Genomic DNA, 72,089 nt, shown 5'->3' with positions numbered 1-72,089 from the left:
CCCGATAACCCAGGGCACTTACTGGCCACTATGTTGAATAAATAATTATTAATTAAACAAGTGCCTATCACCTCATGTCACAAGGCGCTTACTGGCTACACTGAAAAATAAATAATTACTAATAACACAAGCGTCTATCACCTCATAACCTGAGGCGCTAACTGCCTACTCTGTTAAATAAATGATTATTAATTTCACAAGTGATTAACACCTTATGACACGAAGCACTTTCTGGCCACTCTGAAAAACAAATAATTATTAATAACACAAGCGCCTATCACCTTGTGACCCAGGGCTCTTACTGGGCACTCTGTTGAGTAAATAATTATTAATAACACCAGCCTCTATCACCTCATAACCCGAGGCGCTTACTGGGCACTCTGTTGAATAAATAATTATCAATAACACAAGCGCCTATCACCCAATAACCCAGGGCGCTTACTGGCCTACCTGTTAAATAAATAATTATAAATAACACAAGTGATTATCACCTAATGACACAAAGCGCTTTCTAGCCACTCTGTAAAACAAATAATTATTAATAACACAAGAGCTTATCACCTCATAACCCGGGGCTCTTTCTGGCTACTCTGTTAAAATGAATAATTATTAAGAACACAAGTGCCTATCATCTAATGACATGGGGCGCTTACTGGCCACTATGTTAAATAAATAATTATTAATAACACAAGCGCCTATCACCTTATGACCATGGCCGCTTACTGACCACTCTGTTAAATAAATAATTGTTAATTATCCAAGTAATTATCACCTTATGACCCGAAGGCGCTTACTGGCCACTTTGTTATATAAATAATTATCAATAACACAAGTTCCGATTACCTAATGACACGGAGCGCTTACTGGCCACTCTGTTAGATGAATAATTATTAATAACACAAGCGCCTATCACCTGAGAACCCAGGAAACTCACTGGCCACTCTGTTAAATAAATAATGAATAATAACACGAGCGCCTATCACCCAATGACCCAAAGGCGCTTACTGGCCATTTTATTGAATAAATAGTTATTATAAACACAAGTGCCTATCACCTAATGACACGAGGCGCTTACTGGCCACTCTGTTAAATAAAGAATTATTAATAATACAAGCGCCCATCACCCAATAACCCAGGGCACTTACTGACCACTATGTTGAATAAATAATTATTAATTAAACAAGTGCCTATCACCCAATGACCCAGGGCGCTTACTGGCCACCCTGTTAAATTAATAATTATTAATAACACAAGTGATTATCACCTAATGACACGCAGCGCTTTCTGGCCACTCTGTAAAACAAATAATTATTAATAACACAAGCGCCTATCACCTCATGACCCGGGGCTCTTACTGGCTACTCTGTTAAAAATGAATAATTAATAATAACACAAGCGCCTATCACCTTATGACCATGGGCGCTTACTAACCACTCTGTTGAATAAATAATTGTTAATAACAACAGCGCCTTTCACCCGATGACCCGGGACACTTACTAACCACTCTGTTAAATGAATAATTATTGATAACACAAGCGCCTATCACCCGATAACCCGGGGCACTTACTGGCCACTCTGTTAAATAAATAATTATTAATTACACAAGTAATTATCACCTAATGACCCGAAGGCGCTTACTGGCCACTCTGTTAAATAAATAATTATTAATAACACAAGTTCCGATTACCTAATGACACGGAGCGCTTACTGGCCACTCTGTTAAATAAATAATTATTAATAACACAAGCGCCTATCACCCAATTACCCAGGGCGCTTACTGGCCACTCTGTTAAATAAATAATTATTTATAACACAAGCTCCTATCACCGAATGACCCGGAGCGCTTTCTGGCCACTATGTAAAATGAATAATTATTAATAACACAAATGCCTATCACCTCATGACCCAGGGCGCTGAATGGCCACTCTGTTAAATAAATAATTAATTATTACACAAGTGCCTATCACCTTATGACACAGGTCACTTACTAGCCACTCTCTAAAATAAATAATTATTAATAACACAAGCGCCTATCACCTCATGACCCAGGGTGCTTACTGGCTACTCTGTAAAATAAATAATTATTAATAACATAAGTGCCTATCACCAAATGTCACAAGGCGCTTACTGGCTACACTGAAAAATAAATAATTATTAATAACACAAGCGTCTATCACCTCATAACCCGAGGCGCTTACTGGCCACTCTGTAAAACGAATCATTATTAATAACACAAGCGCCTATCACCTCATGACCCGGTACTCTTACTGACTACTCTGTTAAATGAATGATTATTAATAATACAAGCGCCTATCACCTCATGACCATGGGCGCTTACTAACCACTCTGTTAAAAAAATAATGGATAATAACACAAGCGCCTATCACCGAATGACCCGAAGGCGCTTACTGGCCTCTCTGATAAATAAATAATTATTAATAACACAAGCGCCTATCACCTTATAGACCAAGAAACTTACTGGCCACTCTGTTAAATAAATAATGAATAATAACACAAGCACCTATCACCCAATGACCCAAAGGCGCTTACTGGCCATTTTGTTGAATAAATAGTTATTAATAACACAAGCGCCCATCACCCGATAACCCAGGGCACTTACTGGCCACTATGTTGAATAAATAATTATTAATTAAACAAGTGCCTATCACCTAATGTCACAAGAAGCTTACTGGCTACACTGAAAAATAAACAATTATTGATGACACAAGCGTCTATCACCTCATAACCCGAGGCGCTTACTGACAACTCTGTTAAATTATTAATTATTAATAACACAAGCGCCTATCACCCAATGACCCAGGGCGCTTACTAGCCACCCTTTTAAATTAATAATGGAAAATAACACAAGCGCTTATCACCGAATAACCCGAAGGCGCTTACTGGCCACTCTGTTAAATAAATAATTAATAATAATACAAGCTCCCAACACCCGATAACCCAGGGCACTTACCGGACACTTTGTTAAATAAATAATCAATAATAATATAAGCGCCCATCACCCGATAACCCAGGGCACTTACTGGCCACTCTGTTTAATACATAATTATTAATAACGCAAGCGCCTATCACCCGATAACCTGGGGCACTTACTGGCCACTCTGTTAAATAAATAATTATTAATTTCACAAGTGATTAACACCTTATGTCACGAAGCACTTTCTGGCCACTTTGTTAAACGAATAATTATTAGAAACACAAGCGCCTATCACCTTATGACCCGGGGCTCTTACTGGGCACTCTGTTAAATAAATAATTATTAATAACACAAGCCTCTATCACCTCATAACCCGAGGCGCTTACTGGGCACTCTGTTAAATAAATAATTATAAATAACACAAGTGATTATCACCTAATGACACAAAGCGCTTTCTAGCCACTCTGTGAAACAAATAATTATTAATAACACAAGCGCCTATCACCTCATGACCCGGGGCTCTTTCTGGCTACTCTGTTACAATGAATAATTATTAATAACACAAGTGCCTATCACATAATGACATGGGGCGCTTACTGGCCACTCTGTTAAATAAATAATTATTAATAACACAAGCACCTATCACCTTATGACCATGGGCACTTACTGACCACTCTGTTAAAAAAATAATTGTTACTAACAACAGCGCCTATCACCCGATGACCCGGGGCACTTACTGGCCACTGTGTTGAATAAATAATTATTAATAACACAAGCGCCATTACCCAATGACTCAGGGCGCTAACTGGCCACCCTGTTAAATAAATAATTATAAATAACACAAGTAAATATCACCTAATGACACAGAGCGCTTTCTGGCCACTCTGTAAAACAAATAATTATCAATAACACAAGCGCCTATCACCTCATGACCCAGGGCGCTATATGGCCACTCTGTTAAATAAATAATTATTAATAACACAAGTTCCGATTACCTAATGACACGGAGCGCTTACTGGCCACTCTGTTAAATAAATAATTATTAATAACACAAGCGCCTATCCTCTCATGACCCAGGGCGCTTACTGGCTACTCTGTAAAATGAATAATTATTAATAACACAAGTGCCTATCACCTAATAACACGGGTCGCTTACTGTCCACTCTGTTAAATAAATAATTATTAATAACACAAGCGCCTATCACCTGATAACCCGGGGCACTTACTGGCTACTCTGTTGAATAAATAATTAATAATTACACAAGTGATTAACACCTCATGACACGAAGCGCTTTCTGGCCACCCTGTTAAACGAATAATTATTAATAACACAAGCGCCTATCACCTCATGACCCGGGGCTCTTACTAGCTGCTCTGTTAAATGAATAATTATAAATAACACAAGCGCCTATCACCTCATGACCATAGGCGCTTACTGACCACTTTGTTGAAAAATTAATTGTTACTAACAACAGCGCCTATCACCCGATGACCCAGAAAACTAACTAACTACTCTGTTAAATAAATAATTATTAATAACACAAGCCTCTATCTTCTCATAATTCGGGGCACTTACTGGCTACTCTGTTGAATAAATAATTAATAATTACACAAGTGATTAACACCTCATGACACGAAGCGCTTTCTGGCCACCCTGTTATACGAATAATTATTAATAACACAAGCGCCTATCACCTCATGACCCAGGGCGCTTACTGGCTACTCTGTAAAATGAATAATTATTAATAACACAAGTGCCTATCACCTAATAACACGGGTCGCTTACTGTCCACTCTGTTAAATAAATAATTATTAATAACACAAGCGCCTATCACCCAATGACCCAGGGCGCTTACTGGCCACCCTGTTGAATTAATAATTATAAATAACACAAGTGATTATCACCTAATGACACGCAGCGCTTTCTGGCCACTTTGTAAAACAAATAATTATTAATAACACAAGCGCCTATTACCTCATGACCCGGGGCTCTTACTGGCTACTCTGTTAAAAATGAATAATTAATAATAACACAAGCGCCTATCACCTTATAACCATAGGCGCTTACTGACCACTCAGTTGAATAAATAATTGTTAATAACAACAGCGCCTTTCACCCGATAACCCGGGACACTTACTAAGCACTCTGTTAAATAAATAATTATTAATAACACAAGCGCCTATCACCCGATAACCCAAAGCACTTGCTGGCCATTCAGTTAAATAAATAATTATTAATAACACAAGTATTTATCACCTAATGACCCGAAGGCGCTTACTGGCCACTCTGTTGAATAAATAATTATTAATAACACAAGTTCCGATTACCCAATGACACGGAGCGCTTACTGGCCACTCTGTTAAATAAATAATTATTAATAACACAAGCGCCTATCACCCGATAACCCGGGGAATTTATGGCCACTCTGTTAAATAAATGATGAATAATAACACAAGCGCCTATCACCCAATGACCCAGATGCGCTTACTGGCCATTTTGTTAAATAAATAGTTATTAATAACACAAGCGCCTATCACCTGATAACCCGGGGCACTTACTGGCCACTATGTTAAATAAATAATTATTAATTAAACAAGTGCCTATCACCTAATGTCACAAGGCGCTTACTTGCTACTCTGACAATTAAATAATTATTAATTACACAAGCGTCTATCACCTTATAACCCGAGGCGCTTACTCGCCACTCTGTTGAATAAATAATTATTAATAATACAAGCGCCCATCACCCGATAACCTAGGGCACTTACTGACCACTATGTTGAATAAATAATTATTAATTAAACAAGTGCCTATCACCCAATGACCCAGGGCGCTTACTGGCCACCCTGTTAAATTAATAATTATTAATAACACAAGTGATTATCACCTAATGACACGCAGCGCTTTCTGGCCACTCTGTAAAACAAATAATTATTAATAACACAAGCGCCTATCACCTCATGACCCGGGGCTCTTACTGGCTTCTCTGTTAAAAATGAATAATTAATAATAACACAAGCGCCTATCACCTTATGACCATGGGCGCTTACTAACCACTCTGTTGAATAAATAATTGTTAATAACAACAGCGCCTTTCACCCGATGACCCGGGACACTTACTAACCACTCTGTTAAATGAATAATTATTGATAACACAAGCGCCTAACACCCGATAACCCGGGGCACTTACTGGCCACTCTGTTGAATAAATAATTATTAATTACACAAGTAATTATCACCTAATGACCCGAAGGCGCTTACTGGCCACTCTGTTAAATAAATAATTATTAATAACACAAGTTCCGATTACCTAATGACACGGAGCGCTTACTGGCCACTCTGTTAAATAAATAATTATTAATAACACAAGCGCCTATCACCCAATTACCCAGGGCGCTTACTGGCCACTCTGTTAAATAAATAATTATTTATAACACAAGCTCCTATCACCGAATGACCCGGAGCGCTTACTGGCCACTATGTAAAATGAATAATTATTAATAACACAAATGCCTATCACCTCATGACCCAGGGCGCTGAATGGCCACTCTGTTAAATAAAAAATTAATTATTACACAAGTGCCTATCACCTTATGACACGGGTCACTTACTAGCCACTCTCTAAAATAAATAATTATTAATAACACAAGCGCCTATCACCTCATGACCCAGGGTGCTTACTGGCTACTCTGTAAAATAAATAATTATTAATAACATAAGTGCCTATCACTAAATGTCACAAGGCGCTTACTGGCTACACTGAAAAATAAATAATTATTAATAACACAAGCGTCTATCACCTCATAACCCGAGGCGCTTACTGGCCACTCTGTAAAACGAATCATTATTAATAACACAAGCGCCTATCACCTCATGACCCGGTACTCTTACTAGCTACTCTGTTAAATAAATGATTATTAATAATACAAGCGCCTATCACCTCATGACCATGGGCGCTTACTAACCACTCTGTTAAAAAAATAATTATTAATAATACAATTTCCCAACACCCGATAACCTAGGGCACTTACTGGCCACTCTGTTAAATAAATAATCATTAATAATACAAGCGCTCATCACCCGATAACCCAGGGCGCTTACTAGCCACCCTGTTAAATAAATAATGGATAATAACACAAGCGCCTATCACCGAATGACCCGAAGGCGCTTACTGGCATCTCTGATAAATAAATAATTATTAATAACACAAGCGCCTATTACCCGATAGACCAAGAAACTTACTGGCCACTCTGTTAAATAAATAATGAATAATAACACAAGCACCTATCACCCAATGACCCAAAGGCGCTTACTGGCCATTTTGTTGAATAAATAGTTATTAATAACACAAGCGCCCATCACCCGATTACCCAGGGCACTTACTGGCCACTATGTTGAATGAATAATTATTAATTAAACAAGTGCCTATCACCTAATGTCACAAGGCGCTTACTGGCTACACTGAAAAATAAATAATTATTAATGACACAAGCGTCTATCACCTCATAACCCGAGGCGCTTACTGACCACTCTGTTAAATTATTAATTATTAATAACACAAGCGCCTATCACCCAATGACCCAGGGCGCTTACTAGCCACCCTTTTAAATTAATAATGGAAAATAACACAAGCGCTTATCACCGAATAACCCAAAGGCGCTTACTGGCCACTCTGTTAAATAAATAATTAATAATAATACAAGCTCCCAACACCCGATAACCCAGGGCACTTACCGGCCACTTTGTTAAATAAATAATTAATAATAATACAAGCGCCCATCACCCGATAACCCAGGGCACTTACTGGCCACTCTGTTTAATAAATAATTATTAATAACGCAAGCGCCTATCACCCGTTAACCCGGGGCACTTACTGGCCACTCTGTTAAATAAATAATTATTAATTTCACAAGTGATTAACACCTTATGTCACGAAGCACTTTCTGGCCACTCTGTTAAACGAATAATTATTAGAAACACAAGCGCCTATCACCTTATGACCCGGGGCTCTTACTGGGCACTCTGTTAAATAAATAATTATTAATAACACAAGCCTCTATCACCTCATAACCCGAGGCGCTTACTGGGCACTCTGTTAAATAAATAATTATAAATAACACAAGTGATTATCACCTAATGACACAAAGCGCTTTCTAGCCACTTTGTAAAACAAATAATTATTAATAACACAATCGCCTATCACCTCATGACCCGGGGCTCTTTCTGGCTACTCTGTTAAAATGAATAATTATTAATAACACAAGCACCTATCACCTTATGACCATGGGCACTTACTGACCACTCTGTTAAAAAAATAATTGTTACTAACAACAGCGCCTATCACCCGATGACCCGGGGCACTTACTGGCCACTGTGTTGAATAAATAATTATTAATAACACAAGCGCCATTACCCAATGACTCAGGGCGCTAACTGGCCACCCTGTTAAATAAATAATTATAAATAACACAAGTAAATATCACCTAATGACACAGAGCGCTTTCTGGCCACTCTGTAAAACAAATAATTATTAATAACACAAGCGCCTATCACCTCATGACCCAGGGCGCTATATGGCCACTCTGTTAAATAAATATTTAATTATTACACAAGTGCCTATCACCTAAAGACACGGGGCACTCACTCGCCACTCTCTAAAATAAATAATTATTAATAACACAAGCGCCTATCCTCTCATGACCCAGGGCGCTTACTGGCTACTCTGTAAAATGAATAATTATTAATAACACAAGTGCCTATCACCTAATAACACGGGTCGCTTACTGTCCACTCTGTTAAATAAATAATTATTAATAACACAAGCGCCTATCACCTGATAACCCGGGGCACTTACTGGCTATTTTGTTGAATAAATAATTATAAATAACACAAGTGATTATCACCTAATGACACGCAGCGCTTTCTGGCCACTTTGTAAAACAAATAATTATTAATAACACAAGCGTTTATTACCTCATGACCCGGGGCTCTTACTGGCTACTCTGTTAAAAATGAATAATTAATAATAACACAAGCGCCTATCACCTTATAACCATAGGCGCTTACTGACCACTCAGTTAAATAAATAATTGTTAATAAAAACAGCGCCTTTCACCCGATAACCCGGGACACTTACTAAGCACTCTGTTAAATAAATAATTATTAATAACACAAGCGCCTATCACCCGATAACCCAAAGCACTTGCTGGCCATTCAGTTAAATAAATAATTATTAATAACACAAGTATTTATCACCTAATGACCCGAAGGCGCTTACTGGCCACTCTGTTGAATAAATAATTATTAATAACACAAGTTCCGATTACCCAATGACACGGAGCGCTTACTGGCCACTCTGTTAAATAAATAATTATTAATAACACAAGTTCCGATTACCTAATGACACGGAGCGCTTACTGGCCACTTTGTTAAATAAATAATTATTAATAACACAAGTTCCGATTACCTAATGACACGGAGCGCTTACTGGCCACTCTGTTAAATAAATAATTATTAATAACACAAGTGCCTATCACCTCATGACCCAGGGCGCTAAATGGCCACTCTGTTGAATAAATAATTAATTATTACACAAGTGCCTATCACCTTATGACACGGGTCACTTACTGGCCACTTTCTAAAATAGATAATTATTAATAACACAAGCGCCTATCACCTCATAACCCAGAGTGCTTACTGGCTACTCTGTTAAATAAATAATTATTTATGACACAAGCTCCTATCACCGAATGACCCGGAGCGCTTACTGGCCACTATGTAAAATGAATAATTATTTATGACACAAGCTCCTATCACCTCATGACCCAGGGTGCTTACTGGCTACTCTGTAAAATAAATAATTATTAATAACATAAGTACCTATCACCAAATGTCACAAGGCGCTTACTGGCTACCCTGAAAAATAAATAATTATTAATAACACAAGCGTCTATCACCTCATAACCCGAGGCGCTTACTGACTACTCTGTTAAATGAATAATTATTAAAAACACAAGTTCCGTTCACCTAATGACATGGAGCACTTACTGGCTACTCTGTTAAATAAATAATTATTAATAACACAAGCGCCTATCACCCGATAACCCGGGGAATTTATGGCCACTCTGTTAAATAAATGATGAATAATAACACAAGCGCCTATCACCCAATGACCCAGAGGCGCTTACTGGCCATTTTGTTGAATAAATAGTTATTAACAACACAAGTGTCTATTACCTAATGACACGGGGCGCTTACTGGCCACTTTGTTAAATAAATAATTATTAATAACACAAGTTCCGATTACCTAATGACACGGAGCGCTTACTGGCCACTCTGTTAAATAAATAATTATTAATAACACAAGTGCCTATCACCTCATGACCCAGGGCGCTAAATGGCCACTCTGTTGAATAAATAATTAATTATTACACAAGTGCCTATCACCTTATGACACGGGTCACTTACTGGCCACTTTCTAAAATAGATAATTATTAATAACACAAGCGCCTATCACCTCATAACCCAGGGTGCTTACTGGCTACTTTGTTAAATAAATAATTATTTATGACACAAGCTCCTATCACCGAATGACCCGGAGCGCTTACTGGCCACTATGTAAAATGAATAATTATTTATGACACAAGCTCCTATCACCTCATGACCCAGGGTGCTTACTGGCTACTCTGTAAAATAAATAATTATTAATAACATAAGTACCTATCACCAAATGTCACAAGGCGCTTACTGGCTACCCTGAAAAATAAATAATTATTAATAACACAAGCGTCTATCACCTCATAACCCGAGGCGCTTACTGACTACTCTGTTAAATGAATAATTATTAAAAACACAAGTTCCGTTCACCTAATGACATGGAGCACTTACTGGCTACTCTGTTAAATAAATAATTATTAATAACACAAGCGCCTATCACCCGATAACCCGAGGAACTTACTGGCCACTCTGTTAAATGAATAATAAATAATAACACAAGCGCCTATCACCCGATGACCCAGGACACTTACTAACTACTCTGTTGAATAAATAATTATTAATAACACAAGTCTCTATCACCTCATAAACCGAGGCGCTTACTGGGCACTCTGTTGAATGAATAATTATAAATAACACAAGTGATTATCACCTAATGACACGAAGCGCTTTCTGGCTACTCTGTAAAACAAATAATTATTAATAACACAAGCGCCTATCACCTCATGACCCGGGGCTTTTACTGGCTACTCTGTTAAAATGAATAATTATTAATAACAAAAGCGCCTATCACCCAATGACTTAAAGGCGCTTACTGGCCATTTTGTTAAATAAATAGTTATTAATAACACAAGTGCCTATCACCAAATGACCCAAAGGCGCTTACTGGCCACTCTGTTAAATAAATAATTAATAATAATACAAGCTTCCAACACCCAATAACCCAGGGCACTTACTGGCCACTATGTTGAATAAATAATTATTAATTTCACAAGTGATGAACACCTTATGACACGAAGCACTTTCTGGCCACTCTGTAAAACGAATTATTATTAATAACACAAGCGCCTATCACCTTATGACCCGGGGCTCTTACTGGGCACTCTGTTGAAGAAATAATTATTAATAACACAAGCCTCTATCACCTCATAACCCGAAGCGCTTACTGGGCACTCTGTTGAATAAATAATTATTAATAACACAAGCGTTTATCACCTTATGACCCGGGGCTCTTACTGGCTACTCTGTTAAAATGAATAATTATTAATAACAAAAGCGCCTATCACCCAATGACTTAAAGGCGCTTACTGGCCATTTTGTTAAATAAATAGTTATTAATAACACAAGTGCCTATCACCGAATGACCCAAAGGCGCTTACTGGCCACTCTGTTAAATAAATAATTTATAATAATACAAGCTTCCAACACCCGATAACCCAGGGCACTTACTGTCCACTATGTTGAATAAATAATTATTAATTTCACAAGTGATTAACACCTTATGACACGAAGCACTTTCTGGCCACTCTGTAAAACGAATTATTATTAATAACACAAGCGCCTATCACCTTATGACCCAGGACACGTACTAACTACTCTGTTAAATAAATAATTATTAATAACACAAGCCACTATCACCTCATTACCCGAGGCGCTTACTGGCCACTCTGTTGAATGAATAATTATTAATAACACAAGCGCCTATCACCCAATGACCCAGCGCGCTTACTTGCCACCCTGTTAAATTAATAACTATAAATAACACAAGTGATTATCACCTAATGACACGCATAGCTTTCTGGCTACTCTGTAAAACAAATAATTATTAATAACACAAGCGCTTATCACCTCTTGACCCGGGGCTCTTACTGGCTACTCTGTTAAAAATAAATAATTAATAATAACACAAGCGCCTATTACCTTATGACCATGGGCGCTTACTGACCACTCTGTTAAATAAATAATTGTTGATAACAACAGCGCCTTTCACCCGATGACCCGGGACACTTACTAACCACTCTGTTAAATAAATAATTATTAATAACACAAGCGCCTATCACCCGATAACCCGGGGCACTTACTGGCTACTCTGTTAAATAAATAATTAATAATTACACAAGTAATTATCACCTTATGACCCGAAGGCGCTTACTGGCCACTCTGTTGAATAAATATTTAATTATTACACAAGTGCCTATCACCTTAAGACACGGGGCACTCACTCGCCACTCTCTAAAATAAATGATTATTAATAACACAAGCGCCTATCACCTCATGACTTAGGAAGCTTACTGGCTACTCTGTAAAATGAATAATTATTAATAACACAAGTGCCTATCATCTAATGACACGGGTCGCTTACTGTTCACTCTGTTAAACAAATAATTAATAATAACACAAGCGCCTATCACCTGATAACCCGGGGAACTTACTGGGCACTCTGTTAAATAAATAATTATTAATAACACAAGCCTCTATCACCTCATAACCCGAGGCGCTTACTGGGCACTCTGTTAAATAAATAATTATTAATAACACAAGCGCCTATCACCCAATAACCCAGGGCGCTTACTGGCCTTCCTGTTAAATAAATAATTATAAATAACACAAGTGATTATCACCTAATGACACAAAGCGCTTTCTAGCCAATCTGTAAAACAAATAATTATTAATAACACAAGCGCCTATCACCTCATGACCCGGGGCTCTTTCTAGGTACTCTGTTAAAATGAATAATTATCAATAACACAAGTGCCTATCACTTAATAACATGGGGCGCTTACTGGCCACTCTGTTAAATAAATGATTATTAATAACACAAGCACTTATTACCTCATGACCATGGGCGCTTACTGACCACTCTGTTAAAAAAATAATTGTTACTAACAACAGCGCCTTTCACTCAATGACCCGGGACACTTACTAACCACTCTGTTAAATAAATAATTATTAATAACACAAGCGCCTATCACCCGATAACCCGGGGCACTTAATGGCCACTCTGTTAAATAAATAATTATAAATTACACAAGTAATTATCACCTAATGACCCGAAGGCGCTTACTGGCCACTCTGTTAAATAAATAATTATTAATAACACAAGTGCCTATCACCTAATAACACGGGTCGCTTACTGTCCACTCTGTTAAATAAATAATTATTAATAACACAAATACCTATCACCTGATAACCCGGGGCACTTACTGGCCACCCTGTTAAATTAATAATTATAAATAACACAAGTGATTATCACCTAATGACACGCAGCGCTTTCTGGCCACTTTGTAAAACAAATAATTATTAAAAACACGAGCGCCTATCACCTCATGACCCGGGGCTCTTACTGGCTACTCTGTTAAAAATGAATAATTAATAATAACACAAGTGCCTATCACCTTATAACCTTAGGCGCTTACTGACCACTCAGTTGAATAAATAATTGTTAATAACAACAGCGCCTTTCACTCGATGACCCGGAACACTTACTAACCACTCTGTTAAATAAATAATTATTAATAACACAAGCGCCTATCACCCGATAATCCGGGGCACTTACTGGCCATTCAGTTAAATAAATAATTATTAATAACACAAGTAATTATCACCTTATGACCCAAAGGCGCTTACTGGCCACTCTGTTGAATAAATAATTGTTAATAACAACAGCGCCTTTCACTCGATGACCCGGGACACTTACTAACCACTCTGTTAAATAAATAATTATAAATTACACAAGTAATTATCACCTTATGACCCGAAGGCGCTTACTGGCCACTCTGTTAAATAAATAATTATTAATAACACAAGTTCCGATTACCTAATGACACGGAGCGCTTACTGGCCACTCTGTTAAATAAATAGCTATTAATAACACAAGCGCCTATCACCCAATTACCCAGGGCGCTTACTGGCCACTTTGTTAAATAAATAATCATTAGTAGCACAAGCGCCTATCACCCGATAACCCAGGGAACTTACTGGCCACTCAGTTAAATAAATAATGAATAATAACACTAGCGCCTATTACCTAAAGACCCAAAGGCGCTTACTGACATCTCTGTTAAATAAATAATTATTAATCAAACAAGTGCCTATCACCTAATGTCACAAGGCGCTCACTGGCTTCTCGAAAAATAAATAATTATTGATAACACAAGCGCCTATCACCTCATGACCCAGGGCGCTTACTAGCCACCCTGTTAAATAAATAATGGATAATAACACAAGCGCCTATCACCGAATGACCCAAAGGCGCTTACTGGCCACTCTGTTAAATAAATAATTATCAATAATACAAGCGCCGATCACCCGATAACCCAGGGCAATTACTAGCTACTATGTTAAATAAATAATTATTAATTAAAGAAGTGCCTATCACCTAATGTTACAAGGCGCTTACTGGCTACTCTTAAAAATAAATAATTATTAATAACACAAGCGCCTATCACCTCATGACCCAGGGCGCTTACAAGCCACTCTGTTAAATAAATAATTATTTATAACACAAGCTCCTATCACCTCATGACCCGGGGCTCTTACTGGCTACTCTGTTCAAAATGAATACTTATTTTTAACACAAGCACCCATCACCCGATGACCCAGGACACTTACTAGCCACTCTGTTAAATAAATAATTATTAATAACACAAGCGTCTATCACCCCATAACCCAAGGCGCTTTCTGACCGCTCTGTTAAATAAATAATTATTAAAAACACAAGCGCCTATCACCCAATGATTCAGGGCGCTTACTAGCCACCCTGTTACATGAATGATGGATAATAACACAAGCGCCTATCACCTCATGACCATGGGCGCTTACTAACCACTCTGTTAAAAAGATAATTGTTACTAACAACAGCGCCTATCACCCAATCACCCAGGACACTTACTAACTACTCTGTTAAATAAATAATTATAAATAACACAAGTGATTATCACCTAATGACACGGAGCGCTTACTGGCCACTCTGTAAAACAAATAATTATTAATAACACAAGCGCCTATCACCTTATGACCCGGAGCTCTTACTGGCTACTCTGTTAAAATGAATAATTATTAATAACACAAGTGCCTATCACCTAATGACACGAAGCGCTTTCTGGCCACTCTGTGAAACGAATAATTAATAATAACACAAGCGCCTATCAGCTCATGACCCGGGGCTCTTACTGGCTACTCTGTTAAATGAGTAATTATATATAACACTAGCGCCCATCCCCTCATGACCATGGGCGCTTACTGACCACTCTGTTGAAAAAATAATTGTTACTAACAACAGCGCCTATCACCCGATGACCCAGGACACTTACTAACTACTCTGTTAAATAAATAATTATTAATAACACAAGCAACTATCACCTCATTACCCGAGGCGCTTACTGGCCACTCTGTTGAATGAATAATTATTAATAACACAAGCGCCTATCATCTCATGACCCGGGGCTCTTACTAGCTACTCTGTTAAAAATGAATAATTAATAATATTACAAGTGCCTATCACCTTATGACCATGGGCGCTTCCTGACCACTCTGTTGAATAAATTATTATTAATAACACATGTTCCGATTACCTAATGACACGGAGCGCTTACTGTTTACTCTGTTAAACAAATAATTAATAATAACACAAGCGCCTATCACCTGATAACCCGGGGCACTTACTGGCTACTCAGTTAAATAAATAATTAATAATTACACAAGTGATTAACATCTTATGACACAGAGCGCTTTCTGGCCACTCTGTAAAACGAATAATTATTAATAACACAAGCGCCTATCACCTCATGACCCAGGGCTCTTACTGGCTACTCTGTTAAATGAATAATTATAAATAACACAAGCGCCTATCACCTTATGACCATAAGCGCTTACTGACCACTTTGTTGAAAAAATAATTGTTACTAACAACAGCGCCTATCACCCGATGACCCAGAAAACTTACTAACTACTCTGTTAAATAAATAATTAATAATAACACAAGCCTCTATCACCTTATAACCCGAGGCGCTTACTCGTCACTCTGTTGAATAAATAATTATTAATAACACAAGCGCCTATCATCTCATGACCCGGGGCTCTTACTAGCTACTCTGTTAAAAATAAATAATTAATATTAACACAAGCGCCTATCACCTTATGACCATAGGCGCTTCCTGACCACTCTGTTGAATAAATAATTGTTAATAACAACAGCGCCTTTCTCCCGATAACCCGAGACACTTACTAACCACTCTGTTAAATAAATAATTATTAATAACACAAGCCTCTATCACCTTATAACCCGAGGCGCTTACTCGTCACTCTGTTGAATAAATAATTATTAATAACACAAGCGCCTATCATCTCATGACCCGGGGCTCTTACTAGCTACTCTGTTAAAAATGAATAATGAATAATAACACAAGCGCCTATCACCTTATGACCATAGGCGCTTCCTGACCACTCTGTTGAATAAATAATTGTTAATAACAACAGCGCCTTTCTCCTGATAACCCGAGACACTTACTGGCCACTCTTTCAAATAAATAATTATTTATAACACAAGCTCCTATTACCGAATGACCCGGAGCGCTTACTGGCCACTATGTAAAATGAATAATTATTAATAACACATGTTCCGATTACCTAATGACACGGAGCGCTTACAAGCCACTCTGTTATATAAATAATTAATAATAACACAAGCGCCTATCACCCGATAACCCGGGGAATTTATGGCCACTTTGTTAAATAAATGATGAATAATAACACAAGCTCCTATCACCCAATGACCCAAAGGCGCTTACTGGCCATTTTGAAGAATAAATAATTATTAATAACACAAGCGCCCATCACCTCATGACCCAGGGCGCTTACTGGCCACTCTGTTAAATAAATAATTATTTATAACACAAGCTCCTATCACCGAATGACCCGGAGCGCTTACTGGCCACTATGTAAAATGAATAATTATTAATAACACAAGCGCCTATCACCTCATGACCCTGGGCGCTTACTGGCCACTCTGTTAAATAAATAATTATTTATAACACAAGCTCCTATCACCGAATGACCCGGAGCGCTTACTGGCTACTCTGAAAAATAAATAATTATTAATAACACAAGCGCCTATCACCCAATGACCCAGGGCGTTTACTAGCCACCCTGTTAAATAAATAATGGATAATAACACAAGCGCCTATCACCAAATGACCCAAAGGCGCTTACTGGCCACTCTGTTAAATAAATAATTATTAATAACACAAGCGCCTATCACCTTATGACCCAGGGCGCTAAATGGCCACTCTGTTTAATAAATATTTAATTATATCACAAGTGCCTATCACCAAATGACACGGGGCACTTACTGGCCACTCTCTAAAATGAATAATTATTAATAACACATGCGCCTATCACCGAATGACCCAAAGGCGCTCACTGGCTACTCTGTAAAATAAATAATTATTAATAACACAAGTGCCTATCACCTAATGACACAGGGCGCTTACTGGCCACTCTGTTAATCCAATGATTATAAATAACACAAGCGCCTATCACCTGATAACCCGGGGCACTTACTGGCCACTCTGTTCAATTAAAAATTATTAATTACACAAGTAATTAACACCTTATGACACGAACCGCTTTCTGTTTACTTTGTAAAACGAATAATTATTAATAACACAAGCGCCTATCACCTCATGACCCGGGGCTCTTACTGGCTACTCTGTTAAATGAATGATTATTATTAACACAAGCGCCTATCACCTCATGACCATGGGCGCTTACTAACCACTCTGTTAAAAAAATAATTATAAATAACACAAGTGATTATCACCTAATGACACAGAGCGCTTTCTGGCCACTCTGTAAAACAAATAATTATAAATAACACAAGCGCCTATCACCTCATGACCTTGGGCTGTTACTGGCTACTCTGTTAAAAATAAATAATTTATAATAACACAAGTGCCTATCACCTAATGACAAGGGGCGCTTACTGGCCACTCTGTTAAATAAATAATTATTAATAATACAAGCGCCCATGACCTGATCACCCAGGGCACTTACTGGCCACTATAATAAATAAATAATTATGAATTAAACAAGTGCCTATCACCTAATGTCACAAGGCGCTTACTGGCTACTCTGAAAATAAATAATTATTAATAACACAATTGTCTATCACCTCATAACCCGAGGCGCTTACTCGCCACTCTGTTAAATAAATAATTATTAATAATACAAGCGCCCATCACCCGATAAGCCAGGGCACTTACTAGCGACTATGTTGAATAAACAATTATTAATTAAACAAGTGCCTATCACCCAATGACCCAGGGCGCTTACTGGCCACCCTGTTAAATTAATAATTATAAATAACACAAGTGATTATCACCTAATGACACGCAGCGCTTTCTGGCCACTCTGTAAAACAAATAATTATTTATAACACAAGCGCCTATCACCTCATTACCCGGGGCTCTTACTGGCTACTCTGTTAAAAATGAATAATTAATAATAACACAAGCGCCTATTACCTTATGACCATGGGCGCTTACTGACCACTCTGTTGAATAAATAATTGTTAAAAACAACAGCGCCTTTTACCTGATTACCCGGGACACTTACTAACCACTTTGTAAAACAAATAATTATTAATAACACAAGCGTCTATCACCTTATAACCCGAGGCGCTTACTGACCACTCTGTTAAATTATTAATTATTAATAACACAAGCGCCTATCACCTAATGACCAAGGGCGCTTACTAGCCACCCTGTTAAATAAATAATGGATAATAACACAAGCGCCTATCACCGAATGACCCAAGGGCGCTTACTGGCCACTCTGTTGATTAAATAATTATTAATAATACAAGCACCCATCACCCGATAACCCAGGTCACTTACTGGCCACTCTAATAAATGAATAATAATTAATAATACAAGCGTCCATCACCCGATAACCCAGGGCACTTACTGGCCACTCTGTTAATTAAATAATTATTCATAACACAAGCGCCTATCACCCGATAACCCGGGGCACTTACTGGCCACTCTGTTGAATAAAAAATTATTAAATTCACAAGTGATTAACACCTTATGACACAAAGCCCTTTCTGGCCACTCTGTAAAACGAATAATTATTAATAACACAAGCGCCTATCACCTCATGACCCGGGGCTCTTACTTGCTACTCTGTTAAATGAATAATTATTAATAACACAAGCGCCTATCACCTCATGACCGTGGGCGCTTACTGACCACTCTGTTAAAAAAATTATTGTTACTAACAACAGCGCCTAACACCCGATGACCCAGAACACTTACTTACTACTCTGTTGAATAAATAATTATTAATAACCCAAGCCTCTATCACCTCATAACCCAAGGCGCTTACTGGGCTTTCTGTTAAATAAATAATTATTATTAACACAAGCGCCTATTACTCAATATTCCAGGGCGCTTACTGGCCACCCTGGTAAATAAATAATTATAAATAACACAAGCGCCTATCACCCGATAACCCGAGGAACTTACTGGCCACTCTGTTGAATAAATAATGAATAATAACACAAGCGCCTATCACCCGATAACACAGGACACTTACTAACTACTCTGTTGAATAAATAATCATTAATAACACAAGCCACTATCACCTCATAACCCGAGGCGCTTACTGGGCACTCTGTTGAATAAATAATTATTAATAACACAAGCGCCTATCACCCAATAATCCAGGGCGCTTACTGGCCACCCTGTTAAATAAATAATTGTAAATAACACAAGTGATTATCACACCTAATGACACGAAGCGCTTTCTGGCCACTCTGTAAAACAAATAATTATTAATAACACAAGCGCCTATCACCTCATGACACGGAGCGCTCATTGGCCACTCTGTTAAATAAATAATTAATAATAACACAAGCGCCTATCATCCGATAACCCGGGGAACTTACTGGCCACTCTGTTAAATAAATAATTATTAATAACACAAGCGCCTATCACCCGATAAACCGAGGATCTTACTGGCCACTCTGTTGAATAAATAATGAATAATAACACAAGCGCCTATCACCCGATAACACAGGACACTTAATAACTACTCTGTTGAATAAATAATCATTAATAACACAAGCCACTCTCACCTCATAACCCGAGGCGCTTACTAGGCACTCTGTTGAATAAATAATTAATAATAACACAAGCGCCTATCACCCAATAAACCAGGGCGCTTACTGGCCACCCTGTTAAATAAATAATTATAAATAACACAAGTGATTATCTTCTAATGACACGAAGCGCTTTCTGGCCACTCTGTAAAAAAAATAATTATTAATAACACAAGCGCCTATCACCTCATGACACAGGGCTCTTACTGGCTACTCTGTTAAAATGAATAATTATTGATAACACAAGTGCCTATCACCTAATGACACGGGGCGCTTACTGGCCACTCTGTTAAATAAATAATTATTATTTACACAAGTGATTAACACCTTATGACACGAAGCGCTTTCTGGCCACTCTGTAAAACGAATAATTATTAATAACACAAGCGCTTATCACCTCATGACCCGGGGCTCTGACTGGCTACTCTGTTAAATGAATGATTATTAATAACACAAGCGCCTATCACCTCATAACCATGGGCGCTTACTAACCACTCTGTTAAAAAAATAATTGTTACTAACAACAGCGCCTATTACCCGATGACCCAGGACACTTACTAACTACTCTGTTGATTAAATAATTATTAATAACACAAGCCTCTATCACCTTATAACCCGAGGCGCTTACTGGCCACTCTGTTAAATTAATAATTATCAATGACACAAGTTCCGATTACCTAATGACACGGAGCACTTACTGGCCACTCTGTTAAATAAATAATTATTTATAACATAAGCGCCTATCACCCGATAACTTAAGAAACTTACTGGCCATTTTGTCAAATAAATAATGAATAATAACACAAGCGCCTATCACCCAATGACCCAAAGGCGCTTACTGGCCACTGTGTTAAATAAATAATTCTTAATAATACAAGCGCCCATCACCCGATAACCCAGGGCACTTACTGGCCACTACGTTGAATAAATAATTATTAATTAAAAAAGTGCCTATCACCTAATGTCACAAGGTGCTTACTGGCTACACTGAAAAATAAATAATTATTTATAACACAAGCGTCTATCACCTCATAACCCGAGGCGCTTACTGATGACCACTCTGTTAAATTATTAATTATTAATAACACAAGCGCCTATCACCCGATAACCCGAGGAACTTACTGGCCACTCTGTTGAATAAATAATTATTAATAACACAAGCGCCTATCACCCAATGACCCAGGGCGCTTACTGGCCACCCTGTTAAATTAATAATTATAAATAACACAAGTGATTATCACCTAATGACACGGAGCGCTTTCTGGCCACTCTGTAAAACAAATAATTATTAATAACACAAGCGCCTATCACCTCATGACCTGGGGCTCTTACTGGCTACTCTGTTAAAATGAATAATTATTAATAACACAAGTGCCTATCACCTAATGACACGAAGCGCTTTCTGGCCCCTCTGTAAAACGAATAATTATTAATAACACAAGCGCCTATCACCTCATGACCCGGGGCTCTTACTAGCTATACTCTATTAAATGAATAATTATAAATAACACAAGCGCCTATTACCTCATGACCATGGGCGCTTACTGACCACTCTGTTGAGAAAATAATTGTTACTAACACAACGCCTATCACCCGATGACCCAGGACACTTACTAACTACTCTGTTAAATAAATAATTGTTAATAACACAAGCCTCTATCACCTTATAACCCGAGGCGCTCACTGGCCACTCTGTTAAAAAAATAATTATTAATAACACAAGCGCCTATCACACAATGACCCAGGGCGCTTACTGGCCAGCCTGTTAAATTGATAATTATAAATAACACGGGTGATTATCACCTAATGACACGCAGCGCTTTCTGGCCACTCTGTAAAACAAATAATTATTAATAACACAAGCGCCTATCACCTCATGACCTTGGGCTCTTACTGGCTACTCTGTTAAAAATGAATAATTAATAATAACACAAGTGCCTATCACCTAATGACAAGGGGCGCTTACTGGCCACTCTGATAAATAAATAATTATTAATAATACAAGCGTCCATCACCCGATAATCAAGGGCACTTACTGGCCACTATGTTGAATAAATAATTATTAATAACACAAGCGCCTATCACCCGATAACCTGGGGCACTTACTGGCCACTCTGTTAAATGAATAATTATTAATTACACAAGTAATTATCACCTAATGACCCAAAGGGGCTTACTGGCCACTCTGTTAAATAAGTAATTATTAATAGCACAAGCGCCTATCACCCGATAACCCGGGGAACTTACTGGCCACTCTGTTAAATAAATAATGAATAATAACACTAGCGTCTATCACCCAAAGACCCAAAGGCGCTTACTGGCCATTTCGTTGAAAAAATAGTTATTAATAACACAAGTGCCTATTACCTAATGACACGGGGCGCTTACTGGCCTCTCTGTTGAATAAATAATTATTAATAATACAAGCGCCCATCACCCGATAACCCAGGGCACTTACTGGCCACTATGTTAAATAAATAATTATTAATTAAACAAGTGCCTATCACCTAATGTCACAAGGCGCTTACTGGCTACACTAAAAAATAAATAATTATTAATAACACAAGCGTCTATCACCTTATAACCCGAGGCGCTTACTGACCACTCTGTTAAATTATTAATTAATAATAACACAAGCGCCTATCACCTAATGACCCAGGGCACTTACTAGCCACCCTGTTAAATAAATAATGGATAATAACACAAGCTCCTATCACCGAATGACCCAAAGGCGCTTACTGGCCACTTTGTTGAATGAATAATTATTAATAATACAAGCACCCATCAACCGATAACCCAGGGCACTTACTGGCCACTCTAATTAATGAATAATTATTAATAATACAAGCGTTAATCACCCGATAACCCAGGGCACTTACTGGCCACTCTGTTAAATAAATAATTATTCATAACACAAGCGCCTATCACCCGATAACCCGGGGCACTTACTGGCCACTCTGTTGAATAAATAATTATTAATTTCACAAGTGATTAACACCTTATGACACGAAACCCTTTCTGGCCACTCTGTAAAACGAATAATTAATTATAACACAAGCGCCTATCACCTCATGACCCGGGGCTCTTACTTGCTACTCTGTTAAATGAATAATTATTGATAACACAAGCGCCTATCACCTCATGTCCATGGGTGCTTACTGACCACTCTGTTAAAAACATAATTGTTACTAACAACAGCGTCTAACACCTGATGATCCAGAACACTTACTAACTACTCTGTTGAATAAATAATTATTAATAACACAAGCCTCTATCACCTCATAACCCAAGGCGCTTACTGGGCACTCTGTTAAATAAATAATTATTAATAACACAAGCGCCTATTACCTAATATTCCAGGGCACTTACTGGCCACCCTGTTAAATAAATAATTATAAATAACACAAGTGATTATCACCTAATGACACAAAGCGCTTTCTGGCCACTCTGTAAAACAAATAATTATTAATAACACAAGCGCTTATCATCTCATGACCCGGGGCTCTTACTAGCTACTCTGTTAAATGAATAATTATAAATAACACAAGTTCCGATTACCTAATGACACGGAGCGCTTACTGGCCACTCTGTTAAATAAATAATTAATAATAACACAAGCGCCTATCATCCGATAACCCGGGGAACTCACTGGCCACTCTGTTAAATAAATAATTATTAATTACACAAGTAATTATCACCTAATGACCCGAAGGTGCTTACTGGCCACTCTGTTGAATAAATAATTATTAATAACACAAGTTCCGATTACCTAATGACACGGAGCGCTTACTGGCCACTCTGTTAAATAAATAATTATTAATAACACAAGCGCCTATCACATGATAACCCAAGGAACTTACTGGCCACTCTGTTGAATAAATAATGAATAATAACACAAGCGCCTATCACCCGATAACACAGGACACTTACTAACTACTCTGTTGAATAAATAATCATTAATAACACAAGCCACTATCACCTCATAACCCGAGGCGCTTACTGGGCACTCTGTTAAATAAATAATTATTAATAACACAAGCGCCTATCACCCAATAACCCAGGGCGCTTACTGGCCACCCTGTTAAATGAATAATTATAAATAACACAAGTGATTATCACCTAATGACACGAAGCGCTTTCTGGCCACTCTGTAAAAAAAATAATTATTAATAACACAAGCGCCTATCACCTCATGACCCGGGGCTCTTACTGGCTCCTCTGTTAAATAAATGATTATTATTAACACAAGCGCCTATCACCTCATGACCATGGGCGCTTACTAACCACTCTGTTAAAAAAATAATTGTTACTAACAACAGCGCCTATCACCCGATGACCCAGGACACTTACTAACTACTCTGTTGAATAAATAATTATTAATAACACAAGCCTCTATCACCTTATAACCCGAGGCGCTTACTGGCCACTCTGTTAAATAAATAATTATTAATGACACAAGTTCCGATTACCTAATGACACGGAGCGCTTACTGGCCACTCTGTTAAATAAATAATTATTAATAACACAAATGCCTATCACCCGATAACCCGGGGCACTTACTGGCTACTCTGTTAAATAAATAATTATTAATTACACAAGTAAATATTACCTTATGACCCAAAGGCGCTTACTGGCCACTTTGTTAAATAAATAATTATTAATAACACAAGTTTTGATTACCTAATGACACGGAGCGCTTACTAGCCACTTTGTCAAATAAATAATTATTAATAACACAAGCGCCTATCACCCGATAACCCGGGGCACTTACTGGCTACTCTGTTAAATAAATAATTATTAATTACACAAGTAAATATCACCTTATGACCCAAAGGCGCTTACTGGCCACTTTGTTAAATAAATAATGAATAATAACACAAGCGCCTATTACCTCATGACCCAGGGCTCTTACTGGCTACTCTGTTAAATGAATGATTATACATAACACAAGCGCCTATAACCTCATGACCATGGGCGCTTACTGACCACGCTGTTGAAAAAATAATTGTTACTAACAACAGCGCCTATCACTCGATAACCCAGGGCACTTACTGGCCACTCTGTTAAATAAATAATTATTAATTACACAAGTAATTATCACCTAATGACCCGAAGGCGCTTACTGACCACTCTGTTAAATTATTAATTATTAATAACACAAGCGCCTATCACCCGATAACTTGAGGAACTTACTGGCCATTTTGTTGAATAAATAATTATTAATTAAAAAAGTGCCTATCACCTAATGTCTTAAGGTGCTTACTGGCTACACTGAAAAATAAATAATTATTAATAACACAAGTGCCTATTACCTAATGACAAGGGGCGCTTACTGGCCACTCTGTTAAATAAATAATTATTAATAATACAAGCGCCCATCACCCGATAACCCGGGGAATTTATGGCCACTTTGTTAAATAAATGATGAATAATAACACAAGCTCCTATCACCCAATGACCCAAAGGCGCTTACTGGCCATTTTGTTGAATAAATAATTATTAATAACACAAGCGCCCATCACCTCATGACCCAGGGCGCTTACTGGCCACTCTGTTAAATAAATAATTATTTATAACACAAGCTCCTATCACCGAATAACCCAGGGCGCTTACTGGCCACCCTGTTAAATAAATAATTGTAAATAACACAAGTGATTATCACACCTAATGACACGAAGCGCTTTCTGGCCACTCTGTAAAACAAATAATTATTAATAACACAAGCGCCTATCACCTCATGACACGGAGCGCTTATTGGCCACTCTGTTAAATAAATAATTAATAATAACACAAGCGCCTATCATCCGATAACCCGGGGAACTTACTGGCCACTCTGTTAAATAAATAATTATTAATAACACAAGCGCCTATCACCCGATAAACCGAGGATCTTACTGGCCACTCTGTTGAATAAATAATGAATAATAACACAAGCGCCTATCACCCGATAACACAGGACACTTAATAACTACTCTGTTGAATAAATAATCATTAATAACACAAGCCACTCTCACCTCATAACCCGAGGCGCTTACTAGGCACTCTGTTGAATAAATAATTAATAATAACACAAGCGCCTATCACCCAATAAACCAGGGCGCTTACTGGCCACCCTGTTAAATAAATAATTATAAATAACACAAGTGATTATCTTCTAATGACACGAAGCGCTTTCTGGCCACTCTGTAAAAAAAATAATTATTAATAACACAAGCGCCTATCACCTCATGACACGGGGCTCTTACTGGCTACTCTGTTAAAATGAATAATTATTGATAACACAAGTGCCTATCACCTAATGACACGGGGCGCTTACTGGCCACTCTGTTAAATAAATAATTATTATTTACACAAGTGATTAACACCTTATGACACGAAGCGCTTTCTGGCCACTCTGTAAAACGAATAATTATTAATAACACAAGCGCTTATCACCTCATGACCCGGGGCTCTGACTGGCTACTCTGTTAAATGAATGATTATTAATAACACAAGCGCCTATCACCTCATAACCATGGGCGCTTACTAACCACTCTGTTAAAAAAATAATTGTTACTAACAACAGCGCCTATTACCCGATGACCCAGGACACTTACTAACTACTCTGTTGAATAAATAATTATTAATAACACAAGCCTCTATCACCTTATAACCCGAGGCGCTTACTGGCCACTCTGTTAAATTAATAATTATTAATGACACAAGTTCCGATTACCTAATGACACGGAGCACTTACTGGCCACTCTGTTAAATAAATAATTATTTATAACATAAGCGCCTATCACCCGATAACTTAAGGAACTTACTGGCCATTTTGTCAAATAAATAATGAATAATAACACAAGCGCCTATCACCCAATGACCCAAAGGCGCTTACTGGCCATTTTGTTAAATAATTAGTTATTAATAACACAAGCGCCTATTACCTAATGACAAGGGGCGCTTACTGGCCACTGTGTTAAATAAATAATTCTTAATAATACAAGCGCCCATCACCCGATAACCCAGGGCACTTACTGGCCACTACGTTGAATAAATAATTATTAATTAAAAAAGTGCCTATCACCTAATGTCACAAGGTGCTTACTGGCTAAATAAAAAATAAATAATTATTTATAACACAAGCGTCTATCACCTCATAACCCGAGGCGCTTACTGATGACCACTCTGTTAAATTATTAATTATTAATAACACAAGCGCCTATCACCCGATAACCCGAGGAACTTACTGGCCACTCTGTTGAATAAATAATTATTAATAACACAAGCGCCTATCACCCAATAACCCAGGGCGCTTACTGGCCACCCTGTTAAATTAATAATTATAAATAACACAAGTGATTATCACCTAATGACACGGAGCGCTTTCTGGCCACTCTGTAAAACAAATAATTATTAATAACACAAGCGCCTATCACCTCATGACCTGGGGCTCTTACTGGCTACTCTGTTAAAATAAATAATTATTAATAACACAAGTGCCTATCACCTAATGACACGAAGCGCTTTCTGGCCCCTCTGTAAAACGAATAATTATTAATAACACAAGCGCCTATCACCTCATGACCCGGGGCTCTTACTAGCTATACTCTATTAAATGAATAATTATAAATAACACAAGCGCCTATCACCTCATGACCATGGGCGCTTACTGACCACTCTGTTGAAAAAATAATTGTTACTAACACAACGCCTATCACCCGATGACCCAGGACACTTACTAACTACTCTGTTAAATAAATAATTGTTAATAACACAAGCCTCTATCACCTTATAACCCGAGGCGCTCACTGGCCACTCTGTTAAAAAAATAATTATTAATAACACAAGCGCCTATCACCCAATGACCCAGGGCGCTTACTGGCCAGCCTGTTAAATTGATAATTATAAATAACACGAGTGATTATCACCTAATGACACGCAGCGCTTTCTGGCCACTCTGTAAAACAAATAATTATTAATAACACAAGCGCCTATCACCTCATGACCTTAAGCTCTTACTGGCTACTCTGTTAAAAATGAATAATTAATAATAACACAAGTGCCTATCACCTAATGACAAGGGGCGCTTACTGGCCACTCTGATAAATAAATAATTATTAATAATACAAGCGTCCATCACCCGATAATCAAGGGCACTTACTGGCCACTATGTTGAATAAATAATTATTAATAACACAAGCGCCTATCACCCGATAACCTGGGGCACTTACTGGCCACTCTGTTAAATGAATAATTATTAATTACACAAGTAATTATCACCTAATGACCCAAAGGGGCTTACTGGCCACTCTGTTAAATAAGTAATTATTAATAGCACAAGCGCCTATCACCCGATAACCCGGGGAACTTACTGGCCACTCTGTTAAATAAATAATGAATAATAACACTAGCGCCTATCACCCAAAGACCCAAAGGCGCTTACTGGCCATTTCGTTGAAAAAATAGTTATTAATAACACAAGTGCCTATTACCTAATGACACGGGGCGCTTACTGGCCTCTCTGTTGAATAAATAATTATTAATAATACAAGCGCCCATCACCCGATAACCCAGGGCACTTACTGGCCACTATGTTAAATAAATAATTATTAATTAAACAAGTGCCTATCACCTAATGTCACAAGGCGCATACTGGCTACACTAAAAAATAAATAATTATTAATAACACAAGCGTCTATCACCTTATAACCCGAGGCGCTTACTGACCACTCTGTTAAATTATTAATTAATAATAACACAAGCGCCTATCACCTAATGACCCAGGGCACTTACTAGCCACCCTGTTAAATAAATAATGGATAATAACACAAGCTCCTATCACCGAATGACCCAAAGGCGCTTACTGGCCACTTTGTTGAATGAATAATCATTAATAACACAAGCCACTCTCACCTCATAACCCGAGGCGCTTACTAGGCACTCTGTTGAATAAATAATTAATAATAACACAAGCGCCTATCACCCAATAAACCAGGGCGCTTACTGGCCACCCTGTTAAATAAATAATTATAAATAACACAAGTGATTATCTTCTAATGACACGAAGCGCTTTCTGGCCACTCTGTAAAAAAAATAATTATTAATAACACAAGCGCCTATCACCTCATGACACGGGGCTCTTACTGGCTACTCTGTTAAAATGAATAATTATTGATAACACAAGTGCCTATCACCTAATGACACGGGGCGCTTACTGGCCACTCTGTTAAATAAATAATTATTATTTACACAAGTGATTAACACCTTATGACACGAAGCGCTTTCTGGCCACTCTGTAAAACGAATAATTATTAATAACACAAGCGCTTATCACCTCATGACCCGGGGCTCTGACTGGCTACTCTGTTAAATGAATGATTATTAATAACACAAGCGCCTATCACCTCATAACCATGGGCGCTTACTAACCACTCTGTTAAAAAAATAATTGTTACTAACAACAGCGCCTATTACCCGATGACCCAGGACACTTACTAACTACTCTGTTGAATAAATAATTATTAATAACACAAGCCTCTATCACCTTATAACCCGAGGCGCTTACTGGCCACTCTGTTAAATTAATAATTATTAATGACACAAGTTCCGATTACCTAATGACACGGAGCACTTACTGGCCACTCTGTTAAATAAATAATTATTTATAACATAAGCGCCTATCACCCGATAACTTAAGGAACTTACTGGCCATTTTGTCAAATAAATAATGAATAATAACACAAGCGCCTATCACCCAATGACCCAAAGGCGCTTACTGGCCATTTTGTTAAATAATTAGTTATTAATAACACAAGCGCCTATTACCTAATGACAAGGGGCGCTTACTGGCCACTGTGTTAAATAAATAATTCTTAATAATACAAGCGCCCATCACCCGATAACCCAGGGCACTTACTGGCCACTACGTTGAATAAATAATTATTAATTAAAAAAGTGCCTATCACCTAATGTCACAAGGTGCTTACTGGCTAAATGAAAAATAAATAATTATTTATAACACAAGCGTCTATCACCTCATAACCCGAGGCGCTTACTGATGACCACTCTGTTAAATTATTAATTATTAATAACACAAGCGCCTATCACCCGATAACCCGAGGAACTTACTGGCCACTCTGTTGAATAAATAATTATTAATAACACAAGCGCCTATCACCCAATAACCCAGGGCGCTTACTGGCCACCCTGTTAAATTAATAATTATAAATAACACAAGTGATTATCACCTAATGACACGGAGCGCTTTCTGGCCACTCTGTAAAACAAATAATTATTAATAACACAAGCGCCTATCACCTCATGACCTGGGGCTCTTACTGGCTACTCTGTTAAAATAAATAATTATTAATAACACAAGTGCCTATCACCTAATGACACGAAGCGCTTTCTGGCCCCTCTGTAAAACGAATAATTATTAATAACACAAGCGCCTATCACCTCATGACCCGGGGCTCTTACTAGCTATACTCTATTAAATGAATAATTATAAATAACACAAGCGCCTATCACCTCATGACCATGGGCGCTTACTGACCACTCTGTTGAAAAAATAATTGTTACTAACACAACGCCTATCACCCGATGACCCAGGACACTTACTAACTACTCTGTTAAATAAATAATTGTTAATAACACAAGCCTCTATCACCTTATAACCCGAGGCGCTCACTGGCCACTCTGTTAAAAAAATAATTATTAATAACACAAGCGCCTATCACCCAATGACCCAGGGCGCTTACTGGCCAGCCTGTTAAATTGATAATTATAAATAACACGAGTGATTATCACCTAATGACACGCAGCGCTTTCTGGCCACTCTGTAAAACAAATAATTATTAATAACACAAGCGCCTATCACCTCATGACCTTGGGCTCTTACTGGCTACTCTGTTAAAAATGAATAATTAATAATAACACAAGTGCCTATCACCTAATGACAAGGGGCGCTTACTGGCCACTCTGATAAATAAATAATTATTAATAATACAAGCGTCCATCACCCGATAATCAAGGGCACTTACTGGCCACTATGTTGAATAAATAATTATTAATAACACAAGCGCCTATCACCCGATAACCTGGGGCACTTACTGGCCACTCTGTTAAATGAATAATTATTAATTACACAAGTAATTATCACCTAATGACCCAAAGGGGCTTACTGGCCACTCTGTTAAATAAGTAATTATTAATAGCACAAGCGCCTATCACCCGATAACCCGGGGAACTTACTGGCCACTCTGTTAAATAAATAATGAATAATAACACTAGCGCCTATCACCCAAAGACCCAAAGGCGCTTACTGGCCATTTCGTTGAAAAAATAGTTATTAATAACACAAGTGCCTATTACCTAATGACACGGGGCGCTTACTGGCCTCTCTGTTGAATAAATAATTATTAATAATACAAGCGCCCATCACCCGATAACCCAGGGCACTTACTGGCCACTATGTTAAATAAATAATTATTAATTAAACAAGTGCCTATCACCTAATGTCACAAGGCGCATACTGGCTACACTAAAAAATAAATAATTATTAATAACACAAGCGTCTATCACCTTATAACCCGAGGCGCTTACTGACCACTCTGTTAAATTATTAATTAATAATAACACAAGCGCCTATCACCTAATGACCCAGGGCACTTACTAGCCACCCTGTTAAATAAATAATGGATAATAACACAAGCTCCTATCACCGAATGACCCAAAGGCGCTTACTGGCCACTTTGTTGAATGAATAATTATTAATAATACAAGCACCCATCAACCGATAACCCAGGGCACTTACTGGCCACTCTAATTAATGAATAATTATTAATAATACAAGCGTTAATCACCCGATAACCCAGGGCACTTACTGGCCACTCTGTTAAATAAATAATTATTCATAACACAAGCGCCTATCACCCGATAACCCGGGGCACTTACTGGCCACTCTGTTGAATAAATAATTATTAATTTCACAAGTGATTAACACCTTATGACACGAAGCCCTTTCTGGCCACTCTGTAAAACGAATAATTAATTATAACACAAGCGCCTATCACCTCATGACCCGGGGCTCTTACTTGCTACTCTGTTAAATGAATAATTATTGATAACACAAGCGCCTATCACCTCATGTCCATGGGTGCTTACTGACCACTCTGTTAAAAAAATAATTGTTACTAACAACAGCGTCTAACACCTGATGATCCAGAACACTTACTAACTACTCTGTTGAATAAATAATTATTAATAACACAAGCCTCTATCACCTCATAACCCAAGGCGCTTACTGGGCACTCTGTTAAATAAATAATTATTAATAACACAAGCGCCTATTACCTAATATTCCAGGGCACTTACTGGCCACCCTGTTAAATAAATAATTATAAATAACACAAGTAATTATCACCTAATGACACAAAGCGCTTTCTGGCCACTCTGTAAAACAAATAATTATTAATAACACAAGCGCCTATCATCTCATGACCCGGGGCTCTTACTAGCTACTCTGTTAAATGAATAATTATAAATAACACAAGTTCCGATTACCTAATGACACGGAGCGCTTACTGGCCACTCTGTAAAATAAATAATTAATAATAACACAAGCGCCTATCATCCGATAACCCAGGGAACTTACTGGCCACTCTGTTAAATAAATAATTATTAATAACACAAGTAATTATCACCTAATGACCCGAAGGTGCTTACTGGCCACTCTGTTGAATAAATAATTATTAATAACACAAGTTCCGATTACCTAATGACACGGAGCGCTTACTGGCCACTCTGTTAAATAAATAATTATTAATAACACAAGCGCCTATCACATGATAACCCAAGGAACTTACTGGCCACTCTGTTGAATAAATAATGAATAATAACACAAGCGCCTATCACCCGATAACACAGGACACTTACTAACTACTCTGTTGAATAAATAATCATTAATAACACAAGCCACTATCACCTCATAACCCGAGGCGCTTACTGGGCACTCTGTTAAATAAATAATTATTAATAACACAAGCGCCTATCACCCAATAACCCAGGGCGCTTACTGGCCACCCTGTTAAATGAATAATTATAAATAACACAAGTGATTATCACCTAATGACACGAAGCGCTTTCTGGCCACTCTGTAAAAAAAATAATTATTAATAACACAAGCGCCTATCACCTCATGACCCGGGGCTCTTACTGGCTCCTCTGTTAAATAAATGATTATTATTAACACAAGCGCCTATCACCTCATGACCATGGGCGCTTACTAACCACTCTGTTAAAAAAATAATTGTTACTAACAACAGCGCCTATCACCCGATGACCCAGGACACTTACTAACTACTCTGTTGAATAAATAATTATTAATAACACAAGCCTCTATCACCTTATAACCCGAGGCGCTTACTGGCCACTCTGTTAAATAAATAATTATTAATGACACAAGTTCCGATTACCTAATGACACGGAGCGCTTACTGGCCACTCTGTTAAATAAATAATTATTTATAACACAAGCGCCTATTACCTCATGACCCGGGGCTCTTAGTGGCTACTCTGTTAAATAAATAATTATAAATAACACAAGCGCCTATCACCTCATAACGATGGGCGCTTACTGACCACTCTGTTAAAAAAATAATTGTTACTAACATTACTGCCTATCACCTGATGACCCAGGACACTTACTTACTACTCTGTTTAATAAATAATTATTAATAACACAAGCCTCTATCACCTCATAACCCGAGGCGCTTACTGGCCACTCTGTTGAATAAATAATTATTAATAACACAAGCGCCTATCAACCAATGACCCGGGGCTCTTAGTGGCTACTCTGTTAAATAAATAATTATAAATAACACAAGCGCCTATGTCCTCATGACGATGAGCACTTACTGACCACTCTGTTGAAAAAATAATTGTTACTAACAACAGCGCCTATTACCCGATGACCCAGGACACTTACTTACTACTCTGTTAAATAAATAATTATTAATAACACAAGCCTCTATCACCTCATAACCCGAGGCGCTTACTGGCCACTCTGTTGAATAAATAATTATTAATAACACAAGCGCCTATCACCTAATGACCCAGGGCGCTTACTGGCTACCCTGTTAATTTAATAATTATAAATAACACAAGTGATTATCACCTAATGACACGCAGCGCTTTCTAGCCACTCTGTAAAACAAATAATTATTAATAATACAAGCGCCTATCACCTCATGACCCGGGGAACTCACTGGCCACTCTGTTAAATAAATAATGAATAATAACACAAGCGCCTATCACCCAATTACCTAAAGGCGCTTACTGGCCATTTTGTTAAATAAATAGTTATTAATAACACAAGGGCCTATCACTTAATGACACCTGGCGCTTACTGGCCACTCTGTTAAATAAAAAAATATTAATAATACAAGCGCCCATCACCCGATAACCAAGGGCACTTACTGGCCACTATGTTGAATAAATAATTATTAATAACACAAGCCTCTATCACCTCATAACCCGAGGCGCTTACTGGGCATTCTGTTGAATAAATAATTATTATTAACACAAGCGCCTATTACCCAATAACCCGGGGCACTTACTGGCCACTTTGTTAAATAAATAATTATTAATTACACAAGTGAACAACACCTCATGACACGAAGCGCTTTCTGGCCACTCTGTGAAACGAATAATTATTAATAACACAAGCGCCTATCACCTTATGACCCGGGGCTCTTAGTGGCTACTCTGTTAAATAAATAATTATAAATAACACAAGCGCCTACCCTCATGACGATGGGCGCTTACTGACCACTCTGTTGAAAAAATAATTGTTACTAACAACAGCGCCTATCACCCGATGACCCAGGACACTTACTTACTACTCTGTTAAATAAATAATTATTAATAACACAAGCCTCTATCACCTCATGACCCGGGGCCCTTACTGGAATCTCTGTTAAAAATGAATAATTAATAATAACACAAGCGCCTATCAGCTTATGACCATAAGCGCTTACTGACCACTCTGTTAAATAAATAATTGTTAATAACACAAGTTCCGTTTACCTAATGACACGGAGCGCTTACTGGCCACTCTGTTAATTAAATAATTATTTATTAAACAAGTGCCTATCACCTAATGTCACAAGGCGCTTACTGGCTACTCTGAAAAATAATTAATTATTAATAACACAAGCGTCTATCACCTCATAACCCGAGGCGCTAACTCGCCACTCTGTTGAATAAATAACTATTAATAACACAAGCGCCTATCGACCAATGACCCAGGGCGCTTACTGGCCACCCTGTTGAATTGATAATTATAAATAACACAAGTGATTATCACCTATTGACACGCAGCGCTTTCTGGCCACTCTGTGAAACAAATAATTATTAATAACACAAGCGCCTATCACCTTATGACCCGGGGCTCTTACTGGCTACTCTGTTAAAAATGAATAATTAATAATAACACAAGCGCCTATCACCTTATGACCATGGGTTCTTACTGACCACTCTGTTAAATAAATAATTGTTAATAACAACAGCGCCTATCAACCGATAACCCGGGGCACTTACTGGCCACTCTATTAAATAAATAATTATTAATTACATAAGTAATTATCCACCTAATGACCCGAAGGCGCTTTCTGGCCACTCTGTTAAATAAATAATTATTATTAACACAAGTTCCGATTACCTAATGACACGGAGCGCTTACTGGCCACTCTGTTAAATAAATAATAAATAATAACACAAGCGCCTATCACCCAATGACCTAAAGGCGCTTACTGGCCATTTTGTTGAATAAATAATTATTAATTAAACAAGTGCCTATCACCTAATGTCACAAGGCGCTTACTGGCTACTCTGAAAAACAAATAATTATTAATAACACAAGCTTCTATCACCTCATAACCCGAGAGACTTACTGACCACTCTGTTGAATTATTAATTATTAATAACACAAGCGCCTATCACCGAATGACCCAAAGGCGCTTACTGGCCATTTTGTTGAATAAATAGTTATTAATAACACAAGTGCCTATCACCTAATGACACGGGGCGCTTACTGGCCACTCTGTTAAATAAATAATTATTAATTAAACAAGTGCCTATCACCTAATGTCACAAGGCGCTCCCTAGCTACTCTGAAAAATAAATAATTATTATTAACACAAGCGCCTATCACCTTATGACCCAGGGCGCTTATTGGCCACTCTGTTAAATAAATAATTATTTATAACACAAGCTCCTATCACCGAATGACCCGGAGCGCTTAGTGGCCAATATGTAAAATGAATAATTATTAATAACACAAGCGCCTACCACCTCATGACCCAGGGCGCTAAATGGCCACTTTGTTAAATAAATATTTAATTATAACACAAGTGCCTATCACCTAATGACACGAAGCTCTTACTGGCCACTCTCTAAAATGAATAATTATTAATAACACAAGCGCCTTTCACCTCATGACCCGAAGGCGCTTTCTGGCCACTCTGTTAAATAAATAATTATTATTAACACAAGTTCCGATTACCTAATGACACGGAGCGCTTACTGGCCACTCTGTTAAATAAATAATAAATAATAACACAAGCGCCTATCACCCAATGACCTAAAGGCGCTTACTGGCCATTTTGTTGAATAAATAATTATTAATTAAACAAGTGCCTATCACCTAATGTCACAAGGCGCTTACTGGCTACTCTGAAAAACAAATAATTATTAATAACACAAGCTTCTATCACCTCATAACCCGAGAGACTTACTGACCACTCTGTTGAATTATTAATTATTAATAACACAAGCGCCTATCACCGAATGACCCAAAGGCGCTTACTGGCCATTTTGTTGAATAAATAGTTATTAATAACACAAGTGCCTATCACCTAAAGACACGGGGCGCTTACTGGCCACTCTGTTAAATAAATAATTATTAATTAAACAAGTGCCTATCACCTAATGTCACAAGGCGCTCCCTAGCTACTCTGAAAAATAAATAATTATTATTAACACAAGCGCCTATCACCTTATGACCCAGGGCGCTTATTGGCCACTCTGTTAAATAAATAATTATTTATAACACAAGCTCCTATCACCGAATGACCCGGAGCGCTTAGTGGCCAATATGTAAAATGAATAATTATTAATAACACAAGCGCCTACCACCTCATGACCCAGGGCGCTAAATGGCCACTTTGTTAAATAAATATTTAATTATAACACAAGTGCCTATCACCTAATGACACAAAGCTCTTACTGGCCACTCTCTAAAATGAATAATTATTAATAACACAAGCGCCTTTCACCTCATGACCCAGGGCGCTTACTGGCTACTCTGTAAAATAAATAATTATTAATAACACAAGTGCCTATCACCTAATGACACGGGGCGCTGACTGGCCACTCTGTTAAATAAATAATTATTAATAACACAAGCGCCTATTCTCTGATAACCCGGGGCACTTACTGGCAACTCTGTTAAATAAATAATTATTAATTACACAAGTGATTAACACCTTATGACACGAAGCGCTTTCTGGCCACTCTGTAAAACGAATAATTATTAATAACACAAGCGCCTATCACCTTATGACCCGGGGCTCTTACTGGCTACTCTGTTAAAAATGAATAATTAATAATAACACAAGCGCCTATCACCTTATGACCATAAGCGCTTTCTGACCACTCTGTTAAATAAATAATTGTTAATAACAACAGCGCCTTTCACCCGATAACCCGGGACACTTACTGACCACTCTGTTAAATTATTAATTATTAATAACACAAGCGCCTATCATCCATTGACCCAGGGTGCTTACTAGCCACCCTGTTAAATAAATAATGGATAATAACACAAGCGCCTATCACCGAATGACCCAAAGGCGCTTACTGGCCATTTTGTTGAATAAATAGTTTTTAATAACACAAGTGCCTATCACCCAATGACACGGTGCACTTACTGGCCACTATGTTAAATAAATAATTATTAATTAAACAAGTGCCTATCACCTAATGTCACAAGGCGCTCCCTGGCTACTCTGAAAAATAAATAATTATTTATAACACAAGCTCCTATCACCGAATGACCCGGAGCGCTTACTGGCCACTATGTAAAATGAATAATTATTAATAACACAAGCGCCTATCACCTCATGACATAGGGCGCTAAATGGCCACTCTGTTAAATAAACATTTAATTATAACACAAGTGCCTATCACCTAATGACACGGGGCACTTACTGGCCACTCTCTAAAATGAATAATTATTAATAACACAAGCGCCTATCACCTCATGACCCAGGACGCTTACTGGCTACTCTGTAAAATGAATAATTATTAATAACACAAGTGCCTATCACCTAATGACACGGGGCGCTTACTGGCCACTCTGTTAAATAAATAATTATTAATAAGACAAGCGCCTATCACCCGATAACCCAGGGCACTTACTGGCCACTCTGTTAAATAAATAATTATTAATTACACAAGTGATTAACACCTCATGACACGAAGCGCTTTCTGCCCACTTAGTAAAACGAATAATTATTAATAACACAAGCGCCTATCACCTCATGACCCAGAACGCTAAATGGCCACTCTGTTAAATAAATATTTAATTATAACACAAGTGCCTATCACCTAATGACACGGGGCACTTACTGGCCACTCTCTAAAATGAATAATTATTAATAACACAAGCGCCTATCACCCGATAACACGGGGCACTTACTGGCCACTCTGTTAAATAAATTATTATTAATTACACAAGTAATTAACACCTCATGACACGAAGCGCTTTCTGGCCACTCTGTAAAACGAATAATTATTAATAACACCAGCGCCTATCACCTCATGACCCGGGGCTCTTACTGGCTACTCTGTTAAATGAATAATTATTAATAACACAAGTGCCTATCACATGATAACCCGAGGCACTTACTGGCCACTCTGTTAAATAAATAATTATTAATTACACAAGTGATTAACACCTCATGACACGAAGCGCTTTCTGGCCACTCTGTAAAACGAATAATTATTAATAACACAAGCGCCTATCACCTCATGACGATGGGCGCTTACTGACCACTTTGTTAAAAAAATAATTGTTACTAACAGCAGCACCTATCACCCGATGACCCAGGACACTTACTAACTACTCTGTTAAATAAATAATTATTAATAACGCAAGCCTCTATCACCTCATAACCTAAAGCGCTTACTGGCCACTCTGTTGAATCAATAATTATTAATAACACAAGTGCCTATCACCCAATGACCCAGGGCGCTTACTGGCCACCCTGTTGAGTTAATAATTATAAATAACACAAGTGATTATCATCTAATGAGACGCAGCGCTTTCTGGCCACTCTATAAAACAAATAATTATTAATAACACAAGCGCCTATCACCTCATGACCTGGGGCTCTTACTGGCCACTCTGTTAAATGAATAATTATTAATTACACAAGTAATTATCACCTAATGACCCAAAGGGGCTTACTGGCCACTCTGTTAAATAAGTAATTATTAATAGCACAAGCGCCTATCACCCGATAACCCGGGGAACTTACTGGCCACTCTGTTAAATAAATAATGAATAATAACACTAGCGCCTATCACCCAAAGACCCAAAGGCGCTTACTGGCCATTTCGTTGAAAAAATAGTTATTAATAACACAAGTGCCTATTACCTAATGACACGGGGCGCTTACTGGCCTCTCTGTTGAATAAATAATTATTAATAATACAAGCGCCCATCACCCGATAACCCAGGGCACTTACTGGCCACCATGTTAAATAAATAATTATTAATTAAACAAGTGCCTATCACCTAATGTCACAAGGCGCTTACTTGCTACACTAAAAAATAAATAATTATTAATAACACAAGCGTCTATCACCTTATAACCCGAGGCGCTTACTGACCACTCTGTTAAATTATTAATTAATAATAACACTAGCGCCTATCACCTAATGACCCAGGGCACTTACTAGCCACCCTGTTAAATAAATAATGGATAATAACACAAGCTCCTATCACCGAATGACCCAAAGGCGCTTACTGGCCACTTTGTTGAATGAATAATTATTAATAATACAAGCACCCATCAACCGATAACCCAGGGCACTTACTGGCCACTCTAATAAATGAATAATTATTAATAATACAAGCGTTAATCACCCGATAACCCAGGGCACTTACTGGCCACTCTGTTAAATAAATAATTATTCATAACACAAGCGCCTATCACCCGATAACCCGGGGCACTTACTGGCCACTCTGTTGAATAAATAATTATTAATTTCACAAGTGATTAACACCTTATGACACGAAGCCCTTTCTGGCCACTCTGTAAAACGAATAATTAATTATAACACAAGCGCCTATCACCTCATGACCCGGGGCTCTTACTTGCTACTCTGTTAAATGAATAATTATTGATAACACAAGCGCCTATCACCTCATGTCCTTGGGTGCTTACTGACCACTCTGTTAAAAAAATAATTGTTACTAACAACAGCGTCTAACACCTGATGACCCAGAACACTTACTAACTACTCTGTTGAATAAATAATTATTAATAACACAAGCCTCTATCACCTCATAACCCAAGGCGCTTACTGGGCACTCTGTTAAATAAATAATTATTAATAACACAAGCGCCTATTACCTAATATTCCAGGGCGCTTACTGGCCACCCTGTTAAATAAATAATTATAAATAACACAAGTGATTATCACCTAATGACACAAAGCGCTTTCTGGCCACTCTGTAAAACAAATAATTATTAATAACACAAGCGCCTATCATCTTATGACCCGGGGCTCTTACTAGCTACTCTGTTAAATGAATAATTATAAATAACACAAGTTCCGATTACCTAATGACACGGAGCGCTTACTGGCCACTCTGTTAAATAAATAATTAATAATAACACAAGCGCCTATCATCCGATAACCCGGGGAACTTACTGGCCACTCTGTTAAATAAATAATTATTAATTACACAAGTAATTATCACCTAATGACCCGAAGGTGCTTACTGGCCACTCTGTTGAATAAATAATTATTAATAACACAAGTTCCGATTACCTAATGACACGGAGCGCTTACTGGCCACTCTGTTAAATAAATAATTATTAATAACACAAGCGCCTATCACATGATAACCCAAGGAACTTACTGGCCACTCTGTTGAATAAATAATGAATAATAACACAAGCGCCTATCACCTGATAACACAGGACACTTACTAACTACTCTGTTGAATAAATAATCATTAATAACACAAGCCACTATCACCTCATAACCCGAGGCGCTTACTGGGCACTCTGTTAAATAAATAATTATTAATAACACAAGCGCCTATCACCCAATAACCCAGGGCGCTTACTGGCCACCCTGTTAAATGAATAATTATAAATAACACAAGTGATTATCACCTAATGACACGAAGCGCTTTCTGGCCACTCTGTAAAACAAATAATTATTAATAACACAAGCGCCTATCACCTCATGACCCGGGGCTCTTACTGGCTCCTCTGTTAAATAAATGATTATTATTAACACAAGCGCCTATCACCTCATGACCATGGGCGCTTACTAACCACTCTGTTAAAAAAATAATTGTTACTAACAACAGCGCCTATCACCCGATGACCCAGGACACTTACTAACTACTCTGTTGAATAAATAATTATTAATAACACAAGCCTCTATCACCTTATAACCCGAGGCGCTTACTGGCCACTCTGTTAAATAAATAATTATTAATGACACAAGTTCCGATTACCTAATGACACGGAGCGCTTACTGGCCACTCTGTTAAATAAATAATTATTTATAACACAAGCGCCTATCACCCGATAACTTGAGGAACTTACTGGCCATTTTGTTGAATAAATAGTTATTAATAACACAAGTGCCTATTACCTAATGACAAGGGGCGCTTACTGGCCACTCTGTTAAATAAATAATTATTAATAATACAAGCGCCCATCACCCGATAACCCAGGGCACTTACCGGCCACTATGTTGAATAAATAATTATTAATTAAAAAAGTGCCTATCACCTAATGTCTTAAGGTGCTTACTGGCTACACTGAAAAATAAATAATTATTAATAACACAAGCGTCTATCACCTCATAACCCGAGGCGCTTACTGACCACTCTGTTAAATTATTAATTATTAATAACACAAGCGCCTATCACCCGATAACCCGAGGAACTTTCTGGCCACTCTGTTGAATAAATAATTATTAATAACACAAGCGCCTATCACCCAATGACCCAGGGCGCTTACTGGCCACTCTGTTAAATAAATAATTATTAATTACACAAGTGATCAACACCTCATGACACGAAGCGCTTTCTGGCCACTCTGTAAAACGAATAATTATTAATAACACAAGCGCCTATTACCTCATGACCCGGGGCTCTTAGTGGCTACTCTGTTAAATAAATAATTATAAATAACACAAGCGCCTATCACCTCATGACGATGGGCGCTTACTGACCACTCTGTTAAAAAAATAATTGTTACTAACATTACTGCCTATCACCTGATGACCCAGGACACTTACTTACTACTCTGTTTAATAAATAATTATTAATAACACAAGCCTCTATCACCTCATAACCCGAGGCGCTTACTGGCCACTCTGTTAAATAAATAATTATTAATAACACAAGCGCCTATCAACCAATGACCCGGGGCTCTTAGTGGCTACTCTGTTAAATAAATAATTATAAATAACACAAGCGCCTATGTCCTCATGACGATGAGCACTTACTGACCACTCTTTTGAAAAAATAATTGTTACTAACAACAGCGCCTATTACCCGATGACCCAGGACACTTACTTACTACTCTGTTAAATAAATAATTATTAATAACACAAGCCTCTATCACCTCATAACCCGAGGCGCTTACTGGCCACTCTGTTGAATAAATAATTATTAATAACAAAGGCGCCTATCACCTAATGACCCAGGGCGCTTACTGGCTACCCTGTTAATTTAATAATTATAAATAACACAAGTGATTATCACCTAATGACACGCAGCGCTTTCTAGCAACTCTGTAAAACAAATAATTATTAATAATACAAGCGCCTATCACCTCATGACCCGGGGAACTCACTGGCCACTCTGTTAAATAAATAATGAATAATAACACAAGCGCCTATCACCCAATTACCTAAAGGCGCTTACTGGCCATTTTGTTAAATAAATAGTTATTAATAACACAAGGGCCTATCACTTAATGACACCTGGCGCTTACTGGCCACTCTGTTAAATAAAAAATTATTAATAATACAAGCGCCCATCACCCGATAACCAAGGGCACTTACTGGCCACTATGTTGAATAAATAATTATTAATAACACAAGCCTCTATCACCTCATAACCCGAGGCGCTTACTGGGCATTCTGTTGAATAAATAATTATTATTAACACAAGCGCCTATTACCCAATAACCCGGGGCACTTACTGGCCACTTTGTTAAATAAATAATTATTAATTACACAAGTGAACAACACCTCATGACACGAAGCGCTTTCTGGCCACTCTGTGAAACGAATAATTATTAATAACACAAGCGCCTATCACCTCATGACCCGGGGCTCTTAGTGGCTACTCTTTTAAATAAATAATTATAAATAACACAAGCGCCTACCCTCATGACGATGGGCGCTTACTGACCACTCTGTTGGAAAAATAATTGTTACTAACAACAGCGCCTATCACCCGATGACCCAGGACACTTACTTACTACTCTGTTAAATAAATAATTATTAATAACACAAGCCTCTATCACCTCATAACCCGATGCGCTTACTGGCCTCTCTGTTGAATAAATAATTATTAATAACACAAGCGCCCATCACCCAATGACCCAGGGCGCTTACTGGCCACCCTGTTAATTTAATAATTATAAATAACACAAGTGATTATCACCTAATGACACGCAGCGCTTTTTAGCCACTCTGTAAAACAAATAATTATTAATAATACAAGCGCCTATCACCTCATGACCCGGGGCCCTTACTGGAATCTCTGTTAAAAATGAATAATTAATAATAACACAAGCGCCTATCAGCTTATGACCATAAGCGCTTACTGACCACTCTGTTAAATAAATAATTGTTAATAACACAAGTTCCGTTTACCTAATGACACGGAGCGCTTACTGGCCACTCTGTTAAATAAATAATTATTAATTAAACAAGTGCCTATCACCTAATGTCACAAGGCGCTTACTGGCTACTCTGAAAAATAATTAATTATTAATAACACAAGCGTCTATCACCTCATAACCCGAGGCGCTAACTCGCCACTCTGTTGAATAAATAACTATTAATAACACAAGCGCCTATCGACCAATGACCCAGGGCGCTTACTGGCCACCCTGTTGAATTGATAATTATAAATAACACAAGTGATTATCACCTATTGACACGCAGCGCTTTCTGGCCACTCTGTGAAACAAATAATTATTAATAACACAAGCGCCTATCACCTTATGACCCGGGGCTCTTACTGGCTACTCTGTTAAAAATGAATAATTAATAATAACACAAGCGCCTATCACCTTATGACCATGGGTTCTTACTGACCACTCTGTTAAATAAATAATTGTTAATAACAACAGCGCCTATCAACCGATAACCCGGGGCACTTACTGGCCACTCTATTAAATAAATAATTATTAATTACATAAGTAATTATCCACCTAATGACCCGAAGGCGCTTTCTGGCCACTCTATTAAATAAATAATTATTAATAACACAAGTTCCGATTACCTAATGGTACGGAGCGCTTACTGGCCACTCTGTTAAATAAATAATAAATAATAACACAAGCGCCTATCACCCAATGACCCAAAGGCGCTTACTGGCCATTTTGTTGAATAAATAGTTATTAATAACACAAGTGCCTATCACCTAATGACACGGGGCGCTTACTGGCCACTCTATTAAATAAATAATTATTAATAATACAAGCGCCCATCAACCGATAACCCCGGGGCACTTACTGGCCACTATGTTGAATAAATAATTATTAATTAAACAAGTGCCTATCACCTAATGTCACAAGGCGCTTACTGGCTACTCTGAAAAACAAATAATTATTAATAACACAAGCGTCTATCACCTCATAACCCGAGAGACTTACTGACCACTCTGTTAAATTATTAATTAATAATAACACAAGCGCCTATCACCCGATGACCCAGGGCACTTACTAGCCACCCTGTTAAATAAATAATGGATAATAACACAAGCGCCTATCACCGAATGACCCAAAGGCGCTTACTGGCCATTTTGTTGAATAAATAGTTATTAATAACACAAGTGGCTATCACCTAATGACAAGGGGCGCTTACTGGCCACTCTGTTAAATAAATAATTATTAATTAAACAAGTGCCTATCACCTAATGTCACAAGGCGCTCCCTAGCTACTCTGAAAAATAAATAATTATTATTAACACAAGCGCCTATCACCTTATGACCCAGGGCGCTTATTGGCCACTCTAATAGATAAATAATTATTTATAACACAAGCTCCTATCACCGAATGACCCGGAGCGCTTAGTGGCCAATATGTAAAATGAATAATTATTAATAACACAAGCGCATACGACCACATGACCCAGGGCGCTAAATGGCCACTTTGTTAAATAAATATTTAATTATAACACAAGTGCCTATCACCTAATGACACGAAGCTCTTACTGGCCACTCTCTAAAATGAATAATTATTAATAACACAAGCGCCTTTCACCTCATGACCCAGGGCGCTTACTGGCTACTCTGTAAAATAAATAATTATTAATAACACAAGTGCCTATCACCTAATGACACGGGGCGCTGACTGGCCACTCTGTTAAATAAATAATGTTTAATAACACAAGCGCCTATTCTCTGATAACCCGGGGCACTTACTGGCAACTCTGTTAAATAAATAATTATTAATTACACAAGTGATTAACACCTTATGACACGAAGCGCTTTCTGGCCACTCTGTAAAACGAATAATTATTAATAACACAAGCGCCTATCACCTTATGACCCGGGGCTCTTACTGGCTACTCTGTTAAAAATGAATAATTAATAATAACACAAGCGCCTATCACCTTATGACCATAAGCGCTTTCTGACCACTCTGTTAAATAAATAATTGTTAATAACAACAGCGCCTTTCACCCGATAACCCGGGACACTTACTGACCACTCTGTTAAATTATTAATTATTAATAACACAAGCGCCTATCATCCATTGACCCAGGGTGCTTACTAGCCACCCTGTTAAATAAATAATGGATAATAACACAAGCGCCTATCACCGAATGACCCAAAGGCGCTTACTGGCCATTTTGTTGAATAAATAGTTTTAAATAACACAAGTGCCTATCACCCAATGACACGGTGCACTTACTGGCCACTATGTTAAATAAATAATTATTAATTAAACAAGTGCCTATCACCTAATGTCACAAGGCGCTCCCTGGCTACTCTGAAAAATAAATAATTATTTATAACACAAGCTCCTATCACCGAATGACCCGGAGCGCTTACTGGCCACTATGTAAAATGAATAATTATTAATAACACAAGCGCCTATCACCTCATGCCATAGGGCGCTAAATGGCCACTCTGTTAAATAAATATTTAATTATAACACAAGTGCCTATCACCTAATGACACGGGGCACTTACTGGCCACTCTCTAAAATGAATAATTATTAATAACACAAGCGCCTATCACCTCATGACCCAGGACGCTTACTGGCTACTCTGTAAAATGAATAATTATTAATAACACAAGTGCCTATCACCTAATGACACGGGGCGCTTACTGGCCACTCTGTTAAATAAATAATTATTAATAAGACAAGCGCCTATCACCCGATAACCCAGGGCACTTACTGGCCACTCTGTTAAATAAATAATTATTAATTACACAAGTGATTAACACCTCATGACACGAAGCGCTTTCTGCCCACTCTGTAAAACGAATAATTATAAATAACACAAGCGCCTATCACCTCATGACCCAGAACGCTAAATGGCCACTCTGTTAAATAAATATTTAATTATAACACAAGTGCCTATCACCTAATGACACGGGGCACTTACTGGCCACTCTCTAAAATAAATAATTATTAATAACACAAGCGCCTATCACCCGATAACACGGGGCACTTACTGGCCACTCTGTTAAATAAATTATTATTAATTACACAAGTAATTAACACCTCATGACACGAAGCGCTTTCTGGCCACTCTGTAAAACGAATAATTATTAATAACACCAGCGCCTATCACCTCATGACCCGGGGCTCTTAATGGCTACTCTGTTAAATGAATAATTATTAATAACACAAGTGCCTATCACCCGATAACCCGAGGCACTTACTGGCCACTCTGTTAAATAAATAATTATTAATTACACAAGTGATTAACACCTCATGACACGAAGCGCTTTCTGGCCACTCTGTAAAACGAATAATTATTAATAACACAAGCGCCTATCACCTCATGACGATGGGCGCTTACTGACCACTTTGTTGAAAAAATAATTGTTACTAACAGCAGCACCTATCACCCGATGACCCAGGACACTTACTAACTACTCTGTTAAATAAATAATTATTAATAACGCAAGCCTCTATCACCTCATAACCTAAAGCGCTTACTGGCCACTCTGTTGAATCAATAATTATTAATAACACAAGTGCCTATCACCCAATGACCCAGGGCGCTTACTGGCCACCCTGTTGAGTTAATAATTATAAATAACACAAGTGATTATCACCTAATGAGACGCAGCGCTTTTTGGCCACTCTATAAAACAAATAATTATTAATAACACAAGCGCCTATCACCTCATGACCCGGGGCTCTTACTGACCACTCTGTTGAATGAATAATTGTCGATAACAACAGCGCCTTTCACCCGATGAGCCGGGACACTTACTAACCACTCTGTTAAATAAATAATTATTAATAACACAAGCGCCTATCACCCGATAACCCGGAGCACTGACTGGCTACTCTGTTACATAAATAATTTTTAATTACACAAGTAATTATCACCTAATGACCCGAAGGCGCTTACTGGCCACTTTGTTAAATAAATAATTATTAATAACAGAAGTTCCGATTACCTAATGACACGGAGCGGTTACTGGCCACTCTGTTAAATGAATAATTATTAATTACACAAGCGTCTATCACCTGGTAACCCAGGGAACTCACTGGCCACTCTGTTAAATAAATAATGAATCATAACACAAGCGCCTATCACCCAATGACCTAAAGGCGCTTACTGGCCATTTTGTTGAATAAATAGTTATTAATATCACAAGTGCCTATCACCTAATGACACGGGGCGCTTACTGGCCACTCTGTTGAATCAATAATTATTAATAACACAAGCGCCTATCACCCAATTACCCAGGGCGCTCACTGGCCTTCCTGTTAAATTAATAATTATAAATAACACAAGTGATTATTACCTAATGACACGCAGCGCTTTCTGGCCACTCTGTAAAACAAATAATAAATAATAACACAAGCGCCTATCACCTTTTGACCATAAGCGCTTACTGACCACTCTGTTGAAAAAATAATTGTTACTAACAACAGCACCTATCACCCGATGACCCAGGACACTTACTAACTACTCGGTTAAATAAATAATTATTAATAACGCAAGCCTCTATCACCTCATAACCTAAAGCGCTTACTGGCCACTCTGTTGAATCAATAATTATTAATAACACAAGCGCCTATCACCCAATGACCCAGGGCGCTTACTGGCCTTCCTGTTAAATTATTAATTATAAATAACACAAGTGATTATCACCTAATGACACGCAGCGCTTTCTGGCCACTCTGTAAAACAAATAATTAATAATAACACAAGCGCCTATCACCTTATGACCATAAGCGCTTTCTGACTACTCTGTTAAATAAATAATTGTTAATAACAACAGCGCCTTTCACCCGATAACCCGGGACACTTACTGACCACTCTGTTAAATTATTAATTATTAATAACACAAGCGCCTTTCATCTATTGACCCAGGGTGCTTACTAGCCACCCTGTTAAATAAATAATGGATAATAACACAAGCTCCTATCACCGAATGACCCAAAGGCGCTTACTGGCCATTTTGTTGAATAAATAGTTATTAATAACACAAGTGCCTATCACCTAATGAAACAGTGCACTTACTGCCCACTATGTTAAATAAATAATTATTAATTAAACAAGTGCCTATCACCTAATGTCACAAGGCGCTCCCTGGCTACTCTGAAAAATAAATAATTATTTATAACACAAGCTCCTATCACCGAATGACCCGGAGCGCTTACTGGCCACTATGTAAAATGAATAATTATTAATAACACAAGCGCCTATCACCTCATGACATAGGGCGCTAAATGGCCACTCTGTTAAATAAATATTTAATTATAACACAAGTGCCTATCACCTAATGACACGGGGCACTTACTGGCCACTCTCTAAAATGAATAATTACTAATAACACAAGCGCCTATCACCTCATGACCCAGGACGCTTACTGGCTACTCTGTAAAACGAATAATTATTAATAACACAAGTGCCTATCACCTAATGACACGGGGCGCTTACTGGCCACTCTGTTAAATAAATAATTATTAATAACACAAGCGCCTATCACCCAATAACCCAGGGCACTTACTGGCCACTCTGTTAAATAAATAATTATTAATTACACAAGTGATTAACACCTCATGACACAAAGCGCTTTCTGGCCACTCTGTAAAACGAATAATTATTAATAACACAAGCGCCTATCACCTCATGACCCAGGGCGCTAAATGGCCACTCTGTTAAATAAATATTTAATTATAACACAAGTGCCTATCACCTAATGACACGGGGCACTTACTGGCCACTCTCTAAAATGAATAATTATTAATAACACAAGTGATTAACACCTCATGACACGAAGCGCTTTCTGGCCACTCTGTAAAACGAATAATTATTAATAACACAAGCGTCTATCACCTCATGACCCAGGGCACTTACTGGCCACTCTGTTAAATAAATAATTATTAATTACACAAGTGATTAACACCTCATGACACAAAGCGCTTTCTGGCCACTCTGTAAAACGAATAATTATTAATAACACAAGCGCCTATCACCTCATGACCCAGGGCGCTAAATGGCCACTCTGTTAAATAAATATTTAATTATAACACAAGTGCCTATCACCTAATGACACGGGGCACTTACTGGCCACTCTCTAAAATGAATAATTATAAATAACACAAGTGATTATCACCTAATGACACGCAGCGCTTTCTGGCCACTCTGTAAAACAAATAATTATTAATAACACAAGCGCCTATCACCTTATGACCCGGGGCTCTTCCTGGCTACTCTGTTAAAAATAAATAATTAATAATAACACAAGCGCCTATCACCTTATGACCATGGGCGCTTACTGACCTCTTTGTTAAATAAATAATTGTTAATAACAACAGCGCCTTTCACCCGATGATCCGGGACACTTACTAACCACTCTGTTAAATAAATAATTATTAATAACACAAGCGCCTATCACCCGATAACCCGGGGCACTTACTGGCTACTCTGTTAAATAAATAATTATTAATTACACAAGTAATTATCATCTAATGACCCGAAGGTGCTTACTGGCCACTTTCTTAAATAAATAATTATTAATAACACAAGTTCCGATTACCTAATGACACGGAGCGGTTACTGGCCACTCTGTTTAATGAATAATTATTAATAACACAAGCGCCTATCACCTGATAACCCGAAGAACTCACTGGCCACTCTGTTAAATAAATAATGAATCATAACACAAGCGCCTATCACCCAATGACCTAAAGGCGCTTACTGGCCATTTTGTTGAATAAATAATTATTAATAACACAAGCGCCTATCACCCCATAACTCAGGGCGCTTACTGTCTGTCCTGTTAAATTATTAATTATAAATAACACAAGTGATTATCACCTAATGACACGCAGCGCTTTCTGGCCACTCTGTAAAACAAATAATTAATAATAACACAAGCGCCTATCACCTTATGACCATAAGCGCTTTCTGACTACTCTGTTAAATAAATAATTGTTAATAACAACAGCGCCTTTCACCCGATAACCCGGGACACTTACTGACCACTCTGTTAAATTATTAATTATTAATAACACAAGCGCCTTTCATCTATTGACCCAGGGTGCTTACTAGCCACCCTGTTAAATAAATAATGGATAATAACACAAGCTCCTATCACCGAATGACCCAAAGGCGCTTACTGGCCATTTTGTTGAATAAATAGTTATTAATAACACAAGTGCCTATCACCTAATGAAACAGTGCACTTACTGCCCACTATGTTAAATAAATAATTATTAATTAAACAAGTGCCTATCACCTAATGTCACAAGGCGCTCCCTGGCTACTCTGAAAAATAAATAATTATTTATAACACAAGCTCCTATCACCGAATGACCCGGAGCGCTTACTGGCCACTATGTAAAATGAATAATTATTAATAACACAAGCGCCTATCACCTCATGACATAGGGCGCTAAATGGCCACTCTGTTAAATAAATATTTAATTATAACACAAGTGCCTATCACCTAATGACACGGGGCACTTACTGGCCACTCTCTAAAATGAATAATTACTAATAACACAAGCGCCTATCACCTCATGACCCAGGACGCTTACTGGCTACTCTGTAAAACGAATAATTATTAATAACACAAGTGCCTATCACCTAATGACACGGGGCGCTTACTGGCCACTCTGTTAAATAAATAATTATTAATAACACAAGCGCCTATCACCCAATAACCCAGGGCACTTACTGGCCACTCTGTTAAATAAATAATTATTAATTACACAAGTGATTAACACCTCATGACACAAAGCGCTTTCTGGCCACTCTGTAAAACGAATAATTATTAATAACACAAGCGCCTATCACCTCATGACCCAGGGCGCTAAATGGCCACTCTGTTAAATAAATATTTAATTATAACACAAGTGCCTATCACCTAATGACACGGGGCACTTACTGGCCACTCTCTAAAATGAATAATTATTAATAACACAAGTGATTAACACCTCATGACACGAAGCGCTTTCTGGCCACTCTGTAAAACGAATAATTATTAATAACACAAGCGTCTATCACCTCATGACCCAGGGCACTTACTGGCCACTCTGTTAAATAAATAATTATTAATTACACAAGTGATTAACACCTCATGACACAAAGCGCTTTCTGGCCACTCTGTAAAACGAATAATTATTAATAACACAAGCGCCTATCACCTCATGACCCAGGGCGCTAAATGGCCACTCTGTTAAATAAATATTTAATTATAACACAAGTGCCTATCACCTAATGACACGGGGCACTTACTGGCCACTCTCTAAAATGAATAATTATAAATAACACAAGTGATTATCACCTAATGACACGCAGCGCTTTCTGGCCACTCTGTAAAACAAATAATTATTAATAACACAAGCGCCTATCACCTTATGACCCGGGGCTCTTCCTGGCTACTCTGTTAAAAATAAATAATTAATAATAACACAAGCGCCTATCACCTTATGACCATGGGCGCTTACTGACCTCTTTGTTAAATAAATAATTGTTAATAACAACAGCGCCTTTCACCCGATGATCCGGGACACTTACTAACCACTCTGTTAAATAAATAATTATTAATAACACAAGCGCCTATCACCCGATAACCCGGGGCACTTACTGGCTACTCTGTTAAATAAATAATTATTAATTACACAAGTAATTATCATCTAATGACCCGAAGGTGCTTACTGGCCACTTTCTTAAATAAATAATTATTAATAACACAAGTTCCGATTACCTAATGACACGGAGCGGTTACTGGCCACTCTGTTTAATGAATAATTATTAATAACACAAGCGCCTATCACCTGATAACCCGAAGAACTCACTGGCCACTCTGTTAAATAAATAATGAATCATAACACAAGCGCCTATCACCCAATGACCTAAAGGCGCTTACTGGCCATTTTGTTGAATAAATAATTATTAATAACACAAGCGCCTATCACCCCATAACTCAGGGCGCTTACTGTCTGTCCTGTTAAATTAATAATTATTAATAACACAAGCGCCTATCACCTAATGACACGGGGCGCTTACTGGCCCCTCTGTTAAATAAATAATTATTAATAACACAAGCGCCTATCACCCGATAACCCAGGGCACTTACTGGCCACTCTGTTAAATAAATAATTATTAATTACACAAGTGATTAACACCTCACGACACGAAGCGCTTTCTGGCCACTCTGTAAAACGAATAATTATTAATAACACAAGCGCCTATCACCTCATGACCCAGGGCGCTAAATGGCCACTCTGTTAAATAAATAATGAATCATAACACAAGCGCCTATCACCCAATGACCTAAAGGCGCTTACTGGCCATTTTGTTGAATAAATAGTTATTAATATCACAAGTGCCTATCACCTAAGGACACGGGGCGCTTACTGGCCACTCTGTAAAAAAAATAATTATTAGAAACACAAGCGCCTATCACCTTATGACCCGGGGCTCTTACTGGCTACTCTGTTAAAAATAAATAATTAATAATAACACAAGCGCCTATCACCTTATGACCATGGGCGCTTACTGACCACTCTGTTAAATAAATAATTGTTAATAACAACAGCGCCTTTCACCCGATGATCTGGGACACTTACTAACCACTCTGTTAAATAAATAATTATTAATAACACAAGCGCCTATCACCCGGTAACCCGGGGCACTTACTGGCTACTCTGTTAAATAAATAATTATTAAATACACAAGTAATTATCACCTAATGACCCGAAGGCGCTTACTGGCCTTTCTGTTGAATAAATAATTATTAATAACACAAGTTCCGATTACCTAATGACACGGAGCGGTTACTGGCCACTCTGTTAAATGAATAATTATTAATAACACAAGCGCCTATCACCTGATAACCCGGGGAACTCACTGGCCACTCTGTTAAATAAATAATGAATCATAACACAAGCGCCTATCACCCAATGACCTAAAGGCGCTTACTGGCCATTTTGTTGAATAAATAATTATTAATAACACAAGCGCCTAAAACCCCATAACTTAGGGCGCTTACTGTCCGTCCTGTTGAATTAATAATTATTAATAACACAAGCGCCTATCACCTAATGACACGGGGCGCTTACTGGCCCCTCTGTTAAATAAATAATTATTAATAATACAAGCGCCCATCACCCGATAACCCAGGGCACTTACTGGCCACTATATTAAATAAATAATTATTAATGAAACAAGTGCCTATCACCTAATGTTACAAGGCGCTCACTGGCTACTCTGAAAGATAAATAATTATTAATAACACAAGTGCCTATCACCTCATGACCCAGGGTGCTTATTGACCACTCTGTTAAATAAATAATTATTTATAACACAAGCTCCTATCACCGAATGACCAAGAGCGCTCACTGGCCACTATGTAAAATTAATAATTATCAATAACACAAGCGCCTATCACCTCATGAACCAAGGCGCTAAATGGCCACTCTGTTAAATAAATATTTGATTATAACACAAGTGCCTATCACTTAATGACACGGGGCACTTACTGGCCACTCTCTAAAATGAACAATTATTAATAACACAAGCGCCTATCACCTCATGACCCAGGGCACTTACTGGCCACTCTGTTAAATAAATAATTATTAATAACACAAGCGCCTATTACCCGATAACCTGGGGCACTTACTAATCACTATGTTAAATAAATAATTATTAATAACACAAGCGCCTATCACCCGATAACCCGGGGCACTCACTGGCTACTCTGTTGAATAAATAATTATTAATTACACAAGTAATTATCCCCTAATGACCCGAAGGCGTTTACTTGCCACTTTGTTAAATAAATAATTATAAATAACACAAAATCCGATTACCTAATGACACGGAGCGCTTACTGGCCACTCTGTTAAATAAATAATTATTAATAACACAAATGCCTATCACCCGATAACCCGGGGCACTTACTGGCTACTCTGTTAAATAAATAATTATTAATTACACAAGTAAATATCACCTTATGACCCAAAGGCGCTTACTGGCCACTTTGTTAAATAAATAATTATTAATAACACAAGTTTTGATTACCTAATGACACGGAGCGCTTACTAGCCACTTTGTCAAATAAATAATTATTAATAACACAAGCGCCTATCACCCGATAACCCGGGGCACTTACTGGCTACTCTGTTAAATAAATAATTATTAATTACACAAGTAAATATCACCTTATGACCCAAAGGCGCTTACTGGCCACTTTGTTAAATAAATAATGAATAATAACACAAGCGCCTATTACCTCATGACCCAGGGCTCTTACTGGCTACTCTGTTAAATGAATGATTATACATAACACAAGCGCCTATAACCTCATGACCATGGGCGCTTACTGACCACGCTGTTGAAAAAATAATTGTTACTAACAACAGCGCCTATCACTCGATAACCCGGGGCACTTACTGGCCACTCTGTTAAATAAATAATTATTAATTACACAAGTAATTATCACCTAATGACCCGAAGGCGCTTACTGACCACTCTGTTAAATTATTAATTATTAATAACACAAGCCACTATCACCTCATAACCCGAGGCGCTTACTGGGCACTCTGTTAAATAAATAATTATTAATAACACAAGCGCCTATCACCCAATGACCCAGAGCGCTTACTAGCCGCCCTGTTAAATAAATAATGGATAATAACACAAGCACCTATCACCGAATGACCAAAAGGCGCTTACTGGCCACTCTGTTAAATAAATAATTATTAATAATACAAGCGCCCATCAACCGATAAACCAGGGCCCTTACTGGCCACTATGTTAAATAAATAATTATTAATTAAACAAGTGCCTATCACCTAATGTCACAAGGCGCTCACTGGCTACTCTATTAATAAATAATTAATAATAACGCAAGCGCCTTTCGACTCATGACCATGGGCGCTTACTGACCACTCTGTTAAATAAATAATTGTTAATAACAACAGCGCCTATCACTCGATAATCCGGGGCACTTACTGGCCACTCTGTTAAATAAATAATTATTAATTACACAAGTAATTATCACCTAATGACCCGAAGGCGCTTACTGACCACTCTGTTAAATTATTAATTATTAATAACACAAGCCACTATCACCTCATAACCCGAGGCGCTTACTGGGCACTCTGTTAAATAAATAATTATTAATAACACAAGCGCCTATCACCCAATAACCCAGGGCGCTTACTGGCCACCCTGTTAAATAAATAATTATAAATAACACAAGTGATTATCACCTAATGACACGAAGCGCTTTCTGGCCACTCTGTAAAACAAATAATTATTAATAACACAAGCGCCTATCACCTCATGACCCGGGGCTCTTACTGGCTCCTCTGTTAAATAAATGATTATTATTAACACAAGCGCCTATCACCTCATGACCATGGGCGCTTACTAACCACTCTGTTAAAAAAATAATTGTTACTAACAACAGCGCCTATCACCCGATGACCCAGGACACTTACTAACTATTCTGTTGAATGAATAATTATTAATAACACAAGCCTCTATCACCTTATAACCCGAGGCGCTTACTGGCCACTCTGTTAAATAAATAATTATTAATGACACAAGTTCCGATTACCTAATGACACGGAGCGCTTACTGGCCACTCTGTTAAATAAATAATTATTTATAACACAAGCGCCTATCACCCGATAACTTGAGGAACTTACTGGCCATTTTGTTGAATAAATAGTTATTAATAACACAAGTGCCTATTACCTAATGACAAGGGGCGCTTACTGGCCACTCTGTTAAATAAATAATTATTAATAATACAAGCGCCCACCACCCGATAACCCAGGGCACTTACCGGCCACTATGTTGAATAAATAATTATTAATTAAAAAAGTGCCTATCACCTAATGTCTTAAGGTGCTTACTGGCTACACTGAAAAATAAATAATTATTAATAACACAAGCGTCTATCACCTCATAACCCGAGGCGCTTACTGACCACTCTGTTAAATTATTAATTATTAATAACACAAGCGCCTATCACCCGATAACCCGAGGAACTTACTGGCCACTCTGTTGAATAAATAATTATTAATAACACAAGCGCCTATCACCCAATGACCCAGGGCGCTTACTGGCCACTCTGTTAAATAAATAATTATTAATTACACAAGTGATCAACACCTCATGACACGAAGCGCTTTCTGGCCACTCTGTAAAACGAATAATTATTAATAACACAAGCGCCTATCACCCGATAACTTGAGGAACTTACTGGCCATTTTGTTGAATAAATAGTTATTAATAACACAAGTGCCTATTACCTTATGACCATGGGCGCTTACTGACCACTCTGTTAAATAAATAATTGTTAATAACAACAGCGCCTTTCACCCGATGATCTGGGACACTTACTAACCACTCTGTTAAATAAATAATTATTAATAACACAAGCGCCTATCACCCGGTAACCCGGGGCACTTACTGGCTACTCTGTTAAATAAATAATTATTAATTACACAAGTAATTATCACCTAATGACCCGAAGGCGCTTACTGGCCTTTCTGTTGAATAAATAATTATTAATAACACAAGTTCCGATTACCTAATGACACGGAGCGGTTACTGGCCACTCTGTTAAATGAATAATTATTAATAACACAAGCGCCTATCACCTGATAACCCGGGGAACTCACTGGCCACTCTGTTAAATAGATAATGAATCATAACACAAGCGCCTATCACCCAATGACCTAAAGGCGCTTACTGGCCATTTTAATGAATAAATAATTATTAATAACACAAGCGCCTATCACCCCATAACTTAGGGCGCTTACTGTCCGTCCTGTTGAATTAATAATTATTATTAACACAAGCGCCTATCACCTAATGACACGGGGCGCTTACTGGCTCCTCTGTTAAATAAATAATTATTAATAATACAAGCGCCCATCACCCGATAACCCAGGGCACTTACTGGCCACTATATTAAATAAATAATTATCAATAAAACAAGTGCCTATCACCTAATGTTACAAGGCGCTAAATGGCCACTCTGTTAAATAAATATTTGATTATAACACAAGTGCCTATCACTTAATGACACGGGGCACTTACTGGCCACTCTCTAAAATGAACAATTATTAATAACACAAGCGCCTATCACCTCATGACCCAGGGCACTTACTGGCCACTCTGTTAAATAAATAATTATTAATAACACAAGCGCCTATTACCCGATAACCTGGGGCACTTACTAATCACTATGTTAAATAAATAATTATTAATAACACAAGCGCCTATCACCCGATAACCCGGGGCACTTACTGGCTACTCTGTTGAATAAATAATTATTAATTACACAAGTAATTATCCCCTAATGACCCGAAGGCGTTTACTTGCCACTTTGTTAAATAAATAGTTATAAATAACACAAGTTCCGATTACCTAATGACACGGAGCGCTTACTGGCCACTCTGTTAAATAAATAATTATTAATAACACAAATGCCTATCACCCGATAACCCGGGGCACTTACTGGCTACTCTGTTAAATAAATAATTATTAATTACACAAGTAAATATCACCTTATGACCCAAAGGCGCTTACTGGCCACTTTATTAAATAAATAATTATTAATAACACAAGTTTCGATTACCTAATGACACGGAGCGCTTACTAGCCACTTTGTCAAATAAATAATTATTAATAACACAAGCGCCTATCACCCGATAACCCGGGGCACTTACTGGCTACTCTGTTAAATAAATAATTATTAATTACACAAGTAAATATCACCTTATGACCCAAAGGCGCTTACTGGCCACTTTGTTAAATAAATAATGAATAATAACACAAGCGCCTATTACCTCATGACCCAGGGCTCTTACTGGCTACTCTGTTAAATGAATGATTATACATAACACAAGCGCCTATAACCTCATGACCATGGGCGCTTACTGACCACGCTGTTGAAAAAATAATTGTTACTATCAACAGCGCCTATCACCCGATGACCCAGGACACTTACTAACTACTCTGTTAAATAAATAATTATGAATAACACAAGCCTCTATCACCTCATAACCCGAGGCGCTTACTGGCCACTCTGTTGAATAAATAATTATTAATAACACAAGCACCTATCACCCAATGACCCAGGGCGCTTACTGGCCACCCTGTTAAATTAATAATTATAAATAACACAAGTGATTATCACCTAATGACACGCAGCGCTTTCTGGCCACTCTGTAAAACAAATAATTATTAATAACACAAGCGCCTATCACCTCATGACCCGGGGCTCTTACTGGCTACTCTGTTAAAAATGTATAATTAATAATAACACAAGCGCCTATCACCTTATGACCAAGGGCGCTTACTGACCACTCTGTTGAATACATAATTGTTAATAACAACAGCGCCTATCACTCGATGACCCAGGACACTTACTAACTACTCTCTTGAATAAATAATTATTAATAACACAAGCATCTATCACCTCATAACCCGAGGCGCTTACTGGCCACTCAGTTAAATTATTAATTATTAATAACACAAGCCTCTATAACCTCATAACCCGAGGCGCTTACTGGCCACTCTGTTAAATTATTAATTATTAATAACACAAGCGCCTATCACCCAATGACCCAGAGCGCTTACTAGCCGCCCTGTTAAATAAATAATGGATAATAACACAAGCACTTATCACCGAATGACCAAAAGGCGCTTACTGGCCACTCTGTTAAATAAATAATTATTAATAATACAAGTGCCCATCAACCGATAAACCAGGGCCCTTACTGGCCACTATGTTAAATAAATAATCATTAATTAAACAAGTGCCTATCACCTAATGTCACAAGGCGCTCACTGGCTACTCTATTAATAAATAATTAATAATAACGCAAGCGCCTTTCGACTCATGACCATGGGCGCTTACTGACCACTCTGTTAAATAAATAATTGTTAATAACAACAGCGCCTATCACTCGATAACCCGGGGCACTTACTAGCCACTCTGTTAAATAAATAATTATTAATTACACAAGTAATTATCACCTAATGACCCGAAGGCGCTTACTGACCACTCTGTTAAATTATTAATTATTAATAACACAAGCCACTATCACCTCATAACCCGAGGCGCTTACTGGGCACTCTGTTAAATAAATAATTATTAATAACACAAGCGCCTATCACCCAATAACCCAGGGCGCTTACTGGCCACCCTGTTAAATGAATAATTATAAATAACACAAGTGATTATCACCTAATGACACGAAGCGCTTTCTGGCCACTCTGTAAAACAAATAATTATTAATAACACAAGCGCCTATCACCTCATGACCCGGGGCTCTTACTGGCTCCTCTGTTAAATAAATGATTATTATTAACACAAGCGCCTATCACCTCATGACCATGGGCGCTTACTAACCACTCTGTTAAAAAAATAATTGTTACTAACAACAGCGCCTATCACCCGATGACCCAGGGCACTTACTAACTACTCTGTTGAATAAATAATTATTAATAACACAAGCCTCTATCACCTTATAACCCGAGGCGCTTACTGGCCACTCTGTTAAATAAATAATTATTAATGACACAAGTTCCGATTACCTAATGACACGGAGCGCTTACTGGCCACTCTGTTAAATAAATAATTATTTATAACACAAGCGCCTATCACCCGATAACTTGAGGAACTTACTGGCCATTTTGTTGAATAAATAGTTATTAATAACACAAGTGCCTATTACCTAATGACAAGGGGCGCTTACTGGCCACTCTGTTGAATAAATAATTATTAATAATACAAGCGCCCATCACCCGATAACCCAGGGCACTTACCGGCCACTATGTTGAATAAATAATTATTAATTAAAAAAGTGCCTATCACCTAATGTCTTAAGGTGCTTACTGGCTACACTGAAAAATAAATAATTATTAATAACACAAGCGTCTATCACCTCATAACCCGAGGCGCTTACTGACCACTCTGTTAAATTATTAATTATTAATAACACAAGCGCCTATCACCCGATAACCCGAGGAACTTACTGGCCACTCTGTTGAATAAATAATTATTAATAACACAAGCGCCTATCACCCAATGACCCAGGGCGCTTACTGGCCACTCTGTTAAATAAATAATTATTAATTACACAAGTGATCAACACCTCATGACACGAAGCGCTTTCTGGCCACTCTGTAAAACGAATAATTATTAATAACACAAGCGCCTATTACCTCATGACCCGGGGCTCTTAGTGGCTACTCTGTTAAATAAATAATTATAAATAACACAAGCGCCTATCACCTCATGACGATGGGCGCTTACTGACCACTCTGTTAAAAAAATAATTGTTACTAACATTACTGCCTATCACCTGATGACCCAGGACACTTACTTACTACTCTGTTTAATAAATAATTATTAATAACACAAGCCTCTATCACCTCATAACCCGAGGCGCTTACTGGCCACTCTGTTGAATAAATAATTATTAATAACACAAGCGCCTATCACCTAATGACCCAGGGCGCTTACTGGCTACCCTGTTAATTTAATAATTATAAATAACACAAGTGATTATCACCTAATGACACGCAGCGCTTTCTAGCCACTCTGTAAAACAAATAATTATTAATAATACAAGCGCCTATCACCTCATGACCCGGGGAACTCACTGGCCACTCTGTTAAATAAATAATGAATAATAACACAAGCGCCTATCACCCAATTACCTAAAGGCGCTTACTGGCCATTTTGTTAAATAAATAGTTATAATTAACACAAGGGCCTATCACTTAATGACACCTGGCGCTTACTGGCCACTCTGTTAAATAAAAAATTATTAATAATACAAGCGCCCATCACCCGATAACCAAGGGCACTTACTGGCCACTATGTTGAATAAATAATTATTAATAACACAAGCCTCTATCACCTCATAACCCGAGGCGCTTACTGGGCATTCTGTTGAATAAATAATTATTATTAACACAAGCGCCTATTACCCAATAACCCGGGGCACTTACTGGCCACTTTGTTAAATAAATAATTATTAATTACACAAGTGAACAACACCTCATGACACGAAGCGCTTTCTGGCCACTCTGTGAAACGAATAATTATTAATAACACAAGCGCCTATCACCTCATGACCCGGGGCTCTTAGTGGCTACTCTGTTAAATAAATAATTATAAATAACACAAGCGCCTACCCTCATGACGATGGGCGCTTACTGACCACTCTGTTGAAAAAATAATTGTTACTAACAACAGCGCCTATCACCCGATGACCCAGGACACTTACTTACTACTCTGTTAAATAAATAATTATTAATAACACAAGCCTCTATCACCTCATAACCCGATGCGCTTACTAGCCTCTCTGTTGAATAAATAATTATTAATAACACAAGCGCCCATCACCCAATGACCCAGGGCGCTTACTGGCCACCCTGTTAATTTAATAATTATAAATAACACAAGTGATTATCACCTAATGACACGCAGCGCTTTTTAGCCACTCTGTAAAACAAATAATTATTAATAATACAAGCGCCTATCACCTCATGACCCGGGGCCCTTACTGGAATCTCTGTTAAAAATGAATAATTAATAATAACACAAGCGCCTATCAGCTTATGACCATAAGCGCTTACTGACCACTCTGTTAAATAAATGATTGTTAATAACACAAGTTCCGTTTACCTAATGACACGGAGCGCTTACTGGCCACTCTGTTAAATAAATAATTATTAATTAAACAAGTGCCTATCACCTAATGTCACAAGGCGCTTACTGGCTACGCTGAAAAATAATTAATTATTAATAACACAAGCGTCTATCACCTCATAACCCGAGGCGCTAACTCGCCACTCTGTTGAATAAATAACTATTAATAACACAAGCGCCTATCGACCAATGACCCAGGGCGCTTACTGGCCACCCTGTTGAATTGATAATTATAAATAACACAAGTGATTATCACCTATTGACACGCAGCGCTTTCTGGCCACTCTGTGAAACAAATAATTATTAATAACACAAGCGCCTATCACCTTATGACCCGGGGCTCTTACTGGCTACTCTGTTAAAAATGAATAATTAATAATAACACAAGCGCCTATCACCTTATGACCATGGGTTCTTACTGACCACTCTGTTAAATAAATAATTGTTAATAACAACAGCGCCTATCAACCGATAACCCGGGGCACTTACTGGCCACTCTATTAAATAAATAATTATTAATTACATAAGTAATTATCCACCTAATAACCCGAAGGCGCTTTCTGGCCACTCTGTTAAATAAATAATTATTAATAACACAAGTTCCGATTACCTAATGACACGGAGCGCTTACTGGCCACTCTGTTAAATAAATAATAAATAATAACACAAGCGCCTATCACCCAATGACCCAAAGGCGCTTACTGGCCATTTTGTTGAATAAATAGTTATTAATAACACAAGTGCCTATCACCTAATGACACGGGGCGCTTACTGGCCACTCTATTAAATAAATAATTATTAATAATACAAGCGCCCATCATCCGATAACCCCGGGGCACTTACTGGCCACTATGTTGAATAAATAATTATTAATTAAACAAGTGCCTATCACCTAATGTCACAAGGCGCTTACTGGCTACTCTGAAAAACAAATAATTATTAATAACACAAGCGTCTATCACCTCATAACCCGAGAGACTTACTGACCACTCTGTTGAATTATTAATTATTAATAACACAAGCGCCTATCACCCGATGACCCAGGGCGCTTACTAGCCACCCTGTTAAATAAATAATGGATAATAACACAAGCGCCTATCACCGAATGACCCAAAGGCGCTTACTGGCCATTTTGTTGAATAAATAGTTATTAATAACACAAGTGCCTATCACCTAATGACACGGGGCGCTTACTGGCCACTCTGTTAAATAAATAATTATTAATTAAACAAGTGCCTATCACCTAATGTCACCAGGCGCTCCCTAGCTACTCTGAAAAATAAATAATTATTATTAACACAAGCGCCTATCACCTTATGACCCAGGGCGCTTATTGGCCACTCTGTTAAATAAATAATTATTTATAACACAAGCTCCTATCACCGAATGACCCGGAGCGCTTAGTGGCCAATATGTAAAATGAATAATTATTAATAACACAAGCGCCTACCACCTCATGACCCAGGGCGCTAAATGGCCACTTTGTTAAATAAATATTTAATTATAACACAAGTGCCTATCACCTAATGACACGAAGCTCTTACTGGCCACTCTTTAAAATGAATAATTATTAATAACACAAGCGCCTTTCACCTCATGACACAGGGCGCTTACTGGCTACTCTGTAAAATAAATAATTATTAATAACACAAGTGCCTATCACCTAATGACACGGGGCGCTGACTGGCCACTCTGTTAAATAAATAATTATTAATAACACAAGCGCCTATTCTCTGATAACCCGGGGCACTTACTGGCAACTCTGTCAAATAAATAATTATTAATTACACAAGTGATTAACACCTTATGACACGAAGCGCTTTCTGGCCACTCTGTAAATCGAATAATTATTAATAACACAAGCGCCTATCACCTTATGACCCGGGGCTCTTACTGGCTACTCTGTTAAAAATGAATAATTAATAATAACACAAGCGCCTATCACCTTATGACCATAAGCGCTTTCTGACCACTCTGTTAAATAAATAATTGTTAATAACAACAGCGCCTTTCACCCGATAACCCGGGACACTTACTGAACACTCTGTTAAATTATTAATTATTAATAACACAAGCGCCTATCATCCATTGACCCAGGGTGCTTACTAGCCACCCTGTTAAATAAATAATGGATAATAACACAAGCGCCTATCACCGAATGACCCAAAGGCGCTTACTGGCCATTTTGTTGAATAAATAGTTTTTAATAACACAAGTGCCTATCACCCAATGACACGGTGCACTTACTGGCCACTATGTTAAATGAATAATTATTAATTAAACAAGTGCCTATCACCTAATGTCACAAGGCGCTCCCTGGCTACTCTGAAAAATAAATAATTATTTTTAACACAAGCTCCTATCACCGAATGACCCGGAGCGCTTACTGGCCACTATGTAAAATGAATAATTATTAATAACACAAGCGCCTATCACCTCATGACATAGGGCGCTAAATGGCCACTCTGTTAAATAAATATTTAATTATAACACAAGTGCCTATTACCTAATGACACGGGGCACTTACTGGCCACTCTCTAAAATGAATAATTATTAATAACACAAGCGCCTATCACCTCATGACCCAGGACACTTACTGGCTACTCTGTAAAATGAATAATTATTAATAACACAAGTGCCTATCACCTAATGACACGGGGCGCTTACTGGCCACTCTGTTAAATAAATAATTATTAATAAGACAAACGCCTATCACCCGATAACCCAGGGTACTTACTGGCCACTCTGTTAAATAAATAATTATTAATTACACAAGTGATTAACACCTCATGACACGAAGCGCTTTCTGCCCACTCTGTAAAACGAATAATTATTAATAACACAAGCGCCTATCACCTCATGACCCGGGGCTCTTACTGGCTACTCTGTTAAATGAATAATTATTAATAACACAAGTGCCTATCACCCGATAACCCGAGGCACTTACTGGCCACTCTGTTAAATAAATAATTATTAATTACACAAGTGATTAACACCTCATGACACGAAGCGCTTTCTGGCCACTCTGTAAAACGAATAATTATTAATAACACAAGCGCCTATCACCTCATGACGTAAGTGCTTACTGACCACTCTGTTGAAAAAATGATTGTTACTAACAACAGCACCTATCACCCGATGACCCAGGACACTTACTAACTACTCGGTTAAATAAATAATTATTAATAACGCAAGCCTCTATCACCTCATAACCTAAAGCGCTTACTGGCCACTCTGTTGAATCAATAATTATTAATAACACAAGCGCCTATCACCCAATGACCCAGGGCGCTTACTGGCCTTCCTGTTAGATTAATAATTATAAATAACACAAGTGATTATCACCTAATGACACGCAGCGCTTTCTGGCCACTCTGTAAAACAAATAAATAATAATAACACAAGCGCCTATCACCTTATGACCATAAGCGCTTTCTGACTACTCTGTTAAATAAATAATTGTTAATAACAACAGCGCCTTTCACCCGATAACCCGGGACACTTACTGACCACTCTGTTAAATTATTAATTATTAATAACACAAGCGCCTTTCATCTATTGACCCAGGGTGCTTACTAGCCACCCTGTTAAATAAATAATGGATAATAACACAAGCTCCTATCACCGAATGACCCAAAGGCGCTTACTGGCCATTTTGTTGAATAAATAGTTATTAATAACACAAGTGCCTATCACCTAATGACACAGTGCACTTACTGCCCACTATGTTAAATAAATAATTATTAATTAAACAAGTGCCTATCACCTAATGTTAAAAGGCGCTCCCTGGCTACTCTGAAAAATAAATAATTATTTATAACACAAGCTCCTATCACCGAATGACCCGGAGCGCTTACTGGCCACTATGTAAAATGAATAATTATTAATAACACAAGCGCCTATCACCTCATGACATAGGGCGCTAAATGGCCACTCTGTTAAATAAATATTTAATTATAACACAAGTGCCTATCACCTAATGACACGGGGCACTTACTGGCCACTCTCTAAAATGAATAATTACTAATAACACAAGCGCCTATCACCTCATGACCCAGGACGCTTACTGGCTACTCTGTAAAATGAATAATTATTAATAACACAAGTGCCTATCACCTAATGACACGGGGCGCTTACTGGCCACTCTGTTAAATAAATAATTATTAATAACACAAGCGCCTATCACCCAATAACCCAGGGCACTTACTGGCCACTCTGTTAAATAAATAATTATTAATTACACAAGTGATTAACACCTCATGACACAAAGCGCTTTCTGGCCACTCTGTAAAACGAATAATTATTAATAACACAAGCGCCTATCACCTCATGACCCAGGGCGCTAAATGGCCACTCTGTTAAATAAATATTTAATTATAACACAAGTGCCTATCACCTAATGACACGGGGCACTTACTGGCCACTCTCTAAAATGAATAATTATTAATAACACAAGCGCCTATCACCCGATAACACGGGGCACTTACTGGCCACTTTGTTAAATAAATTATCATTAATTACACAAGTGATTAACACCTCATGACACGAAGCGCTTTCTGGCCACTCTGTAAAACGAATAATTATTAATAACACCAGCGCCTATCACCTCATGACCCGGGGCTCTTACTGGCTACTCTGTTAAATGAATAATTATTAATAACACAAGCGCCTATCACCCGATAACCCGGGGCACTTACTGGCCACTCTGTTAAATAAATAATTATTAATTACACAAGTGATTAACACCTCATGACACGAAGCGCTTTCTGGCCACTCTGTAAAACGAATAATTATTAATAACACAAGCGTCTATCACCTCATGACCCGGGGCTCTTACTGGCTTCTCTGTTAAATGAATAATTATAAATAACACAAGCGCCTATCACCTCATGACGATGGGCGCTTACTGACCACTCTGTTGAATGAATAATTGTTAATAACAACAGCGCCTTTCACCCGATGAGCCGGGACACTTACTAACCACTCTGTTAAATAAATAATTATTAATAACACAAGCCTCTATCACCCAATGACCTAAAGGCGCTTACTGGCCATTTTTTTGAATAAATAGTTATTAATATCACAAGTGCCTATCACCTAATGACACGGGGCGCTTACTGGCCACTCTGTCAAATAAATAATTATTAATAACTCAAGCGTCTATCACCTCATAACCCAAGGCTCTTACTGGCTTCTCTGTTAAATGAATAATTATAAATAACACAAGCGCCTATCACCTCATGACGTAAGTGCTTACTGACCACTCTGTTGAAAAAATAATTGTTATTCACAACAGCACCTATCACCCGATGACCCAGGACACTTACTAACTACTCGGTTAAATAAATAATTAATAATAACGCAAGCCTCTATCACCTCATAACCCAAGGCTCTTACTGGCTTCTCTGTTAAATGAATAATTTTAAATAACACAAGCGCCTATCACCTCATGACGTAAGCGCTTACTGGCCACTCTGTTGAATCAATAATTATTAATAACACAAGCGCCTATCACCCAATGACCCAGGGCGCTTACTGGCCTTCCTGTTGAATTAATAATTATAAATAACACAAGTGATTATCACCTAATGACACGCAGCGCTTTCTGGCCACTTTGTAAAACAAATAATTATTAATAACACAAGCGCCTATCACCTTATGACCCGGGGCTCTTACTGGCTACTCTGTTAAAAATAAATAATTAATAATAACACAAGCGCCTATCACCTTATGACCATGGGCGCTTACTGACCTCTTTGTTAAATAAATAATTGTTAATAACAACAGCGCCTTTCACCCGATGATCCGGGACACTTACTAACCACTCTGTTAAATGAATAATTATCAATAACACAAGCGCCTATCACCTGATAACCCGAAGAACTCACTGGCCACTCTGTTAAATAAATAATGAATCATAACACAAGCGCCTATCACCCAATGACCTAAAGGCGCTTACTGGCCATTTTGTTGAATAAATAATTATTAATAACACAAGCGCCTATCACCCCATAACTCAGGGCGCTTACTGTCCGTCCTGTTAAATTAATAATTATTAATAACACAAGCGCCTATCACCTAATGACACGGGGCGCTTACTGGCCCCTCTGTTAAATAAATAATTATTAATAACACAAGCGCCTATCACCCGATAACTCAGGGCACTTACTGGCCACTCTGTTAAATAAATAATTATTAATTACACAAGTGATTAACACCTCACGACACGAAGCGCTTTCTGGCCACTCTGTAAAACAAATAATTATTAATAACACAAGCGCCTATCACCTCATGACCCAGGGCGCTAAATGGCCACTCTGTTAAATAAATAATGAATCATAACACAAGCGCCTATCACCCAATGACCTAAAGGCGCTTACTGGCCATTTTGTTGAATAAATAGTTATTAATATCACAAGTGCCTATCACCTAATGACACGGGGCGCTTACTGGCCACTCTGTTAAATAAATAATTATTAATAACACAAGCGTCTATCACCTCATAACCCAAGGCTCTTACTGGCTTCTCTGTTAAATGAATAATTATAAATAACACAAGCGCCTATCACCTCATGACGTAAGTGCTTACTGACCACTCTGTTGAAAAAATAATTGTTACTCACAACAGCACCTATCACCCGATGACCCAGGACACTTACTAACTACTCGGTTAAATAAATAATTATTAATAACGCAAGCCTCTATCACCTCATAACCTAAAGCGCTTACTGGCCACTCTGTTTAATCAATAATTATTAATAACACAAGCGCCTATCACCCAATGACCCAGGGCGCTTACTGGCCTTCCTGTTAAATTAATAATTATAAATAACACAAGTGATTATCACCTAATGACACGCAGCGCTTTCTGGCCACTCTGTAAAACAAATAATTATTAATAACACAAGCGCCTATCACCTTATGACCCGGGGCTCTTACTGGCTACTCTGTTAAAAATGAATAATTAATAATAACACAAGCGCCTATCACCTTATGACCATGGGCGCTTACTGACCACTCTGTTAAATAAATAATTGTTAATAACAACAGCGCCTTTCACCCGATGATCTGGGACACTTACTAACCACTCTGTTAAATAAATAATTATTAATAACACAAGCGCCTATCACCCGGTAACCCGGGGCACTTACTGGCTACTCTGTTAAATAAATAATTATTAATTACACAAGTAATTATCACCTAATGACCCGAAGGCGCTTACTGGCCTTTCTGTTGAATAAATAATTATTAATAACACAAGTTCCGATTACCTAATGACACGGAGCGGTTACTGGCCACTCTGTTAAATGAATAATTATTAATAACACAAGCGCCTATCACCTGATAACCCGGGGAACTCACTGGCCACTCTGTTAAATAGATAATGAATCATAACACAAGCGCCTATCACCCAATGACCTAAAGGCGCTTACTGGCCATTTTGTTGAATAAATAATTATTAATAACACAAGCGCCTATCACCCTATAACTTAGGGCGCTTACTGTCCGTCCTGTTGAATTAATAATTATTAATAACACAAGGGCCTATCACCTAATGACACGGGGCGCTTACTGGCCCCTCTGTTAAATAAATAATTATTAATAATACAAGCGCCCATCACCCGATAACCCAGGGCACTTACTGGCCACTATATCAAATAAATAGTTATTAATGAAACAAGTGCCTATCACCTAATGTTACAAGGCGCTCACTGGCTACTCTGAAAGATAAATAATTATTAATAACACAAGTGCCTATCACCTCATGACCCAGGGTGCTTATTGACCACTCTGTTAAATAAATAATTATTTATAACACAAGCTCCTATCACCGAATGACCAAGAGCGCTCACTGGCCACTATGTAAAATAAATAATTATCAATAACACAAGCGCCTATCACCTCATGACCCAAGGCGCTTAATGGCCACTCTGTTAAATAAATATTTGATTATAACACAAGTGCCTATCACTTAATGACACGGGGCACTTACTGGCCACTCTCTAAAATGAACAATTATTAATAACACAAGCGCCTATCACCTCATGACCCAGGGCACTTACTGGCCACTCTGTTAAATAAATAATTATTAATAACACAAGCGCCTATTACCCGATAACCTGGGGCACTTACTAATCACTATGTTAAATAAATAATTATTAATAACACAAGCGCCTATCACCCGATAACCCAAGGCACTTACTGGCTACTCTGTTGAATAAATAATTATTAATTACACAAGTAAATATCACCTTATGACCCAAAGGCGCTTACTGGCCACTTTGTTAAATAAATAATTATTAATAACACAAGTTTCGATTACCTAATGACACGGAGCGCTTACTGGCCACTCTGTTAAATAAATAATTATTAATAACACAAATGCCTATCACCCGATAACCCGGGGCACTTACTGGCTACTCTGTTAAATAAATAATTATTAATTACACAAGTAAATATCACCTTATGACCCAAAGGCGCTTACTGGCCACTTTGTTAAATAAATAATTATTAATAACACAAGTTTCGATTACCTAATGACACGGAGCGCTTACTAGCC

Source organism: Copidosoma floridanum, unplaced genomic scaffold, assembly GCF_036245765.1.
Source record: "Copidosoma floridanum isolate Cflo_tuat_1 unplaced genomic scaffold, Cflo_Japanese_pri ptg000040l, whole genome shotgun sequence".
Lineage (NCBI taxonomy): Eukaryota > Metazoa > Arthropoda > Insecta > Hymenoptera > Encyrtidae > Copidosoma > Copidosoma floridanum.
Note: the sequence above shows the minus strand (reverse complement) of the source record.